This window comes from Rhinolophus sinicus, chromosome 9 (genome assembly GCF_057876585.1).
Source record: "Rhinolophus sinicus isolate RSI-liver-muscle chromosome 9, RSI-T2T, whole genome shotgun sequence".
Lineage (NCBI taxonomy): Eukaryota > Metazoa > Chordata > Mammalia > Chiroptera > Rhinolophidae > Rhinolophus > Rhinolophus sinicus.
The window spans coordinates 26,477,211-26,547,942 of record NC_142509.1 but is presented as its reverse complement, the minus strand read 5'-3'; the positions used below and the strand labels follow the sequence as shown (position 1 = coordinate 26,547,942).

Genomic DNA, 70,732 nt, shown 5'->3' with positions numbered 1-70,732 from the left:
TTACATGCATTATCTACTTTAATCTTCTAACAACTCTTGGGATTATCATTATGCCCATTTTACAGATGAGGCAACTGAGATTCAGCCAGCCAGCTGGTGAGAAGCAGAGCCCAGGCCGGCCTGACTCCCAAGTGAAAAAACTGAGGGTCAAGCAGGTAAAGAGAAATGCCCATGTTTCAGGGTCCTGCATTGAAAAAAAACACACATAAAATACACCAAATGTAGGAATGTTTAGTGTGTTAGTAATAGGCACAGAATTTAAGAGGAAAAACCATGTATCCTAAATCAATGATCTTAATAAACTATGTGAATCAAATTTGATACTGATTATAGCAACTCTTAATAAACCTGTGTGTGTGTGTGTGTGTGTGTGTGTGTGTGTGTGTGTGTGTGTGTGTGTGTAATTATAATGTCTACATAAGCGTGGAGCAGGAAGGGAATAATTTTGGCAGTCACATGTAGATGGAGCACAGACATCCTCTTAATCCTCTCAGCTGCTCTGGAAGTTGAGTCCCACTGTGGGACTGAGTGAGTTTCAAGGAGAGGAAGTCACTCTCCCAAAGTCACACAGCCAGTGTGGGCCAGTGTTCGGATCTGGACCCAGTTCTAACTGAGCTTTCTGCACTGTGCCATAAAACTATTTAGGCAGCCAGCAATATGTTGGCACCAACAATTTCTGCTTGCTTTTCAGTCTTGGGTTTGTATGCTTATAAGCTCTGTTGTCCCTAGAAAGGAATTTGATGGCTACGTGCACATGGCAAAGACTAGGAAAGACGTATTCTGAAAGAATCAACAAGTCATGGATAAAGTACTTGAATGCACATCGTTAGCTAGCTTTTCCAGGTTGCACCATATGGCTACTTCTTATGATACTGATATTTTCAGAGTTTATCTTTAAAATGGAACAAATTCCATAAACACTTGACAACCAGGCTACCAGCTCCCTGCCCCCAAAATAATAATTACATTTATTGAGTCCTTGTTATGTGACCAGTTCTGTGCTAAGCACTTTACATTATCACCTCTTCTAATACTCAGATGAACCCTGTAACAGGTGAGTTATAATCCCCATCTCCCAGATGGGGAAACTGAGACTTCAAGAGGCGAAGATGCTTACCTGAAGTCCCTGCCCAGCTCCATGGTTGTCACCTGCCTCAGGCTCTAATGTGGAGCTTCTTTTTTGACGCTGAGAGGGCATTGAAGTTCTGCTGTGCACTCCCCCCCCCCCCCACACACACACATACTCCCACTCACCTGGTGTGTCAAACTTCAGGAGAAAAGAGGCAGCTGCTGTGAGCACAGGGTCCTGTCTCCTGAGGGGAGGCTCCTGATTCTGGGGCGTCCTGTCCTTAGCCCTCTGCCTGCCAGCCGGGACTGGAGCTCAGGGTCAAAGTCTGTAGTTATGGACAGGGCACAGCTTGGCGCTGCTCCGCTCCCAGGGGCTGGCCCCGGGCCAGGCTGGAAGACCTCACCTCCCCTCGCTCCCAGTCCCTGAAAAGCTGCCTGCCTTTTTTGGCTGATCCTAACAAGCCCCTGTGTACAGGCCTGGGGGGAGGGAGTAAAGGCAGGCGGGGTTCTTGGAGGGCTGATGGACATAAGGAGGTCTGTCTCCCGGGCCAGCTGGAGACGATCCTCTTTGTTCCCTTTTCCTGCTGAGGTTTGGGTCAGGCCCTGGCCTGAAGGGTGGGGGTGGTCAGCCTGGCAGCTCCTGAGGGGAGCCCAGAGGTACAGGACAGAGGCTTCCAGGGCCAGCTGGCCAGCCCAACCCAGTGCCATTCTGGGACGCTAGGTGGATGAGGCCAAGAAAAGAGTTGAGGTGATGGCTGTTTGGATCATGAGGACGTATGGTCCTTTGCTCCTGTATTCCAGAGACACGAGGGGCAAGGCTCTAGATCCTTCCTCTGCCAGAGCTAGACCTGGACCTGTGACTCTTAGAGCCTAAGGTCATCAGGTGCCTCAGGGTCTGTGTTGGCCACAGTATTATAACACCGCCTACAAGCAGAGGCCCATATTTGAAGCCAGGTCAGGGTTGCCAGATCTAGCAAATAAAGATGCAAGACACCCTGTATTTTTTTTAAATTTATTTAGATCAGGTCCTTTATTCCAAATCCCCTTCAGTATGCTTATGTTATCCATTTGTAATAGTTAGATTTATTGTCATGGTCTATATTCCATCCACCATAATCCTGGTTGGTTTTTTAAAAAATCTACGCGTAATAAAATTTACTTGTTTTGTTGTACAATTCTGTGGGGTTTCCAAATACAGTCTTGCAACCAGCACCGTAGAACCATCATCCCCCAAACTTTCCTGCCCTACTTCTTTGTAGTTAGACCCTTTCTTCATCCCTATTTCTGGCAATCACTAACCTGTTTTTCTTTCCTATAGTTTGCCTTTTTCAGAATGTCATATAAATAGAGTCATGCAATATGGGTCTGGCTTCTTAAAGTTAGCAAAATGCACTTAAGATTCATTTATGTTTTTGTATGAATCAACAGTTTGTTCTTTTATCTCTGAGTAGTTGTTATTATTAGTGAATATTGAATTTTGTGAAATGCTTTTTCTGCATCTGTTGAGATGACATGGTTCTATTGCTTTAGTTGGTTAATATGGTGAATTACACTGATGTTTGAATGTTGAACCAGTCCTGCGTTTTGGTATGAATCTCATGTAGTTGTGATGTTTTTCTTTTTAGGTATTGCTGGATTTAATTTGCTAATATTTTGAGTTTTGTTTCTATGTTCATGAAGAATACTGGTCTCTAGTTTTCTTCTCTTATAATATGTTTTTCGGGTTTTGGTACTAGTGTAATTGCATTTTCTTTTTTTTTAATTTTCATTTTTCAATTACAGTTGATTATCTTATATTATCTTATATTAGTTTCAGGCATACAGCATAGTGGTTAGACATTTATATAATTTATGAAGTGTTCCCCCGATAAATCTATTAGTACTTACCTGGCACTATACATAGTTACTACAATATTATTGACTATATTCCCTATGCTGTACTTTACATCCTTGTGACTATTTTGTAACTACCAATTTGTAATTCTTAATCCCTTCACCCTTTTCACCCAGTCCCCCAAGCCCTCCCAATCTAGCAACCATCAGTTTTTTCCCTGTATGTCTGAGTCTGTTTCCATTTTGTTTGTTCATTTATTTTGTTCTTTAGATCCCACATATAAGCATATAAGTGAAATCATATGGTATTTGTCTTTCTCTGTCTGACTCATTTTACTTTGCATAATATTCTCTAGGTCCATCCATGTTGTCACAAATGATAAGATTTCATTCTTTTTTATGGCTCACTAATATTCCATTGTGTATATGTACCACTTCTTTATCCAATAGTCTATTGATGGGCACTTAGGTTGCTTTAGGTTCATTATAAATAATGCTGCAATGAACATAGAGCTGCATATATATTTTTGAATTAGTATTTTGGATTTCTTTGTATAAAGACCTAGGATGGGAATTACTGGGTCATAAGATAGTTCTATTTTTAATGTTTTGAGGAACCTCCATACTGTTTACCATAGTGGCTGCACCAGTTTGCATTCTCACCGACAGTGCATGAAGGTTCCCTTTTCTCCACATCCTCACCAACACTTGTTTGTTGATTTATTGATGATAGCCATTCTGACAGGTATGAGGTGGTAGCTCATTGTGGTTTTAATTGCATTTCTCTGATGATCAGTGACATTGAGCATCTTTTCATATGTCTATCGGCCATCTGTATATCCTGTTTGGAGAAATGTCTATTCAGGTCCTCTGCCCATTTTTTAACTGGATTGTTTGCTTTTTTGGTGCTAAGTTGTATGAATTCTTTATAAGGGGATATTAACCCCTTGCTAAGGGGATATTAACCCCTTATCAGTTGTATCATTGGCGAATATCTTCTCCCATTCAGTAGGTTGTCTTTTCATTTTGTTGATGGTTTCCTTTGCTGCGAAAACTTTTTAGTTTGATGTAGTCTCATTTGTTTATTTTTCCTTTTATTTCCCTCACCCAAGGAGACGCATCCAAAAAAATATGACTAAGAGCAATGTTAGAGAGTTTGCTACTTATGTTTCTTCTAAGAGTTTTATGGTTTTGGGCAAGACACCCTGTGTTTTATCTGGCAACTCTCATCCAGGCAATTTGTGTCCAGAGCTGGAGCACTCAGCTACTACACCAGAGAGTTTAAGAGCTTAACTGAGTGAGTGTAGTGGAGGGCGTGAGGCACCACCCGGGATTCCCCACACAGCAAGGGTGTACGTGGGCTGTGGCTTCAGAGCCCTGCACTGTGCAAAAAGCATATTCAGGATTATTATTTAATTTTGGAAAATGAGGTGGGGAGACATCTATTGTTTTCATGATACAAACTATAGAAAGTAAAGTTCCACAGAATATTCTTGGCTATTGGAATAAGTAGAAAATATGCCCCAGGAAGGATGTGAGATTTTTTTTATCCTTGTCAGAAGAGGGCATGAGTGAAAGAGAGAAAGGAAGGAAGGGAGGGAGGGAAAGAGGGAAGGAAGAAAAGAGAGAGAGAGAGAGAGAGAGAGAGAGAGAGAGAGAGAGAGAGAGAGAGAGAGAGAGAGAGAGAGAGAGAAAGAAAGAAAGAAAGAAAGAAAGAAAGAAAGAGAAAAGTTGAGAAACTCTGAGTTGGTTGAATCTGCCCATTTGACACTTGGGTAAACTGAAGCCCAAAGAGAGGAGCAGGTGAGCCCTAAATTTCACAGGGGCATCAGGCTCACTCAGTCCATGATTGCAAGGCCCTTGAAAAACTACTCTGAAGTCCAAAGTTCACTAATCACGACAGAAGGCACCAAAGGACCTTTGGAAGCAATTTCTGTGTATTTAGCCGGAATTTTAGGAATCAAAGAACTTTCTGATCCACTGGCTGGTTGATAAACAACATGCCCTTCTACCAGCTCTCAAATACACTCAGGCCAGGGCAAAAAAGATCATTTACTAGAATTCTCTGCAGGAGGTAGAACTCTTGTGAGGGCCACGTGAAGTTATAGAATAACAAGTTAATCCCCACACACTCTCTCTCAGAAGAAATTAGCTTTATTATAACTTTTTTGAGTATTAAGATAACCATAACCTCTATAATTTATACAATACAGAAGGTATAAAGAAGAAAGCACTAATCACCTGTAACCAATCCCACCACCAGGAAAGGGGGCCATTCACATTTTGGGGGACTATTCCCAATCATTAACATAAACACACCCCAGGGGACAAAAATGGGATCACATCATCTGTGCTGTTTCGACTCCCATTCACTTATCAATATGGTAGGTCCTGAAAACCTTTCCATCCAGATATAGTACAGAAGTGTCCATTGCACACAGGATACCATTGACTATGGATGTTAACAATTTTTAAAGTCAGTTCCTATGGGGACTGTCCCTGTAATTTTTTGATATTACAAACAAATATCCTGGAAGTGTCTCTTGGCACACGTGTCTAATTATTTCCTTGGGTGAGTCGATTCCTAAAAATGGAGTCATTGTGTCAAAGAGTTTGCTCCTTTAAAATACTGATCCATTTTGCCAGAGGACCCTATCAGTTGACAAATTTAAGGAGATACCCACTCTCAGATGTCCACCCTATACTTGTACCATCCTCAGCACTTGCCCCACCTTAGTTTCGTCGCAGCTAATGAGACTGCAAATTTTTGTAGGTTGATGGATTTCTTTATAAAGTGACTTTTTTGCCCTTCTCATTTTGTTCTTGACGTGTATTGGCCATTTTTCTTATTGATTTGTAAGTATTCCCTTTACATTTATGGGTATTAACTTTTTGTTGCAAATATTTTCCCCAATTTATTTGTCATACGAAGGTTTTACTTTTTTTTTTGTACTCAAATCAATTTTTTTTCTTTCTTTTTTTTTTTTTACCGTTTATGATATGTACCATTAATGTCATATTTAGAAACCTTGCTTTCCCCCCACACCTACCTGCTCCATACAGACTTTCTAGAACATTTGAGGGGTATTTTTTTTTATTGGGGAACAGTGTGTTTTTCCAGGACCAATCAGCTCCAGGTCAAGTTGTTGTTTTCAGTCTAGCTGTGGCGGGTTCAGCTCCCTGGCCCATGCGGGAATCGAACTGGAGACCTTGGTGTTATAAGCACTGAGCCAACTGGCCACTCCCTTGAGGGGTATTTTTACATTTAAATATTTGATTCATTTGGAATTAATTGTTGGAGACTACAGGGTTGGGGGTAGGTCTCCAACTTCAATTGCTAGCCAATGGCACCAAAACCATTGATTGAATCACTCCCATCTTTTCCACCAATATCTACCTGCTTTTATCATTCACTCAGTTTTCCTGTGTGTTTGGGTCTATTCCTGGACATTCCATTGCACTCCATGCATGTCTCTGTGCCTCTCTAAGCCAATGCCCATTCTGTTTTCATTTCTGCAGCTCTGTCACGTGTTTTAATATCTGGTAGAACAGATCCCTTCTTTTGACTCTTCTTTTTCAGAGTCTGCCTGCCCCTTCTCCCACAGTTACCTTTCTGGTGGGGGCAGGGTGTGTGTGTCGTGACCAAGGTCAGGACTCTGGAGTCAGGCTGACCCTGTGGGTACCCCAGCTTTGCCCTCCCTACCTGTGTGGTCTTGAGCTGGTACTGAAGAAAACCAGAATGCAATCAGGCGGTCACATGGCAGGAGATCCAAGAGCACACATTTTAGTGTCAACCCCTAGCTCCACCCTTCATGGTCCCCAGGATCTCAGACAAGACCCCTTGAAACCGCATATATAGAATTGGGGGCGGGGAGGGGGTTAATAACAGATCCTTATAATTGGAAATATTGAATAACTGGAGACTTTCTCTTATTGCAGAATTAAGATGAAATAGTGATTCTCACAGACACAATGCACACAGTACATGCCTAAACAAAATTCAACTGAATACAAATTTAAAGGTCTTATTGGCTTTATTCAACAATTCATAAATCAGGCAGTGTCCAATGCAGCAGATAGAAAGGAGCTTCAAGGAGTTGTACAAATGAAAGACTTTTATAGGCAAAAGGGAGCTGGAACAAGGAAGTTATACATAGTAAACAAAAAAGCAGATTGGTTAGTACAAGGTTATTTTCCTTTAGAGAACGGCAGGGGTCTATCAGACAGGTTTCCTAACTGGTACGGATCAGGTAATTTCTGGTTGACTGGTTTAAGATTCCATTTCTGAGAGAGCCAAAACTGTAATTAAGTTAAGTCTAGGTTTGGTAATATGGGGCTTAGCATAAGCAACTCCATTTTGGGCCTATTGTCTTGTTTTTAACAATTGTTAGCTTGTTCAGTTATCTCTTACCAAGATCCCTTATACTAGTCCCCAAAATTAGGTTGGTATTTTCAGTGGAATCGCACTTAATGTAGTGATTGATAATTCTACTATAATAAGTCTTTCCATGCAAAAACAAATCTTCTCCATCTCGTCATTTATGCCTTCTTTTTTTGTTCTTTGGTAGAGGTTTATAATTCTTCATAGTTTTCTTCCAAAACTGGGATCCTAGTCTCATATACTGTTTGCTGACCCGCTTTATTCCCCCTCCCCCCAATACACACACTTAATATTTTATGAAACTCTTTCTGGAGTAGTGTGTTGTTTTATAACATGTTTGTACATGGCTGTTGTATTCATTTTCTATTGCTGCATAACAAATTACCTCAAAATCTAGCAACTTAAAACAGTAATCATTTATCATCTCACACGTTTTCTGTGGGTCTAGAATCAGGGAGCAGCTTAGCTGGGTGGTTCTGGCTCAGTGCCTCTCATAGGCTGCAGACAGGACGCTGGCAGGGCTGCAGTCTCATCTGAGGGCCTGACGGGGTCTGCAGCATCCACTTTCAAGGTGGGTCATTCACATGGCTGGTAGGTTGCTTCTGGCTGTTGGCAGAAGGCCTCTGTTCCTCGCCAAGAAGACTTCTCTCCATGGGGCTTCTCGAGTGTCCTCATGACATGGCAGCTGGCTTCCCCCAGAGTGAGTGATCCAAGAGAGAGTAAGATGGAAGTCTCGGTGTCTTACACGACTTAGCCTCAGAAATCATTCGCTGTCATACGTGCAATATCCTTGTGGTTATACAGCCTAGAGGGTTCTACAAGGGCATGAATACCAGGAGATGGTGGCCACTGAGGGCCATCTAGGAGGGCCATGCTATGCATGTACCCAAACTTATCTAACCGATCGCATCTCAGGGGATATTTAATCACTCTGTTTTACAAGTTGAGCTTCTAAGGCCCAGCAGGGTCCGTGTGTTGCTGTGGTCACACAGTGACTTAGAGGCAGAGTCAGGATAGCCCAAATCCTGTGAGTACACCCACTGAGAAGCAAAGGGAGGCCTGGAGGAACAATCCAAGCAACCAAGTCTGTAAATTTCCCCCTTTCATAAGGACACAGTCATATTAGACTAGGGCCCACCCTAAGAACCTCATCTTAACTTGATGACTTCTGCACACACCATATTTCCAAATACAGTCACCTTCAGAGGTCCTGGGGGTTAGGACTTCAACAGTCAAGCTAACAACCAACCCATGAGGTAGTGCTACTATTCTTACTCCCTTTACACAGGAAGAAAGTGAGCCTCAGACACAGGAAGAGCCTGACCTGGATCCCCTTAACCTCTAAATTGGGAGGCCAGTTTGAACCAGGTGGCTCTCAGGGTCTCTACACCTTCCTGGTGGGCTTGTCGTGTGATTCCTCTGCTCAAATGTCACCTTTGTCCGGAAGGTTCCCTGACCACTTGCCTAAACAGCCCCCCTCCTCACCCTTTGCCATGTAGCCTGCTTTGTTTTTCTCTCAAGCCCTTTTTACTTCTTGACACCATATATGATTTCTTTGACATTTATCTGTGCCTGTCTTGTCCTAAGAACTTTACCAGTATTAATTCATTTAAATACTACCTATTTTGCATATATTATAATAAATACATTTGCTTATATGTTGTTTGACTCTATTCCTCACTTGATTGGATGGTGACTATTTCATTCACTGATGGACCCCAAATTCTCACACTGGTGCCCAGCAGCACATAGGTGCTCCATAAATGTTTGTTGAATAAATTAAGTGAATAAAAAAATGATATAATGTCCAAGAAATGCCTGAAACTTATTGGATTATGATATATTTTTTTACAAGATCGATGTAGGTTGGTTTTATGTTCTTTTTCTTTTCTTTTTTTTTTTTTTTTTATGGCTGCTGTAACCAATGACCAGAAACTTAATGGCTTAAGACAACAGGAATTTGTTGTCTTGTAGTTCTAAAGGTCAGAAGTCTAAAATCAAGGTGTCAGTAAGGCCTGTTCTTTCCAGAGACTGAGGGGAAAATGCATTCCGGAAACATGCCTGTTTCTGCTTCTAGAGTCCACCCGCATTCCTGGGCTCCTGGCCTTCCTCACATTGCTCCAATCTCTTGCTTTCATCGTCACAATGCCTACTCCTCACTCTGATCCTTATGACTCATTCTTATAAGGACCCTTGGGATTATATCAGGCCCACCAGGATAATCCAGGAAAAATCCAGGTTAATCTCTTCTTCTCAACATCTTGAATTGAATCACATCTGCAAAATCCTTCTTACCGTGCCAGGATGCATAGTCACAGATTCCAGCCATTGGAATATGGACATCTTGGGGGGGAGGGGCATTGGTCAGTCTACAAGAGATTTATTACCTCTGACTTTCATGTCCAAAGAGTTAAGGAGGAATTGCAAATTAGTTGCTATAAAAAGGGAACTATCAGTAGAGTTTTCTTCCCTAACTCCCACTCTTAGGATGTTCTGGAAGAACCTCTGTCTTTCGCCTGAGTTCTAAAGTAGAAAAACGTGGGTTCGAATACCAGTTTCATCACTCCCTAGCTAGGTCACTTAACCACTTAGGCATGTGACTTAACCACTCTGTGCAGCCATTTCCTCATCCATGAAATGAGAATCACAACAGTGTAACAAAAAATAAAGATGCTCAACCCAGTAACAGGCACAGGGGCCTGCAGGAGCACAGATAAGGGGTACCTCATCTTCCTGGAAGAAGTCACCCTAGAGCCTGAATGAGAGACATTTACATGTTAATAAGCCCTGTCCCTCAGCACACTTGCAAATCGCTGTACATAATGCCTAGTAGACAGCAAATAACCCAATGACTTGCTATTTTTAATTGTTGCAAACTGAGTTGAGACTACAAGGATGAGATCAAAGATAAATAAATTATGATGGACAGAGTATGATGGTACCAAATGGAAAGGGCTCTACTGGATGCAAGGAAAGTTTGGAGCTGTCTCTTCCAATTGGCTGCTCTCCTCCGCTCCTGGGGTTCTTTGAGGTCTACAGACCGAGGCCTGGGGGCTTTCACTTCTCCTTTCTCCTCCCCACCCCCTTACAGGCCACAGAGTCAAGCCCACAGGCCCTTTTCACTGAAAGGTTTAGAATGACAAAAATTTTAAATAAAGACAGGGTCAAATCAAGACAGGATCAGTAAAAGGGACTTGCGGCGCCATATTGGATCCTGAAGCAAAAGGACAAGTCAGTAACACAGTACTGATCCTGGCCTTATTTAAGATGTTGGTATTTCATGCATTGTAGATTTTTTACATAAATTTTGTTCCTGTAAAATGTTGCACTAAAATATTTTTCTTGGTTACTGAGTTTGGGGCTTTTGTTTTCGGTGTTCCCTTAAATTTTGTTCTCTCACCGGTGTCCCACTGCCTGGTCCTGAGGTTTTTCTTAGGAACCACATGACAAGACAGAGATTTATGACAATGCCAGTGACAGTTGCTGTGTGTTAGAGGAAGGCTATGGAACACTGGAAAGGATACTGCATCCAGCCTCCCTAGGAGAGCTTTTTGGAGGTGGCGTCTGGCTAAAGTTAGTTGTGGGAGGGAAGTGGGCCTCTCTTCTACAGGAGGAAGTGAGAGGGGTGGAGATGGCCTCTGGGAAGGTAGGGGTGGGTGGAGAGGGAGGCAGGCCAGGGCAGGGGTGTCAGGGTTTAGTGCTGTCGGGATGGCAGCACCGTATCTTGGTATGGAGTTCTTGATAGATTGAAGAGGAAGAGAATGGAGCGGTAAGGTCCTGAAATTTGTGTAGGCTGAGGTTCTCCAAGTGGAGTGTAGCCAGGCCAGGACCATCAGCAGCACCGGGGAATTGTTCAAAAGGCAAAATTTCCAGCTTCCCCAAAAACTTAGTGAATCAGAAACTCTGGAGGACGAGGCCTACAAGTCTCAAGGGAATTCTCAAACACTCAAATGTGAGAATGATGGGCCTAAACTAAGGTTCTCAACCCTAAAAACTCACATCCCTTTTACAAATAGTTTGTGATGGTGACTTTCCTCACAGGAATCAAATTCATGGCTGATAAAGCCTACCTAAAAAAACAACCTCTATAATGCCCTGAAAAACCAATGTCCTAACAAATCAACATGTATGGGTATTTTATGATCGTATGTAAATGGTTGGGCACAATTGCCCTGGAGGATGCAGGGAAGTCTCAGCAGCTTGTGTCTGTTTTCAATGAATGTGTTTGGATTTGAGAAGTGAGATGTCACTAGTCAACTGAATCTTGTCCATAATTTTGTCTTATCCTGCACGTTTAAAAATAAGTGCTAAATAAGTATGCGGTCTGTCCATCAACAGCTCAGCTACAAACATGTTGGGTGGTTGACTGCTCTAATATTAGTATTGGTGTTGCCATCTCTAAATCCTTTCCCCCAAATGGTAAACAACTCCTGACTAAGTTCTCCAATAGAACAAAGTATAGTCTTCCCTCCCTTTTAACATACTTGCATTTCTGAAAATTCAGTAAAAAATACTTGATGTTAATATATAAAATGGAGTTAGGTTCTGGTTTCAGGTAATTTTGAACGGGGTTTTCACCCACACAGATGTCTAGTGGGAATGGAACAATTCTTCTTTGGGGGACAGTCCAGTGTATTGCAGGACATTTAGCATTCCTGGCTCCTACCCTCTAAATGTTAGTAGCGTCCATAGGTCTATCATGCCCACTGGCGAGACGATCAAAAACATTCCCCAAAATTCCAAAAACAAAAACAAAGCGCTCCATAGGGGCTATAGTGCCCCATCCAGAATCACCTTTGAGATAAATGCTGAGGGCCAGACCCCAGGAATGTGCAGGAGGTCCCAGCCCCTGGATCTCAGAGGCATCCAGGGGAGGCAGAGGGAAGGATCCAGGAAGCTGCCTGCGTTTCTGGCTGGGCAGTGAGATGGATGGTAGAGTCAGTTTGCTAAAATGGGGAGCAGAATTGGAACACTACATTTAGGGGTGGTTGTACAATGTGGACATGGAGACAGACACGAGGGAAGGGATTTTGGATGAAAGAGAAACTTCCTATTACTGAGTCAAGCCAGTACCACCTTCTTGGTATCTTATTCCATGTTCTTCTCTCCATCCCCACACTGGTCACCTCTCCCCAGGATGACAGCAGCAGCCCCCTTACTGGTCTTCCTCCACTCCTCTGCCCCACAGTCCATTCTCCATGCGGCAGCCAGAGCTTTCTACAGCACCCCCTGACTCTTGCCATTCTTTCTCAGGAAAGCCTTCCCTGATTCACCCCTCTCCCCAAAGAGTTGGCTGGTGAGAAATAGGGTGAAGAAATAAAATGGAGTCACTACAGTCAAGCTGCTAAATTACTAAAATCAAATAGATAGAGGTATGCGGAAATGATTCTTTTCTTGTTCTTACTAGCCTGGGAATTTAAACTTTTGAACTTTCCAGTCCTGCGTCAATGCCTGGATATACATCTGTACATATACGAGACCTCCAGATAACCCTCTGATTATCCCTGAAGGACTCCCGTATCCAGATCACCTGGCATGCATCATCCAGACTGCCTCTCATTTGACTGATAATGGTCCTGGACCACTCTGGGCTAAGAATGCAGGACTGAGTATTCTCAAGAATGCACTTTTTAGTATAAGAAGTCGTAACTTTCGGGCCGGCCTGGAGGCTCAGGCGGTTAGAGCTCGATGCTCCATGCTCCTAACTCCGAAGGCTGCCGATTCGATTCCCACATGGGCCAGTGGGCTCTCAACCACAAGGTTGCCGGTTCAACTCCTCCAGTCCTGCAAGGGATGGTGGGCTGTGCCCCCTGCAACGAGAAAACGGCAACTGGACTTGGAGCTGAGCTGCGCCCTCCACAACTAAGATTGAAAACACAACAACTTGACTTGGAAAAAAGGCCTGGAAGTACACACTGTTCCCCAATAAAGTCCTGTTCCCCTTCCCCAATAAAATCTTAAAAAAAGAAGTCGTAACTTTCTTCTTCAGAAAACTTCTGGGTTTTTGCCTAGCTGTGATTCCAGTTTACAATCTCTAAGACCCCTGAATAAATCTTTATCGTTTATTTCTAGCCAAAGCCTCCTGATTCACTTATGCTCAGTTGACGCTGGGTTTCTGGACACACAGAAGGAATCTTCTATAAGAAGATTAGTGGGCGGCCGGTTGCTCAGTGGTTAGAGTGCAGTGCTCATAACACCAAGGTCGCCAATTCGATTCTCACATGGACCAGTGAGCTGCGCCCTCCACAAATAGATTGAAAACAATGACTTGACCTGGAGCTGAGTTGTGCTCTCCAGAACTAGATTGAAAAAAAAAACGACTTACTCGGAGCTGAGCTGCACCCCTCAACTAAATTGAAAACAACGACTTGACACGGAGCTGATGTGTCCTGGAAAGACACACTGTTCCCCAACATTCCCCAATAACAAATGAAAAAAACATTAGCAAACTAATTTTTAAAACGTGCTTAGTACAGTAGTCCCTCCTTACCCGTGGGGGACACGTTCCAAGACCCCCAGTGGATGCCTGAAATCGTGGATAGTACTGAACCCTATATACACTATGTTTTTCCTATACATACATACCTATAATAAAGTTTAATTTATAAATTAGGCACAGTAAGAGATTAACAACAATACCTAATAAAATAGAACAATTAAAACAATATACTGTAATAACAGTTCTGTGAATGTGGTCACTCGTTTCAGGGGTCCCTTCCTGAAGTCTCCCTATAGGCTTAAAGCTTACTGATGCAACACGGTGCTGTCAATCAGAGCATGTTTTCTGTTCTTGTCTTCCACTCACAACTGTAAGGCCTTTTCCATCTTAGCTAAGCACTTCTCATGCACTGTGGCTATAACTTTTGCTGTTTGAGGTATGATAGCAAAACCAGCATGAATTTCGTTTTCTTTCTTCATGATTTCACCAATAGATTTGTTTTTACCATAGATTTTAGCCAGCTCAGCATATGACTTTTTTCTTTCCTTATGAAGTCCAGAACTTGCACCTTGTCACTTGAAGGAAGCCCTTTACAGCCTCTCTTTGGCCTGTCTGAATTGTGATCACCACTACTCTAGCACTTTGGGGCTATTAAGTAAAATAAGAGTTAAACACTAGCACTGTGATACTGAAACAGTTGATCTGATAACCAGCTACTAAGTGACTAACAGGCAGGGAGACACACTGGACAAAGGGATGATTCATGTTCCAGTGGAATGGAGCTGGATGACTTGAGATTTCATCACAAACCAATGCACAATTTAAAACTTACGAATTGTTCATTTTTGAAAATTTCCACTTAATATTTTCAGACGGTGGGTAACTGAACCCGGGGAAAGCGAAACTTCAGATAAAGGGGAACCACTGTCACGTGATTCACCTCTGTAAAATTTGAGGGCAAGCCCAATCTATGTTGCTCACTGTTCAATGCTCCAAGCCTGATAGTAGGTGCTCAACAAATATTTCATAAAAGAATGAATGAATGAACGAATGAATTTCTACAAAGATCTTCTGTCTGGGTTCACCGGCAGGGACCAGGAGGTTTTTATCTCCTGGTCCTTGAGCCTCTCCATCCTCCTCCCAGGCCGTCCTGGCTGCGCGGCCATCGGGCCTCAGTTTCCCCGCCAGCGCAGCGGGTAGGCCTCTGGGGGGCGGACGTGCCGGCAGTCGCGCGCAGCCGGGTCCCCGTGACGGAGGGCCGGGCACGCGGGCGGGGGGTGCATGTGTTGGGCGCGCGGGGGACGTGACCGGCCGGCCAAAGCCTCCAGCGCTGCTGGGGCTCCCGAGCCGCGCACGCGCGCCGCCCCGCGCTCCGCCCTGGCCCCCTCTCCTCCTCCGCGCTCCAGGCCGAGCGCGCGCCGGCGCGGGAGGCGGGGGCCGGGGGTGGCGGACGCCGAAGGGGAGGGGCGGGCCTGGCCCGGCTCCGCCAGGCCGCCCGCGCGCGGCTCCTGGAGCGCCCCGGGCCCGGCCCGGGCGGCGGCGGCGGCGGCTCTAGCCCCAGGCTTCGGCGGTGCCGGGGCGCCGCGGCGCAGCCATGGCCCTGGTGACCTTGCAGCGCTCGCCCACGCCCAGTGCCGCCTCCTCGGCCAGCAACAGCGAGGTGAGCCCCGGGCCCGCGGCCGCGGCCGGGCGGAGCAACCGACGCGCCAGGCCTGGGCCGCGAGTGTAGGACTGAGGGCGCCGGGGATGGCGAGGGGCGACGGCGAGCGGTCCGGGGCCTATGGGGACGCCGCTGTACGACCCCACCTGGGCAGCCGAACTGCGGGAAACTGTGAGGATGCGACGCCCCCTCCCCCACCGCCATCTAGGGGTGACCTCGTTTGGGGGTGACTGTGTGCGTGTGTACCCCGCGTCTAGGGGTGACGGTACACCGAAACTCTTTGGCTGATCGCCGTCTGGGGGTGACTGCAGACTGTGTGTGTGTGTGTGTGTGTGTGTGTGTGTGTGTGACAGTGACCTCCGTCGGAGGGTGCCTTTGCAGGAGATTGGATGTGCGACTGAAACTCCTAATTAGGTGACTGTATGAGATGCCGGTTCTGAGATTTGTGACCCTGTGGCTGCTCTGGGCCCTTTCCCTAAGCGCCTGGCAGTATGTATGTAAGACTGTGTAACTCCGTGGCCTGTGTGACACTGTGAGAAGCCACCAGCATGCTCCTGTGAATGTGAGATTGTTTCCCTGACCACCAAACCCCTGGAGTTCTGACTCTTGGTGTCACTGCGTGACAATGACCAAGGGAGCTCAGGGTGCTGTGTGTCTTATGTCTTTGTGTGCCGCTGAGTCTGGGTTTTTCCGTTTTGTAGTATCATTTGGGGCTGCATGTTTGCGTGCATCGGGCTGTGTGGTGGAGGCTGGTTCTGGTGTTTCTGTGGTTGTATGGGTGCCTTCTGGGGCCGCATGGCTGCCCTGTGCAGGTTTCTGTGGGTCTGTGCGTGGCTGGCTACTTCTTACCCTGGGGTCAGTTGGGGAATTGGTCCTCTGAGTCTACCGTTGGACTGGACCACTGAGGCTGGGGCCTCAGGCCTGTGGTCAGCTCACTCCTGCGGCTTTGGGGCCCCGACCCTCTTGTCCCCACTCTTGCCCACCTTCTCTTGGCGAACGGGTTAAAGTCTCTGGTCTAAACTCATATTCAGGGCAAGGCTGAGTGTTGGCCTGAAGACAGAGCAACTAGAGGACGAGGCTGTGGAGTGTTTAGAGAACACTGGAGGAGGAGCCCTGCCGGCCCAGGAAGTGGCCCTGCCAGCATCTGGGCCATTCTGGCCCCTTCTTTGTGGGGGAAGTGGACTGATAATACTGACAGGTTTGTGTGTGTGAGGGACAGAGAGGAGGGCCTGTATTTGGTTTGACAGCCCTGTCTGTCCCACTGGCTCCGGGCAGGGTAGCTCTTGGGCCTATTTTGCAGAGACTGGTAGGAGCATTTTCAGAGAGGCTGCCCCCTCCTCTTGAGGAGTGGCCACTGTTATCTTGTCTACAGACAGAAGATTCTAACGGCCCCTCCTCTGCATGCTGAGCAAGAACATTGGTGGTCAGTTGCCTGCAACTGAGAAGTCAGGCTGCAGTAGCTTCTCTCCTCCCCACAGTGACGTCTGCATCATTCCTATTACTGCTGTCTTGCAGTTGACAAAGTACTTGCGTGCATTAATCTCATGTTCCCAGCTCAAAAAACTATTGTGAGATGAGTGAAGAGTTCAGCTTCTGGAAGGGGTTAGACAGAGGGCTTCTCTACCTGGGTCTCTGATTCTAAACCCCTGTATTAGCCATGGTCTCTTCCTGCCTGAGACACATGAACATTATTTTATTTGATTATTTTTTAGCTGAGGTATAATTCACATACCATCGATTCACCATTGTAAAGTGTACAATTAAGTGGTTTTCAGTATGGTCACACGGTTGTACAGCTATCACCACTGTCTAATTGCAGAACGTTTTCCTCAGCCCAAAAAGAAACTCCGCCCTCCTTAGCCGTCACCCACAGTCTCCCTCCCACCACCCCACGACCCCTGCCCTGCTCTCACCAATTCTAGGCAACCACGAGTGTACTTTCTGTCTCCCTGGATTTGCCTTTTCTGCGCATTTCACGTAAGTGGAATGAGGTAATATGTAGTCTTTTGTGTCAAGGCTCTTCCACGTTGCAGCACATGTCAGGACCTCATTCCTTTTTATTGCCAACTAATATTCCATTGTATGGATGGACCCCATTTTGCTGGGTGTGTAGATGGTTTTCATGACACACATTTTAAATGATGATAGTATAAAGTATTATTTTCACAAGGTGCCGATGAACTGACAGACACAGCTTTTATTTGACTTGAGTAAATCAGCATCGTGAGGCTCCCAGTGAGCGAGCAGTGCCTGGGACGGCCCCTGGAAGGGAAGGCTTTCTTCCAGATGGGATGAGGCATGCAGAAGTAAGGCAGGAGCAAGCGTGTGCGCACGGATGTTGGGCTGGGCGGCTCTGCCTCTGGCTTGACCTTCCTCGGGTTACTTCCTTCTCTGGGCCTTGGCTTATCCGAAAGGGTTGGCTTCCTTCTTGCGTATATTCTTTGACATACGTAGCTTGCTGCTCTGAAATAACTGACCTTACATTGTCTTTCATCCTGAGAATCACAGAGAGTGACCGAGAATTAAATGGTCCTGAAGTCTGTATCCCCAGATCACTTCCTCACTCATCACGATCCTTTGTCTAGTCAGAGACTTTCAGGGCAGCGGTTTCCTGACCCAGCCTGTCCTGATGCACAGCGTACGCTGGGAACTGAGGGAAATCACAGCCCGGCCAGCAACCCAATGCTCCTCTCTCTTTTAATTTTTCCCCCCATCTTTAATTCTCATTTATGTCATTTTACTGTCAGCCTTACCTCATTCCTTTGTGAGAACAGGCAGAGAGCGCAAGAATAGATAAATCAATAACTTTCAGGAATGGACCGTCACATTGTTATTTTTGACAAATGTTCCTGGTGACTGATTTTCATGGGCAGATCTCCAGTCTCCTTTTTGGGGTTGGATCAGGCTTTTTCAACCTCCGCACTCCTGACATTGGGGGCTTAAAAATCCTCAGTTGTAGGGGGCCGTCTTGTGTATTGTAGGATATTTAGCCGCACTCCGTCTTCTACCCACTAGATGCCAGTAGCACCCTCCAAAAAACTGGCTCCAGACATTGCCCAGTGTTTCCTGCTGAGAATAATTGCCCCCCTGGGTGAGAACCATTGGGTTAGACCCAATATTCTCTTCTAAATTTGTGGTGGTTGTTTTGTGGTTGAACTTCAGGACTGAAGTTCGTGACCCTCTGGTCAGCAAAGCCCTCCCCGATTTCCCACTTCTCTTTCAATGTGGGATAGGGCGTGTGAGAACAAACTGGCCGGCCACCAGTGAATACCTCTGCATAATAGTACACACATATTAGCTTAATAAAATGTAGGGACTCCGGGACCTGCTGCTGTGTGTCCCTTGCTGCCCAGACCCCTCCCTGCATTAGCCCTGTCCCCTTTTTCCATTACTATTGGCTTCTGTCTGGTTTCTGTCCTCGATCAGCCTTGCATCTCTCCCAGCCATCACTGCTTTCCAGGTTTCTCTTTCCCATTCAATGGACTCCTCTGTGTAACATACAAAACATGCCAAGTCCCAGTGGTACAGTTGTTTGGGGGTGTGTGTTTTCTTCCCATTTCAGTTTTCCCTTTGAAAGAGGAAAAGAAAAAGAAAAATTGCAATTGGGGCTTGAGTCATGGTGACTTTTGGAGCCTCCCCTCTTGGCCTTAACTTTTAGAAATGATTACGTGTCCCTTTCTTTCATTTATGTAAATAAACCAATCACCTAGAAAGTTTTATATTCAATACTTAAGCCATTTTTGAAAGCCACCAAGAGGTTTTGAGACCCATAGACAGACAGCCTGATGTTGGCCACCTTCCATTGTAAAAGGTTTGCCTGGAATGGTTTTTTTCTTTTTTTTTTTTTAACCCTTCTGTTGAGGCTTAAAATGGTGTTAAGCACTTAGCTATGGCCTCGGCTTGAAGGAGGAAATGGATTCTCTTAAAACAGAGCCCCCTCCCCTTAAAAAAGAAAAGCAGGATAAGGTCCAAAACAACCCTGGAAAGTGGAGAACGGAGGTCTTAACGAGTGTGTTAAGCAACAATGCAAGATAGAAATGTTACAAGATACGGATCCTCGATACTGGGGGAGGAATGTGGGTAAACACTGGGAAACTTAAATTCCTCCGTGGAAGTGACTCCACGGAACAGCGAAGCAGGCTTGGTGAGGAAAGGGTGTGGCTGTTTAGAAATAGCCAGGTTTCCTGGACATCTGTATCTTTTTCAGACACCAGAACAGAAAATGTGAGCCGTTTCTGAGGCTTGTTGCTCGTTTCTGAGGCTTGTTGCTCGTGTTGTCTGTGGAGTGACATTCTCTTTCTTTCTCTGCAGTTGGAGGCTGGCAGTGATGAAGACAGAAAGTTAAACCTCAGGTAAGCAGACTTTTAATGTTCATTCCTAAGTCTTCCAAGCAGGTAAGAAATACGCTTGTTTCTCTTTTTGTTTTTTAAGGAGGGCGCAGCTCACAGTGCCTTATGTGGGGATTGAACTGACAACCTTGGTGCTACCAGCACCACGCTCTAACCAACTGAGCTAACTGACCACCCCAGAAATACTCTTTGTTTCTTACCAAAAGGAGAACTGTCAAAAAAAGACCAGTTTTTTTTTAGTAGTGCTTTAAAAATTTTACGGATGTATAATTACAAACAGCTTTACTAACATTATATAATGTTTAGGAAAGAAGGAAAATAATTGTCATTATTTTGCCACCCTTGCTTTATCATCATGAGCATCTTTATGTAGTTTCTTCCAGATGTTACCCTTTGCTTTAAAAAACAAAAAAAATCATGTAATATGCTCTCGCATTTCTCTCCTGCTTTTGGTAAGGTCTTCCTTTTGAGGTAAGCACATTACTGATTTGAAACAGACATGCAAGCCCCTAAGTTTATTAATTCAAGGTGGTTTGTTTTTGTGTGTGCTTGTGAGAAATCTTTAGCTATGCTCATTTAAAAAATTCCCGAAGCTGTAATCCTCAGTTGCTATGTTCACTACTAGATGCCAAAAACATTTTTTGTTTTTCTTTGCCAAAAATTAAGGCTTTTTCCCTATGGGTGTTTTGTTGGTTTACAGAAGATTTAGCACTTCATTATAAAATGTATTCCTCTGCACCAAGGAGCCATTCTTAAACTCTGACTCGTAGTTTAAAAAAGTAAACAGAGTTTTAGGGGTATGGCTCTTTTAAAAAATGTTTCATCTTGTGAGGAGGAGGCAAATTAATTGGAAAAGGAAATACATGATTAGGAACTGGGGTCAACCATTTGTTACTGAGAGCAGGATGCTTTCTCCTGGTTAAGCTCAGATGCAGAGTGCAGAAGTGGTAGAAGTATGTTTAGCCTGTTTTTGAAGTGTCTGTGTTTGAGTGAAGGGAGGGAAAATACTTTTATTGTGGCACAGATTATTTCTAAAGATCACATAGGTAAGGAAATAATAGCCTGCAAAAATCAGAGATCTCTTATTTCAATTGCTAGGTCCTTATTTTAATATTACACTCGAGGAAGGACCAGTAACGATGACACATTTACTCTTTCACCTGGGGTTTATTGGTTGCTCAGGGTCTCCGTCATGGCTGGAAGGCTCGAATTAGCCAGATTCCCAAGTGGGGGCAGTAACGGGCTGTGTTGCAGATGACACTGGCATTTGGCTCTTTGCTTGGAGGCAGGGAAAGGGAGAAGTGAAAATATGCTCCTTGGAATCTATTTGGGGGCAGAAGAACTGGGAGAAGGGTTCTCTCACCTGTATGTGGGGCACCAACCTCCTTCTAGCCCTTACCTGGAGTTGGAATTTTTTCCACCCTTTGATCTCCATCCCTTTCCTTCAGGGCTGTTGCCCAGGAGGCAGATTTCTCACTTAGATTGTCTTTGGGGCTGACTGTGTTTTTTTGAATTGTTTACAATTAAGAAGAATTTATAAATAGCAGCCATCTGAAAATGTGTATGTGCCCTTCTGGCCAATAAAAGGGCCACTTCTCTGCACAGTTTGGAGCAAGGAAGTAACGCCTCAGCAGCTCTGTGTATTTGCATATTTAATCCCACAACAACCCTATTGGGGTATTTTCCCAGTTCAGAGGTGAGTAACCTGAGGCCAGTTTGCACATGGAACGTAAGGGCAGTGTGATAAAAAAATACGGTGAATGTTTAAATTTAAAAAAAAAAAGTATTACAGTAAAAGATACATTGCCATTAATTCCCCCCTCAAAATACTTCCCCTCACTACGAACACACTTACCCCATCGTTCTTGCCACTTTGTGAAGCAGTTCTGGAAGTCCTCTTTTGTGAGTGTCTTTATTTGCGCTATCGTGGCTGCCTCAATGTCCTGAATCGATGTAAAACGTCTATCTTTCACGGTCATTTTGACTTTGGGGAAGAGCCAGAAGTCACACGGTGCCAGATCCAGTGAATAAGGTGGATGAGGGCACATTGTAATGTTTTTATTTGACAGAAATTGCCATATACCAGAAGCGATGTGTGACACGGAACGTTGTCGTGATGGAGGATGATTTACCGCACACTTTAAAGCACATCTTCCCTCAACCATAGCTCACACTGACTGACTGCACCAAACAAGTTGAAACTTGTCAACCACTGTTACTAAGGTTTGATGTGCCACTTCCCTTTCCATTGGATGGCACTCTGCAGCAGCATTCACTGTATCTTTTGATCACAGCTCGTACTATATTGTGGTGCCTCTAACACCTGAGTATCACGCCGCTCTGCCTTTCGCGACCAGTTCAGTTGTTGATTGTTCAGCTGAATCAACTGTCTTGGATGTACAGGAGAGGGAACTTGCCTAACGTCACCCAGGTGGTTAGAGGCAGTGCCACGCCAGAACCTAGGACCACCACTAACTCATGGCAGTGCTTCCCAGGAGGTCAGATCACCGATGACCACTGTTCACTGCTTTTAGCCTGTCCCCAGCGCCAGTGTGAATGCTGGGAGACCCTGGGCTCTAGTCAGGGACCTGGTTCTGAGCTTGTCCTCTCAGGTTCCCTTTTCAGTCCCTCTTCACTCACCTTGGCATTTCACTGCCCTCTTCTAGGCAGAGGACACCATCCTGCTTTCTAACCCTCCTGGCCAAATAAGACAAGTTCTGTTGTCCTGGGTTAAGCTTTGACTGAAACTCATTCACCTCTGTGTGTTAATTTGCATTTTCAGGCCTTTTCTCTCTCAGTCTTTCCTAGAGTAAAAAAAATGTACGGAATGGTCAGTTGTTTTTGCTTGTCTGGTGGGAGGAGAGTTAGGGAGAGCAGATTTTCCTTTGCTTCTAATTGATCCTGAAGGTAAACTGGCATGATTTCGTTTCTAAGGAATGCGGGTAAGGGAGGAAAACTGGGGACAACAGAATATTCCTCTCTCCTCTTCTCTCCCCTCTGCTTAACCCCAGTTGATAGTTTTGTCTTTGGGGTCATCCAGGAAGTTATCTTGGACTTCCCCGTAGCCAGTAAATTGCCGAATCACAGGGTTTGGGTCTTGTGTCTCACCGGCCCTCTGTTCCCCAGGCTCGCTGGTGGCACCTCAGGTCAGGCCCTCATACCTCCCCGTTCCATCGTGGGCCCCCCATCCTCCCATCCTTTCACCTTGGTTATCACCGTCACTCTCAGATGGGCAGTGCTCTCGAGACGGACACCCCTCTGCTCCGCAGTCCCCAGAGTCTCGTCTTCATTCTGCCTTCACCCTCGGTTGCTGGCCTTTCCTCCCACCCGTCTCACACGGGCTGTTTCAGTGCAACAGGACGTGTCCTGCTCCCTGACCATGCTGTCTCTGTAAGCCAGTTCCTTCTTCCGTGGGCCACAGTCCTCACAACCAGGTCAGAGGGCTCCCACCCCAAACGTTTGCGACCCCCCTCTCTGCAGAGGAAGCAGGTAGCTCTTAGCTTCTCTCGGTTGCAGGTCCCACACCTGCCTGAGGTGGCAGGTACATGTGCTTTTGTTTCATCTCTAACTTGGTGCTTCCTTTAGTGATAGCTCCTTAGTTCCCTGCCTGCGCACAGCATGTTAACAGTTTAAATATATTACCTTAGTTCCAAGCCTGCAGTAAATTGCGTCCATGTATGAGAAAGCGCGCGCTGTGGGGGAAGACGTGGGGTTCAGGACTTGGCTCCTGCACTAGTGGCCGAGTTCCTTTACCTCTGCGTCATTGCGACTCTGTGAGTCTCAACTGGTCATCTGTCAGACAGATACAACTATGACCTTGCAGGGTTGTTGAGTAGTTTGTGTGGGGGCTCCTCACACAGAGTCAGGTCCGTGACGGACTGGGACAGTGGTTGCTGTGTTTGGTCTTCATAGGATGTTGTTCATTTCCGTGTTAGGTCACAGCACAGAATTCGAGAGGCCGACTCCCTGCAGGTGTTGCGTCCACTGTGTCACACTGGGCTGGTCACCATGGATGCTGTGTGACTTGGAAAGCCCTTTACCTTGAGCTATCCCTCTAAGTTGCAAAGAGGAATGCATGCTTTGCAGAATCAGTGTGGTAATTCAGACCGTTTCCCTGAAGGCCTTCTGGAAAATGTCTTAGGAGCTGATCCTCTCCTGCCCAGAAGGAAGCTGACTGACGCAGAGCATCTAGGTCGCTTCTCTCGCTCCTCTCCCCTGCGCTCTGCGTGTGCGGACTGCTGCCGGCCTCCAGCAATACCCTTCTGGAAGCTGTGCCATTCAGACTGTGGGAATCGGTGAGCAGATGGCCCTGCTGGCAGCTGCTCCTGGCTCCCTCGCTATCCTGGGAGCTGCCTCAGCCTGGCATGAGATGTAAGTGGTTGTGTGCCAGACAGGGCCCCAGGAGGGAATATGGTTGTGTCGTCTCCGGAGTGTGGATCAGGAGTGAATTTTTTTCTTTTTTCCATCCAGTGTCTCCAAGTCAAGCACATGAAAATGTTCATTAGAGTTTTAAAGTTTTTTTCCTTGCCTGCCCAAGCAAATATTTGGGTCAGAGTGGCAGGATTTTGTCTTCTCTGCTTTTAGTGGTAAACTGTAAAGTCCCTTATGCCTCCGCCTTTCCCTCCACGCTCCCTTCCCCGAGGACTCCATTCTCTTTATAACCTGCAGTGTGTGGCTGTGCCTTCTCTCTCTTTCCCACAGCGTCAGAGTGGGGTGGCAGCTGGTATGTCCTTGGTCTGCAGACCATGCTTCCTCTTCTCCATTGGGCATCTCTTCTCTTATGCCTGTCTACCCTTTAGGGTTCCTCCCTGCCTTTCTTGGCAATTTCTTAGCCTGGATTTTATTGTCCCGGTTGACAATCTGTCCAGGTAAGGCCTGCCAAGAGACATCAGGCATCTGCTGCATCCAGGCTCTGTGCTGTATCACATGACCTGCTGGTTGCTGTATCAGTTAGCTATTGCTGTGTAACAAGTTACCACAAACTCTGGGGTCCAAAACAGTATCTGGTTAGTACTGCAGGTTCCATGAGTCAGGAATCTGGACAGGGTTTAGCTGGGTCCTCTGTTTGGGGTCTCACATGGCTGCAGTCAGGGTGTTGGCCAGGCCTGGAGTCTTATCTGAGGCCTCTTCCAAGCTCACACTGGTTCTTGGCAGAATTCATTTTCTGGCAGCTATGGAAGCCATGGCAGCGTGCGTCTTCAAGATCAACAGGAGAAACTGCTACTCCGGGGTCCTGTAATGGAATGCCACCAGAGGAGTGACCATCGCCTTTCTCATCCAGTGTAACCTAATTGAGGGGGCGACTGTCCCATCTGGTCCCCTGGTCCCACCACACTCAGGATAGGGGCTCACCGGGGGCCCCTGCACCAGGCGCCGGGATCTTGGACCATCTCAAGAATCTGCCCACCAGTCTCAGTCTGTGGGAGTTCTTGAGATGCCCCCATCTAATGTGGAGAAGACATTCGTGTAACTGAGTAGGTTTCCATTCAGTGTTACAGAAGTAGCAGCTGTCTATCAGGTACGGGCGATGCCAGCTGAGGGATCCGTCCTTGTGGGAAGAGAGCGGGAGCACGGGGGGCCCACAGGACTGAGCACCATTCCAGTGACCACTGTGTTCTCTCCGCTCGGCGCCCACACGCTTGTCTGTACTCGGAGCCCTGGCATCTCTTGGATTCGTGCCCACGTTGAATATTTTGGCCTCTGAAAGACTGTCTCTGTTGACCCTTAAACATTTTTTCCATGCGCTTTGGCCGTAGGGAGAAATAAGACTAGGTTTGGCTACAACCTCTAGCATCTGTCACCTTACCTGGCTGTTATATGACCTTGAACAGGCCTCAGTTTCCAGTGGGCAAAACCATATGCAGCTTGTAGGGTTGTTGTCAGAATTAAATGTGATGATTGAATTGCATGAATCTCTTCTCCCGCAGCAGACATTCAACAAACGCCCCCTGTCTGTACCTCCTTCAGGGCCCCGCGTCTGTAGGAGGTGATTCATGACTCTTCCATTTTCTTCCCACAGGCATTTGTTTTCTCTCCTTAGTATTTCTTGGGGATTTAGTCCTTGCTGTGTAGTGTTAAGTACATAAGTGTTCCCCACGAGCAGGACTGGCTATGGAATTTGTGGAGCCCAGTGCAACATGAAAATCATGGAGCCCCTTGTTAAAAATGAAGAATTTCAAGATGGTGACAGCAGGGTGTTAACCAGGCTCGGAGCCCCTCTGAGCCTGGGGCCTTGAACAACTGCACAGGGCGCCTGTCCATCTAGGCCACGTGTCCCTCCTCCCCCCAGACGGCCTTCCTGGCCTCTGCCCTCATGGTGCCTGGTGTGCAATGGATGGGCCATCGAGGAGTCATAAACTGAGTCTTCTGTGTTCGGTTTCACACCGAGGAACTCACAGTGATCTTGGACGACATACAGGAAACAGGACAGAGAGATATTTTCCCCTGGCATTTCCCCCTACCGTCTGGCACTATTAGATTAATCTCAATACCCCTCTGTCTTAATTTGTCTGCTTATGAGCCATTCATTCAACAAATATTTATTGAGCACCTACCATGTGCCAAGTGCTGTTCTAGGAGCTGGGAATATAGCAGTGAACAAAACAAAAGAAAAACACCCTCTCCTTGTGGCGGACCTTCTGTTGGGGCAGACAAGACAGTAAGTATAAACAAGTACATTCGTAGTGTGTTAGTAGGTGCTGAGGAGAAAAGTAAAGCAGGGACGCAGGACATGGACGTGAATACTTCCCACATGCCCTGTTCTGTGAATCACCTTATGTGCATTATTTTATTTAGTCTATGCAAAAATCCTGTAAGGGTGGTGCCGTGTTTATTCCTGTTCTCTGGCTGAGGAGACAAAGCCTCAGAGAGAGAACTGGCCTAATTTCATTTAGTAGGAGGTGGTAGAGCCAAGACCTTCATGCTCCACTTCTCTTTGACTCCAAAACCTGTGCTCTTCACCCCATAATTCAAGAGCCAGTTCTACTAACCCTCCTCCCAATTTCATATCTGTCACCAGGGGTTAGATGGAGTTCATCCGGAAGAACTGTGGCTTTGCAGTCCATTCTTCCTGCTCAAACCCTAGAGGTCCCACACTACGCGCTGACTCTACTGAGAGCAAGAATTGTAATATATCCCCCTTCCCGGATGGTCACCTGGGCAGAGCATCCAGGGAATAATAATACTAGCGAGGTTTATGGGGTGCCTGTAGGTGCACACACTGGGTTTGGAACTTTGGTGCATTGCTCTCAGATTGTCATCATCACAGGCCTGCAAAGTGGGTGCCTGCCTCCTTTGAAGAAACTGCAGCTGAGGAAGGCTGGTGAGAGGCCAGAGTCAGGGTTTGAACACAGATGCTGTGAATCAAAAACCCACCTGCTTTCCTTTCTGCTCCTGTCCCTCACCGGAGAAGGGCACATTTGTGTTCAGCTCACCCTTGCCTGTCCCCAGCTTCATGGCTTCTTAGGCAGCGGCCTCCCGTGGACTCCCAATTTTAAATACTGGGCTATGCAAACTTTTAAAATTCTGGGGCCATTCTACTGTGTTGCTGTTCCTTTCGGTTTAACTCAGGTCTAATTCCTGGCTGTCTGTTGGAACATTTGATCATAAAATCAGAATTTACCTTCAGCCTGTTAAATACTTTTTGCTGTTAGAAGACATCCTAGAGTCGGGACAAATGAGGACAGAGGCAAGGAGTTAATTTGATTTTGTTGGAACTTAATTAAACTTATTATTAAGGTTAATCATTGAAATGAATTTTGCTCCACGTCTAGTAGGTTTCATTAAGCTTTCCAAATACCAGTACTTAGACTTGAAAAGAATGTCACAGAGCCCGTCGCGTTCTTCCCCAGCACTTAGCCCTCCAGGGAAGCGTGTGTGCACGGCAGAGGAGTGTGTGCGCCCACCACGAGTGCTCGTAGGTGACAGTGGTACCAGTGATCCCCTTCCTGACAAATGGAACAAAGCTGTGGGAGGGAGACAGAGAGCCGAGGTTCTGTCCCGAGATGTATCATCTGCTGCACACTCGAAGGCAACTCACATCATCTCAGGGCCCCCATTTCCTCTTTTGTAAAGTGAAGCGCGAGGTGAGATGACGTCTTTCAGATCCAAGAATCAGAGTCCTTCGGGGCCACCGTCTCCTTCTGAGTTACATTGTGCGTCTAATGATTCCTGGTAGATTTGTAACAGACTTTCAAAAGTTTCTCCTTGATTTCCACACTGAGAGCAAGGTCAGACATTTGTGAGGCGTCTGGCCGGGTCAGGGTTATCGTCTCGCCCTGAGACAGAGAAAATGAATGTGACCCCTGAATTGAAGAGGACCCTTTGCTTGGAGCCACCTCCTCCTCAGGCAGGTCTCACCCCCAGGAGCGGGGCCACAGGCACAGCAGCGATTATTTAGAAAGAGGGGACTCCCTCCCACCTGTAGAACTGGTCTTTGGCGTAAGTTGTGCTGTGGTCAGATATCTGGGTTTGGACAGCTTTATAGAAAATTCGTAAGGCTAGGAGAACATCCAACTGCGTTGTTCTGCTTCAAGGAAGGCTGCAGTGAGAAAACAGGATTAATCAAAGTAGGATTAATCAAAGTAAGGAGGAGTCATCTTCAAGGCATGCTGAGTGATTGGGCAGGGGTGGAGGCAAGACACTGGCGGGGCGGGAAGTGTTTGCAATCGTTCCTATGGCGGAGGTGACGTGCTGATGAGAAAACCAAGCTGGCTTGCCTTGCGGTGTGGTGGCAAGCATCCCAGTGAGAGGGGCGAGACTGTCGTGTGAACTACAGAGGTCCCATAAGTGGGCCTGGGCCCGGGCAGAGCAGGGCCTCTGGGTGGGTGCAGGCCCCACCACCTCACCACCAGGTGTGATCGTGACCGTGGGCCAGCCACCTGCCCTTCCCGAAACTGAGGGCACTTGGGAAGCTCAGAGAGTCTTGTACAATGTGGAATGCCTCGTTCTTGCCTGATATCTGCTGAAACACGGTACCATGAGTTCCTTTCATGGAGGATAATAAGAGAGGACCCCTCCTGCCGCCCTTCCTGACCGTCTTCCCCTCCATGGATGGGGGCCTGTGCTAGTTTCACCCCAGAGACCACAAGGTCAACCAAGTGGAAGCTAAGAGGAAAAACAACCCATGCCTGACCTATTTTCCTCCAAGTTCTACTGAACTGTGTACCAGGCTTTCCTCTGCGAAGCATAGTGTCTTGTGTGCCTTTATTTTTACAGACGGTTTTTCTTCCTTTCTTTTTTCTTGAATGGCTACTTTTGAAGCTATTTTTAAAAAAGACTTTATTTCAAAGAAGGCCGTCAGAGGTTAGGAAATGTCTGGTGCTCCCTGCTGGGGGCCACCCTGCGTTGGCAGAAGGAATTCCTAGTCAGGGCTTGGCCCATGCTTGCCAAGAGTTCTCAAGGCGTTTCCCCAAATCTGAGCCCAGTCAGAATTCCCACAAGGGAGGGGATCGTCAGTGTGGTTTAAAGAGAGCCAGGCCAGCTGCCATCTCTGGAAATCACTTGTCACTTCTCAAAGGTCCAGCCCCACCTGTCCTGTGCTGGGTCCGTTGCAGGTGAAACGTGGGAGTGGTTCTTTAGGGCTGGAGTTGAGGCCACTGAACCCAACGGCAAGAGGGCTCCCTAAGAAGCCTTCTCCCCAAGCCCTGGGCACTCTGTGCAGGCTCCACCATGTGGAATAGGAGGGAGAGGGGTCTCTTGTGAAGCAACCTGGCAACGGAGGCAGTTTTTATTTAGTTATCTGCTTCATTTATCAATTCAGCCAGTGTATACTTTTGGTGCCTATATATGTAATGGGTTCTATGCTGAATGCTGAGGATTCCATGTTAAGTTAAACAAAGAGTCCTTACCCGGTGGAGGTAACGTGTGTGGTCTAGCTACCACAGTTCTGTCCAAAAGGGATTTGAAAGAGCTTATACACTTCATAGAAAACAATATGATTTAAACTTAGAAAAGTGGGACATGGAGAGAATAGGGGCAAATCAGATGAAGTCATGGGAAGGTTTATAGGTAGCATGCACGGCACAGTATTGGTCTAGTTAGTAGAGTCTGGCTACACATCTGACTTGGAGCTTCCTAGGAGTCAAAGCAAAGCGAGAAACAAGATCAGTTGCTTGATTCACGGTGTCCTTAAAATACGGCCAGGTCCGTTCTGAAGAACTCTTTGGGATAGATAATTCCGATAACTAGTGGGTGTTTAGAGGGAAACCCAGTGTGACAGGCAGACCAGCAGGTTGTGGATCCTGAGGCCCACGGAGGGCTGATGCTGTGTGCCCATCCCACCCATTAACCAGGGTACTTGTGGTTTTGCGAGGTGAGGTCAGCGGCAGTGATTGGTGCCAAAGCTGCCGGCCGCCCCAAACGTGGAAAACAGGATGCTGAGTCACTTCCAAAGGCCTACAGCATCCTGACTTTGCGTGCCCTTCACAATGGGAGCCTTGCACAGGCCGGTTGGCCCCCCGCTGTTCCAAAGGGTGGTCTCAGAGCAGGAAAATGTTAAAATTAGGTCTTACATGGGCCAGGGCTATGTGTGTATGAGGCCCTCAAAATCTGGACGCAGATAGGCCAAGAGGAACTTGGGGCGAGCACAGCTTCCCATCAATTCCCAGGAGCCCTGATTCCTTTTAGTGGACATGGAGTTTAGAAGGCCAGGGTGGTGTACTTGGTACTATTGGAGTGATGCCAGCCTCAGGCCCTCTGTGGGCAGGATGAAGGGATGTGTGTATGTGCACACAAATCGATGTTTATTTCTGTATCTATTTAAATATGTTGAAAACCACGCCTTCCATTCTGATCCAACACCTTTAGGTTCAGTCTAATTTTCTCTCCATGTTTGTGATTCCCTTCTCTAAGGGACACATGGCTCCCAATTGTCCCTAAAATATTTACCTGTTTGATCAACCCCCCTGTCTGCAACCAGCCCCCCATCTCTGCGGCCACCTCTCCCCTGCGTGGATGCCTTCCTTGCCCCGCTCACCATCAAACACCCTGGTGTGGAGTACCACACCCCCTCCCCAACTCAGATGCCCGGCCTTGCTCTGCCCACCACATGGGTTCAGGTCTGAATTGTTGGGGAAGAGAAATGGGCTGTTTTGATGCTGTGTTTTTCTGAGGTGTCAACGCAGCAGAGGTCCAGTGCTCCAGTCAGACTCCTGGTTCCGCTCTGGTTTCTCCACTGCTTGACTGTGTGAACTTGGCAAGTGACATAACCTCTCTGAGCCTCAGTTTCCCTATGTATAAAACACGGATGGGTGCAGAGATTAGGTTCGGTGACAAGTATAACATGCTTTGCATGGCACTTTCCCAAGATGTTCATTAGTGTCACGTTCGCTGCTGCACACTGATGGGGGTCGGGACATAGAGAGGTCATAGCCCCAGCTCTCAGGACACTCAGGGTGATGTGGAGGAGTTAGTTGTTGTGTGGTTTGCAGCACCTGGTTGCCAAGAGGACCCGACCACCAGGTGACTGTACTTGCACTTACGGCATTTACGTGGTGAGTCTTATTTGTCCAGTTCCCTGTGTGCAGTGAGCGCCCAGTGCGTTCCAGCAGCTCAGAGATGACCAAGGTGCGTTCGTCACGAAATGGCTCTTAAGGCTGGAGAGGAGGACAGCTCGGTCAGGTCTTCTATGAGTATTGACTTAGAATCTACTATATGTCAGGCACGGAAGAGAATTTTGACAATTCTGTGTGTCTTGGTCATTGAGTCCCATTGTGAAGTTAAAATACAGCGACGTGAAGATAACTCACCACCAAGTAGGTAAATAGGTCTAAGAACACAGTCTGGTCATCGGGTTTGGGCTCCTCTGACTTAACCTCTTAGCCTCAGTTTCCTCACCTGCAAAATGAGAGAAGGTGCTATAAGTGCTGGAAGGGAAGAGCCAATGGCTGGTAGCTGGCGGGGGAGGGAGAAAACATGAAGTTGGAAGATTGGCGTGACGTGGGGAGGCAGACACGAGAGGGAGAAGGCAGTGAACAGAGACCCAGATAGAGTTTCTGGGGACAATGACATAGGTAGTGGTACAGCAGAGAGTATGTAGAGTATGGGAGAAATAGTGTGAGAGGTAATACAAGGGAGGTTTTCATTAGAAAGCACGTTTTGTGATTGTGTTATAAGCTCCTTGAGGTCAGAAGGTGTCCGGTGAATGACATTCAGATTAGCAACCTATAAGGACTAATTGTGGCTACCACAGGAAGCTAGCACCAGAAGTTTGGGCTCTAATCTGTAGAGAAGATCCCATCCTTGCAAGTCCTGGAGCTGGGCAACCATGTAACGAGAGCTGTGGTTAGGGACAGTGCAGGTGGGGTACAGGCCGGCGGTCCGTGCCCCAATTGTCATTAGGCTGAAAACTCCCAGAACTGTGCTGTCTCACACCAGAGCCTCCAGCCACATGGGGCTAATCAAAATTTAGTTAAAATTAAATCAAGTGACAAATTGGTCACACCACATTTTAAGTGTTTTAAGTGTTCAAAGGCCACCTATGGCTAGTGGCTTCCTATGGGTCAGCACAGGTGGAGAACAAGTCCGTTCTCTGGGACCGCACTGCCCTGCAGGCACATGGAGTCCCGAGCAGAGAGCCAGGCACACTGTGGGGCCTGGGGGTGCATGGCTCTCGGGGTTGAGCAGAGCCAGAAAGGAGTGGGGACTGAGGGGCTGGGAAGGAAGGGGCCCCTGGAAGGGTTAGGACTTGGCCACCAGTGAATGGGGGATGGAGCTACATACCAAACAAAGGGCTAAGGACCTGGGACAGTTGGGACAATGCGTTTTTGGAATTTTCGAGTTGTTTCGAAAACATTTCCTTCGTGTACGTGTTTTTTTCTGGCCGGCAAGTTTGTCTTTGCTGCCATCGCATTTCCTGCACAGTGCAGCCTTTCTGCCTTCTGCCCTCAAGAAGGGGGCACAGAACCTGGTATACCAGATGTACAAAGGAAGGTGGCACTAGCTCTAGCTTCCACAGACGGGGCCTGAGGGCTCTCGGGGGGGCCATCAGGGAACTATCCTAAGGTTTGTCAGGCCAACTCAGGGCATATCATTTGCTGTCCTATGTGTGCAGGAGAAAAAAACCCCTGCTTTTGCGAGCTTGCATAGAATATTCAGCTGCTTGCTCCTACCCATTGGAGGAGAGCTGTATAGCTGGCTTCAGAGAATGTCTCTTAGTGTCTGACATACTTCTGGACATTCCTTCTCTCTGAGAGAAGCCTACGCCTTCTAGCCAAACAATACATGCCCCAGCAGCAAAGACATTTGTAATGAGCCCTGCCAGCGTTTCTTGCCTGTGACCCCGTTCCCTAAGTATAGTGCCCTGCAGAACTGGAATGCCCCTGTTCTCAGCATCATGTGTTTAGGGGAACAATTTGGGAGTGCCAGCCGATAGGTGTGTCAGGTGCATTACTTGTTATGCTCTGAAAAATGGTGTTTGGAACGAGGCTCTACCGATTGCCTTGCTCGGTACAGCTTGGGGTCTTTGTGACTTTGGAGCATGAGGTCGAAATGAGGGAAGACCCTGTGGGAGAGCAATGGAAGGAATTTTCTGTCTCACCTGCAGTCCTCTTAGCCTACTCCACATCGTAAGTCTTCCAGCTCCTTTACATCTTTAAAAACTTCACTTTGGCTTCCAAATCCATCTAAACCATCGCCAGTAGTGGTTTTGAGCTAGATCCGTATCCATCCAGCTTTACCTGCTGCTACTGTTGCTGCAGGTCAGACCATCCTGCCCTCTGACCTAGAGACTCTGCAGGAAGAGCGCTGAACGTGGAGCCTCTCGATCCAGTTCTGTCCCTTATTAGCCATATGACCACAGATAAGTCATTTATCTTTTCTGTCTTGGTTCTTTCATCAGAAGAATGGAATTATAAGAATTAAGAGCAAAAGCGTCGGGGCAGGCCCTCTGCAAACTGTAAAGCACCATTCTGATTGACGGTATCATTGACTTAAAACAACACTCATCGAGTGCCTATGGTATACCAGGCGTTCAGGTGCTGGGAACTTGTTAGGTTGACAGCTTGGTGGCTCAAAGATAAGCCCAAGCTTTGGTTCTTAGCTTTGCACGTTCTGAAACTTGAATTTATTACTACACTCAGGGATGACCGAGTTCTGAGAAACCAACTTATACTGACCAAATTATAAGAAACTGACTTATAAACCAGAATAGACATTTATGAATTCAGGGTGGAGCCTTTTACAACAGAGACCAAATCCTCTTCTGTCCACTCTAGGGGACGTGTAACATGCTCTTCCAACTCTCCTCCCCGTGCCCTTCTTTGTTGTTCGTTGATCCTTCAAGGCCCAGATTTTGGTGATGTTTCTTCCAAGGAGATGTCCCTGGACCCCCAGGTAGGGCTGTTCATCCCTTCTGTGTGTGTGTGTGTGTGTGTGTGTGTCCACCTGTGCATAGATGCACAATCGGCAGCCCCCTATACATCCCTCTTCTGTGCATTACGTTGAGGTTACTGTTCTGTGTCTGTCTGTCTGACTGACCCGTGAGACCGTGTCCGTTTCATTTCTGAATTCCCAGGACTTAGCACTGAGCAGGCACAGTAAATGTCTGTTCCTCTAAATGGAATGGATGGAACCTCGCTTGGGAGTGTTCAGTGGCACCCACCTTCTCTATGGTGACAACTTTCCATTCGTTCCCTCTTTTCCTAGAATTATCAAGTCTGCAGGACGAACCACAGTCTACTGAGCAATCACCATGTAGAGCCGAGTGCAATCGAAGGTTCACTTTATCCACGTGAAAGTACTTCGGTTCATTTCAAGCAGTCCAGTCAATGTGGAACTCTTTAGAGCAGGGGTGTCCAAACTTTTTTCAATGTTGTTTACCAAGGGCCATATGCGGTAAAATACACAAACAGCCGGGCCACTCACTCGAGGTAAAGTACGTATTGCCTCACCTGGTTTATTTATGTAAACTAAATATATTTTTGGAATTTGCTGCGGGCCAATTAAAAATGGATTGCGGGCCGCAGTTGGCCCGCGGGCGGCAGTTTTGACACCCCTGCTTTAGAGCCTGTACTTGAGGCACATACTCTCTGATTTTGTGTGAAATGTAGTGTCAGAAATCCTCTAATTATACCACTTAAATAACTTCCTGTTTCCTCGTCTATAAAATGAGTACAGTAATTCTGGCTCAGTCAGTCTACCTGGATGAGTTTCTAGAAGATCACCTGAGTTGACATTCGCTAGAGAGCTTTGTAAACAGCAGAGCTTATCAGAGGTCTGATCTGTCGTCATCATCGTTATTATTGTCATTTCATAGCGTTGTAAGCAGGGCTGCTTTTCAAGGGCAGGGACACTTGTGACTCTGAAAGTATTTGGCAGAAGATGGGCACGTGTATTTATCTGCTCACCTGTTCTGCTGCTGCTTCCAACAGGGTATTATTTTGTTTTTTGACCTGGCATGACCTCCCTCCATTGTACCTAATTGTGTGTTACTCTCCTTCTGAGTTTTTATTGAGTGTGTGTTTTTATTGGTGTTACCTTTCACCAGCAAAAAACATTTATCACGCACCTACTATGTGTAAGATATTTTCATGAAGCCTATGGGAGAAGCCAGTTTTCTCTGTACTGTCTGTCACTGTGAAGTGCAAGGGGGTCTAAACCCTGGCGGTGTGTCAGAAGCACCTCTGGAACTTTTTAAAAAGCAGATGCCCCGACTTACTGCAGGCCTTTCGAATTAGAATTAGTTAAGGTTAGGCCTGGGCATGAGTGTGTTTTAGAAGTTTCATGGGCTCTTCAAATGCTTAGCCAGAGTTGGAAATCAGGGCCATGGGCGTAATATTCTGTAGTACCATGTTTCTACACCTAATATTTTCCTTTCTCAAGGAATTAAGTTTCTAAGTGGCATGGCACACACCCAGACCACCTGACCATATAGCCTTTCCTTAAAAAGGATCATGACTTTTGCCCATGTGGATAGTGGGGCAGGCTTGGCTTAGTTCGTACCGCACTCCTCAGGCTGCAAATATTTGGCTTTTTGAATGAATGAACAGAGAATTCTGTAAGTGAACAGCAGAACATACACATAGTAGAACGTCAGTTAGAACCCAGAAATGGAGAGGCCCAGACCAGTGTGTTTTATTTTCTGAAACTTCAACATGCACCAGAATCCCTAAGGGAGTTGGTAAAAAACGAGGCCCCCCCTGGAGATTCTGTTTCAGGAGCTTGACTGGCTTCCTGCGTTTGTCGTGTAAGAAAATCATGCCTGCCTTGCAGAATAGACGCCGTGTCACAGCTAAGTGCCTGGGACAGTCTCTGCCACATGACAGGTGCTCAGGAGGGGACAGTACAGTTGATGACATGTGGCTTCTTGACCAGCAGGGCGGCGCCGCCCACAGATTTCTTCAGGATTCCCATTCAGTCCAGAAGGACCAGAGGATGTGGGCAGGGTGATGGGGTGGTCCCCCCAGGCCTTGTGCTTTCCCCAGGGCTGGTGGGAGAACTCTGACGCGGAGGCCTCTCTTCCTGAGGTCCTGTTTCCCTGAATGAGTCCTTCCCTCTGTTTCTTGTACACAATGCCCTCCCTTGCTGGGAACAAGCACCACAGACAAGTTTGTATTCTGACTTCTCAGTGACATGCGCCTTAGCAGAGCAAAAGGAGGCGACGGCAGGGTAACGGTTCTGATTTCACTCTGGACGGGTAGGGACGACGGGCATTCCAGGGGTTAAGGTGGGCGTGGGGCACACAGGTTTGGGTCTACTCCCGTCTTATAAAGACCTGTGCTCCTGGGCGAGCTGTAGTTTCCTCAGCTGCAAAATAAGGAAAATTGGAATATGTGTCTCACTTAATTTTGTGAGGATTAATTCATCATTTGGGAGCTGGGGAAACAACCTGATAAGACCTTCCTAGAAGTTTGTGCTCAGTGCTGCTTCCTTCATGAGGCGCTCCAAACTCCTCCAGTTACATGGCGGGACCCTCCTAAACACTAGAAGGGTGCCTTTCTTACAGAACATACCCCATTCTGCCCTGCATTGTGGTCATTCTTAGCCTTCATTTATTTCACCAGCTGAAAGAATATCAGAACGTACATATAATAGAACATAAATTAGCACTCAAAACAGAGCTGCTGGCCAGCTCCTGCCAGGTGGGTTTTGGGGTCTCTTGTCTGGCCCTCTCAGACCCGGGCCAGCTTGACCTCTGCATCCGGTCTTCTCCCGAGCACCTTGCGTGCAGTTCTCAAAGCTCCTATATGTGTGCACGTGTGGTGCTCTCTACCTGGAATGTCCCCCCACAACTCCCATTTGCTGCCTCAAGTAGCGATTAGCATGACTGAAGAGTTTCCAGAATGTAAAATGTGCTTTTGAAAGTGCCAAATAACTGTGGCAGCTGCCCACAGTCACCGTTGGGTGAATGGAGGGGGACTGAAAGAAATAGAAATCCTTCAATATGTCTGTCGATTGCAGCAAGAATGAAGTCCTCGATGCTTGCGTTCTGGGACTCGGCGGCCAGCTGTTTTCCCTCCCAGTTTCTAATACACACCCTATTGCTTGTTCCCGAGGCCTACAAAACAGCCGTGGGAGGAAAGTGATTAGAGGAACTTCAGCTGTTTTGCTCCTTCTGAATGGCCCTCTTTCATGAGGATGTGCAGGGACAAGAGCCTTTTCTAACCCAAATATCAGGGGAAGACAAGAGTTCCGCAAGCGCCCTTTGCTCTCGGGGTGGGAACAGCATCGGAGGACGAGGACCTCCTCGCTGACCGACTCAAGCTCTTCTGCACCTTTCTGCTTTCTCCCGAGTGGGTGGCAGGCCGGAGCTTCGGGCCAGTCAGGATGTGACTCCGGCAGTCATGCACCTTTTTTATTTTACCGACTTCTGCATCTCCCTTCAGCCACCTGCTTGCTTCTGCTCTTCCGAGGTTTCCAGCCCCAGTTAGTACGTATCACCAGCTCTGGTTCCTCTTTTCCTACCGGGTATCTGCGTCTGGAGGCTTCTGGCTGGCTGTGCTCTGAGGGCTGGGGTGTTTGGGAGGAGCAGCGATGAGGTGTTCTTCTCTCTTCAGTGCCTTGTAGAAACGTTAGTCTCATGTCACCTTCTAAAACGGCAGAAACCAGTGTCTTTGAGACCATGTGTGTACGGTGGCGATAACCGTGATGAGGATGGGGGTTAGGAGGGCAGGGGCTGCATTTGTTTCAAATTGCCTGTCAGGATTTTTCTTAAAGGGATGGAGAAAACAATTAAGTTTTGTTTGTCTGGGTCTGGACTTCTCGAACTTCAGTCACTCTTTTTAGGACTCCAGCATCTTTTGGGAGAAGGCTGGTTTTTTGGTAGCAGGGACAGGTGGTTTGTGCTTCCTGGCCCCTGGGTACCTAGGACAGTGTGTGTGTCACTACCAACGTGAATTTGTTAAAGGACTTCCTTCCCTGGAGGGGCGCCTTGAGACTAATGAGTCGGGGTACAGTGCCTCTCAGAAGCCTGGCAAAGAGAGCCCCACGAGTGCTGGCAGCGGGAAGTAGTGTTCATGTCAGCCCCCCAGAGGATGCGTGAGGCTCTGGGCCTGCAGTGAGCTCGAGACACAAGACGGGAAACAGGGTCACGAGGAGTGTCTGCACCTTGTTTTCATAAATCCTGTGCCTGCCCCTGCTCTGCAGCCTCGTGGCCCCGAGAGTCATCTTGTGCAGTCAGCCTCGTGCTGTCTCCTCTCACTGCCTCCCCAGACGCAGGGCGATGGCACAGGCTTGAGAGAGGGTGTTCTCTGGGCTTCCCCGCAGCTTCCAGTCTCACTCTTTCCAGTAAACGCCTGTGACCAATTCCAGGAGGAGGACAGACGCTAAGTGTTCTGGGGCCCCATCCATCCAGCTCCCTGACTTCATGTACAGATGGGAGGCTCTGAGTCTTTCTCAGCCTCAGGAAAACTGAGAAACAACTGGCCTTGTCAGTGATCACGGGATAAAACCAGCCTATTCTTTTGCATTGTTCCCTTTCTTTCCAAAGGAAGTGTAAGGGAAACCAAGGGGAATTTTGGCCCATGATTTCCAAGGCAAAGGTCACTGTTAATGGCTGGCCGTTTCCAGCGTGCTCAGGTTTCTGGTCAGTATGGGTTTTTTCTTCTTTTTTTTTTAAAACTCGTGAACAAAAGAGGTTGATGTTGCTTTGCAAAGAGTTTCCCCAGCTGCTTCGATGAACTGATTGTTGTTTTAAGTTTCGTGGGTTTTGAAGTCCCTTGCACAGCTCTTTCAAATTTTGATGAGAATCAGTAGTAAGTGAGCCGTGTCTAAAACAGAATCGTTCTGAAAACAAACTTGGTTGTAAAATTTTAAGGAAGGAGAGGGTGACAAGTTTTAAGGGTGGAAAAGTGTTGGGTGATTCTGCCGCCTGCTGAAATACAACAACCTGGATTTAAAATTGGCCAGATGGGCGCTAAAAAGCTTCTTGCCTTTCATGGGTGAGAGTGAGACCGCAAAGAAAGGATGCTTCTCATTTCTTCCATTATTTATAGTCCTGGGCTCCTCAACACTTGAAACTTGCAGCACAAATATATGACTCAAGGTGGGAAGGATGGCTTGGCAGTACATTTGTGATAGATACTAAATGAAGAAGTGCTGTACAGATGTAAAGTATTGGTATTAGGAAATCTATAAAACTAGTTATCAGTAATTCAGTGGCCCAAATAAGAGCGGCAGAACTAAACCTTATTTTTTGATATTTGAGCAGTCACTATTTTTAGCACGGGAATTCAACCAGGAAAAGAACAGATTTTATTGTGGACTTAATATTCTAGAAGATAACCATTTTTTCCGATTCAAGGAGCTGCTGGCTTAAATGCTAGTTTGTGTGGTGAGATTTCTTACCACCTTTCTTATAGATTAGACTTAGCAGAGTTTTTTTATTATAGAATTAGAACTTCTAAATACTATCGTTAGATGTCTGAGGCAAAGAAGACCTTGCTTTCTTATATTATAAAAAATGTTCTTGTTTTTCTATCAGGAATTGATTTGCTTTCTATTAAAACAAGAAAAGTGCTGCTTTTTCTTAGAGATTTTCCCTTTAAATCATTTCTATGTTAATTGGTTGCCCAAGGGAGAATTAATGATTTTTACAGTTCCCTAAAATTTAAACTGTAATCTTCTTTCATAAAATTAATAAAAATAAAATGTATTTTTTCCATTATAGCATGTAGTATATGTTTTGTATTCCTTTGAACATAAAACAAAAATTACTATTTTAAAAAGTTACTACTTGCTCAATATTGAAGATTTGGAAGATACTAAGAGGTGGAAGAAGATAATCATAAGTAGCCCAACCCTCACAAAAACACTTAATAATTTTGGTGTATTTTATGGGTAATTTTCAGAGTTCATGGTGTTTGAATAATTGGTAATAATTAATAGCTAATATGGTTTATCAATTTATGGTCTTAATTTCTGCATAAGCTAAAGATTTTTTTTTTGATGGCCAATTTATGAACGTGAACTTTTTTTAACTGTAATTTTTTGTTACAAGATGAATATAAATCATCAGCCTGTCGTAATCAGAGATTCAGTCTCTATTTTTAGAAGATGTTTTATTACAGTGAGATCTCTTTACCGTATCCTGCAGAAAGGAGCTCTTGGCCCTGGAAGCGCCCATGTAAACCTTGGGTGTTTTAGCAGATGTGGTATTTCATCGTGCGCACTCTCTAGCAACAAGCTCGTAGCAAAGGTTTGGGGTGAGAAGTAATATGTGAAATTATTCTAAAAGCTATTTTCGCCCATTTGAATTTTACATGCCATTTGTCCCCACTCCAGCTTTTCCTCTGCAGCACGTCTTTGCCCACTTTCCTCTGAATTCCACCCTAACTGTGCTCTGGTTTTATTCTTCTCAGCTTAAGTGAGAGCTTTTTCATGGTGAAAGGAGCAGCCCTCTTCTTACAACAGGGAAACAGCCCTCAAGGCCAGCGAAGTCTTCAGCATCCCCATAAGCACGCAGGTAAATTGCTGTTCTTGCCTTGGAACTTAACTTTCCGTGCAGCTGGAGGAACCTCCATTACTGGTAGTGAGCTATTTGTTGGTTTTCAAGGCCAGAGAAACCCGGTTTTGTATTGACTGGTACAGGTAGAAGCTCTTTTCTTAAGCAAGCAGGCCGTGCATATTTTCCAGGTGGCACAGAGAGAAGTGACCCTTTTGATTATACAGGTCTACCTAAGAAGTAAGGAGGTCACAGTTTGTGTTTGGATGTAAACATTTCCTACTCACAGTGTATCAGTTACCGGCAGATTTTGGGTTATAGGATGACTTTTTAACAAGTGCGCCAGAACACATTATAACCAGATGTTGTCCCCTTGAAAACAGCCCCCTTGAGTTGCTATATACCGAGTCTAGGGACGCTGTCATTTCTCCAAGCATTTGGAAAACTCTTATGTAGAGAATTTCCTTATGAGCCTTTGACATGCCCTAGGATGAGAGGTCTTTATTTTCTTTAAATGGTGGGTTTGGTTTTGGGAAGTAGAAGCGATCCAGTGGAGATCAAACCTAGTATTAATTGAGGTCCAAACGCAAATAACTAAGAAATACCTGTAAAGTCATAAGACTGGTTTTTCTAGGTGACTTGACTCCGAAACCAAAGGCAGTTTGAAAAGGGATTCAGAAAACACTTGCTTACAAGTCAATCTTTGTAATAGGTGGGTAGCCTCTGCAGGCGCTTCTTGGACGGGCCACACATCTCTGAATGTGAGCTGGACAGGCCTCTGACACTCAGAACAGAAGGTGAAAGAAACTAGCAATTAGGGCCAGTTTCTTGTCACTTTGATCGTTTTGTGTGTCTGGCCACCTCAAAGTTATCCAGCCTCATTTTGGATCTGAGCGCCTAGGTTAGAATTTCGTATCTTACAATTTATGGCAAACCCCAAGGCTCAGTCGATATTTTCACATAGTGATATTTATAATCAAGATTTAAGTCTGTTTTAAGCAGGAAAATAATTGTCCTGCACACAGAGGCAGTGTGGTTTAGGGAAAGAATGTGTGCTTTGGAGCCAGACAGACCTGCCTTCTGATCTCAGTCCCGCAATTTACTGTGCTGCTGTCATAGTCAACTTCTGAGCCTCAGTTTTCTAATCTTTACAATGGGCACCAAATACCAGTACCTCAGATAATACGGAATTTAAAATGTATGTAGGTAATGTATTTACCTCCTGATAGGTGCTCAGTGTGTGCTAGCTATCATTATTACTACAATGACTTCTGGTACAATAAAACTGTAAACAAAACTTTGAGTCTTAAATTTGCTAACGGTTTTGCCCTGTAAGGAATTTAACCATTGTTCATGTCTTAACCATAACACATACAACAAAGCAAATGCTCAAGCTTTGATCACTAAGTTTAAAATGTCTCCATCCTCTAATTCAAACAAATTTTCATACTATGTGTGAGCTTGGGGAAGTACGTGCAAAACCATTTTGTAAAAACCCTAAGTCAGGCTGATTTGTGCAGCTGTTGAGTGTACGTGAGAGTAGGAGGAAAGCCACTGGCTTTGTGGATTCTGCTACTGCTGAGATCTGGAACGGCCAGTGAGCTCAGAAAGGCAGACTGCTGACTGTCCCAGGACTCTCAGTCAATGACCCTGGGGCAGGCACAGACTAGACTTTATGTCAATTCCCTTTTTTCCTAGCATTATCGTCAAGTCCCATGGACAACCCACAATACCTTTATTAACAACCTTGCAGAGCTGAGTACATTCGAGGGTTAATTCTGTTCATGTAAAAGTAATTCAGTTCATTTCAGCCAGTCCCGTCGATCTGAGACGCATTCTAGAACTTACACTTCAGGCTTATATTCTCTGATGTTTTTGCAAGTGCTTAGTGAACATTTCAGCATTTAGAGACTATGTGTAGATGCCCGACCAGGGTTGGGATTTCTGTCTTTCAGCAATTCCACATCTCCATGAGCAGTCCCACTGAAAGAAGTCTGTCTGTGTAGGAAATGTCCCTTTCATTTAGGCTCTCATCAGACAAGGAGCTGGGATGTGCTTTGTGTGTATGCTTCTGTGCCTCGGAGTGGATGGTGGTGGGGCCCAGGCAAGCCAAGAACCAGCCGTGCTGGTTATGTGCCATCGTGGCATTGGTGACATGACAGGTGAGGGTGCTGTTAGGTGGAGGAAGGGGTGGGGAGCCCGCGTCCTCCTTTAATGTGAGTCCTGAGCGCCACGTCATTCCTTAGAGAAAGTGGTGCTGATGCCGGGTGTTGGCCACTGTGGAATCCTGTAAGGGACAGGACAGACAAGAGGGGCCGCTTTCTAACGGTTTCGTTCCTCTCTGAGGCAGGAAGTACAATTCGGGCATCACATGTCAGTCTGCCCTAAAATTTAAAAGATGCTTTTGCAAAAGGAATGAATCCAATGTATTGATCCTTCTGAGGTTCTAACTGTGATCTATAAGGTAATTTTTTAAAAGAGAGAATTCTATTTCTATTAGCGTCTTGCACAAATGGAAATTTATACAGATTTTCTGAGTTATTCCTTGCACTTTTCTAGGTCAGCATCTTTACAGATGAACCTTTTCTTCAGAAAGAAACCCATGCAAACATTTTTTTAAAAAGTTTTCAATTACCATTGATATATGACATTGCATTAGTTATAGGTGTGCGACATAGTGGTTAGACGTTTCTATAACTTATGAAGTGATCCGCCCAATAAGTCTAGTACCCATCTGACACCACACGTAGTTATTACGATATTATTGACCATATTCCCTATGCTGTACTTTACATCCCCGTGACTCTTTTGATAACTGGCAATTTGTACATTTTAATCCCTTCCCCCTGTTCACCCAGCCCTCCAACCTCACTTCTATCTGACAGCCATCAATTTGTTCTCTGTATCAATGAGTTTGTTTCTGGAGAAAAAAAAAAGTATAAGTTAGGGAAAAAGTGGCATTAGAGTCACACTTGCTACTTACTAATTACAAAGCTCAGGTATGGGGGCCCCTCTGCATGAAACACACAGCTCTTCTTTGTTCAGGTGGCTCCTGCATGGCCACGGAGACTCACCCCCCCTGAGAAACTTTCCTCCCCTCCTTGCAGCCCAGAGGCACCCCCTGGGTACTGGGCCCACTTGGAGAAGTTCGAAACCTGGCTCTGGGTCACTGTCTCTTTTAAATAACCAAGGGGGAAAAAATGGTGTGTAATTTTTAGAAAGAAAAGGGAAAATGATAGATGGCTGTCTGCTCAAATTATTTCTCCGGGCCCTCAACATGTACTTGGTTTCAATGGAGTCCCGTAAACATTTCCCTTCCCGGTTGTGGAAGTAATGTCTGTTTGTTGCAGAACATGCAGAAGAGTTGAAAGAGGAGGAAGTATACCCGCTCCTTTTGCTCAGACCAACTCTTAGCACATTCCCCACTTCAGCCGTTGTCTGTGGTTTCTGAAAAGTAACGTTTGCTTGAATTTAACACTTCTCCTCTGGGCTTGTCTGTGTTTGCTCAATTTTATATTTAAAAACCAATGCTGCGAGGATGCCAGAAAATAAAAGCAACTTTTAAAACTATGGCAGTGAGCTCTCTGTCACTCATCCACGTACACTGCAGGAGCGGAGTTAGAGAAGGTGGGACTCTAAGTCGTTGTGACGTTTCTTCTGGGGGTAGGGAGAGGAGTTGTAACATCCGGGTCTTCGTCCAGGCCCTTAGAATCCACCTCTCACAGGTTTCTGCCTAGCAAGTAGGTCGGTGACCTTTGCAAACTGTCTTCATTGGCCCAACAGGTGATTTGCCTCAACATCTTCAAGTAATGATCAACCTTCTGCGTTGTGAAGATAGAATCAAGCTGGTAAGAAGAGACAAGAGTGGCAAGTTTTAATTTTTAATTGTGAAATTTGGTAGGGAATTATTCATGAGCATTGAGCGTGGGGCGGGGGGGAGTGTATGTGAGTTTTGACATTCTAGCAAATTCTCCCAAATTGTTCACAAAAGCCAAAGTCAGGTTGGCTCCTCAGCACCCAGAAGGTCCAGGGAAGGGATGTATCAGGTCTCTTTGTCAGTCGGCACTAAGTTGCCATCTTCATTCTCTGGATTTTATCTACTCACCCATCTAACAAACTTAGGGGTCGGTGGGTGGGCTGTCTCTCCTCGGAGCCAGGCACTTCCCCTCATGTTGGAGATGTAAGTGAGACATGGCCCCTGAGCCTAAGAATCTCATCTTAATTCCTACACTCACAGTGGAGAAAGGTAGAAAACAGAAGTCCTTGGTCTGGGTGCAGTGAAGGAAGGGGGCCCCACCTGCAAAGGCTGGCCAGTGAAAGCATCTCTGCCTGTGTAGGCCGTGCGCCTGGAGAGCGCCTGGGCAGAGCGGGTCCGCTACATGGTGGTGGTGGACAGCAGCGGGCGGCAGGACACGGAGGAGAGCATCTTGCTGGGCGTTGACTTTTCCAGTAAGGATAGGTGAGTCTGATGGGCCGGTGGTTCCCGTCTGTGATGGGGACAGCAGTTGCTGCTGGAAAAAGGTTTCCATGGGAAATGACGGCGGGCTGCGTGATGGCACATGGCAGGGTGATCGGACGCTGGGAACAGGAGAATACGCCGTTTCCGCTCTCGTGTGCTGCGTGCTGTGCTAGATCCCGTCTCTGCTCTCAGAGAGCTCGGTGTACCGAGAGGAAAAGGAAAGTTCCATTGTGCTTTGAGCTTGCACACGGGGTACTATTGGGGTGCTCTACAGGAGGGCATCTCAGCCAGGAGGATTGTGGTAGGCACCCAAGTAAAGACAGGAGCCAGCCCAGTGAAGTGAGGAGAATGCCTTCAGGCCCATATAGGAAGTATGTGAGTGAGGGAGAGCGTATCTGGTGCCTCATCCAGTATCTCTACCCCATGGATTCCCAAGTCCTTCTTGTTGACAGGTCCTGGGTCAGAGGCTTGGAGAGAGGTTTGGAATTTCCCAATAACTGGTGGCCAAGTGAGTTTTATTATAGACTCTATTATATGTGTGAAATGAGGGTGAACGGCTCTCCTTACATCTAGGAGAAGTTAATGCATGTGAGATCATTGCAAAGCCTGGATTTGTTAAAACTGGATTAAATTGACTCCCTTTAGTCATCAGTCATTAATGTACTCATTCATTAAGCAAACAGTTTATTTGCCTTCTGTGTATGAGGCAATAGGCCAGGCCCAGGAAAACAAAGAAGCAATAATACACACAGTTCCCGACCTCAGCCAGCTTATAAGCTCAGTGAGGAAAAACCATAACCAGTTGCTGGGGTGATGGGCCCGGTGATGGAGAGATGCACGGGGGGTTGTGGGAACACACGAGAGGGGTGGGCCTAGAAGGGCCATGCCAAAAGCCCCTGGAGCATGCAGTGGCTAAGCGAAGGATGAGTGGGCAGTTGGGCAAGTTCCAAGGTGAGGGGCATGTCGGTTTGGGCCTCTGAGGGGTCCGCTCCTTGCCTCGCCCTAGCACTGACACAGCCAGACGCTCCTCGTTGCAACCTAACTTGTATTTTGCAGCTCTGCAAAGGAAATACAATTAGCCCATCAAGAATGGGTAGGACGGCAGGGTGGGACCTGAGAATTGGCCTAACATGAAAGGCTTAGTCTAATTTTGCGTGAAGGGCTTGAAACTACCTTCCCCACAGAAGCTGAAGCGGAGGGTGGGAGAGGGTGGTCATGGTCGCAGGTGCTTGGAGCTCCTCTGTGAGCCCAGAGCGCCCTGTGTGCAGCGTCGCACGCTCGCTCACAGCATTACTCCCCGGGGGAGCTGTTAAGTGGTAGCAGAGATGTTTGCTCAAGATCCTGAAGGTGGTCGGAGCTGGCCTTGGCACAGTTACAGCGGTTTCTCACAAGCCGGCTCTTTTTTAAATGCCTGAAGAATTTTCTTAATAATCTGAGGAGCCCCTCTGATAAAGCCCTTTCTTCCCTTCTGTGTGTTTCAAGTGGTGCCAGTCTCTACAGTATCATTGCACTGTTTCCACGGGCAAAACAAAAGCAGACTAAGCCAGTTTTTAAAACGGCAGCTGCAAAAAAGGTACAGAAACAGAGGTCCAGAAATGAACGCCAGTAATGGTGTTGGCATGCTCCCCTCCCCCGCCGCCCCAGGACAGGAGGCTGGGGTTGGCTGCCAGGACTTGCCTGTGTCCCCTGGAGTGTGTATGGCCTTGTGCCAGGTGTGCCAGCCATCGGTGGCTTTACCTCTGTTGCAATGAGGGTGTGTGGTCCGCTGGTTGTTCCTTGTCCCCTGAGAGCTGCAGCTGAGACTTGGTGTTTATGGAGCTGCAGCCGTACCGGATGGTGAGGTCAGAGTACCCTGTGACTGTCTCCAAGCAGGGGTCACTGGCGACTCCTGCTAGTGGGTCATCCCCGACCCAAGTGTTCTAGAATTCAGTGGTGAGCAGTCCCTGCAGACAGCCTCAGAGCTTCTCCCAGGCACACACCCAGCATGTGGACCCAGGTCAGTGCGTGGTTCCCTCTGTGAGCTGGACGGGCTGGGAGAAGACACAGAGGGAACATTGTAAGCCGGTGGACTCTTAACTCTAGATGGCTTCTCTTCTCTCCTGCGTAGTAAAAGCTGTACCATCGGGATGGTACTCCGACTGTGGAGCGACACCAAAATCCACCTTGATGGTGACGGGTAAGTAGTTCTCTTTTAAAGGGTGATTTTAAGCACTGTAGACTTTGAAACACGAGGGTTGGGGCATCCTTGGATAATCATTAGCAATGAATCATGTGTGTGGCATGTTTACATCAGAAGAAATAGGACTGCCCTCCAGTGAGCCACACAAGGAAGGGAGATTGTGTAAGGGAGTTTGGGTCATGCAGTATCAACAGAAGCATATTATAGGAGAACTACTGCTGTATGAAGTTCAAGAACAGCAATAAACTGACATTCGTTCATTTACCTTGATTTGTTAAATGAATACTCATTACTTACCCTCCATTTGGGGCTGGTCCCTGAAAGTTCATAGGTAAATGTGACGCAGCAGGAGCACACTCACCATCTTTAGGGGTGCAGGGAAAGACATATAACTGACAGGTACAACAGTGTTCAAAGTGCCACTTTAGGGGGTGCAGAGGAGGAATCATTTAGTGTGTCCGGGGCGGGTAGACCGGGGACGAAGGGCCGTCTGAGTTGTGCACAGGTTTGCTCCTCGGGGAAATACATGAGTTCTGTGATGAGTGGCAAGAAGCAGAATAGGAAATTCTCCCTACACTAGAATTCCAACAGTAAAAGTTATGGTGCCTCATAAAATAGAACTGGGAGAGAAAAATAAAAATTTGATTTTTTTGAAGAGGTAGGATTATGGTTATATTTTTCTGTTTTAAAAATGTCTTCCATTAATGTATTTTCCATGCAATTCTGGGGGGAAAAAAATGGATGGGATATGTGGGGCGAGAAGTAGGAGGTGGGTTGGGACTGTTGCAGGAATGCATGCAAGATAGTATCAAATGCTGTCATTGCGTCAAACCCTTGGCTGGGCTTTCAGTTCTGGGCAGACCTCGCGTTGCTGGTTAAGGACACACTTGTCCTCGGGGGGTCCCCAGTGGGCCTGCCCCTGTCGTCTTGCAGCAATGTGGTTAGAGGGCCTGACTTCTCACCATAGTATCTTTTGTTTTTCATTCTCAGTGGATTCAGCGTCAGCACAGCAGGAAGGATGCACGTCTTCAAGCCTGTATCTGTCCAGGCCATGTGGTAAGTGTGGGTTGAGGGACACTTTTAACTCCTCAAAAATACTTTCCTAGCTGACAATGACTAGAAACCCCCCTGTACTTACAAGCCCATTTAGGTGCATTTATTTTGTGTGTATGGAAAAATATACATAACAGAATTTACCATTTTAACCATTTTTAAGTGTGCAATTCAGTGAGGTTCAGTACCTTCACGTTGTTGTGCAGCCATCACCACCATCCATCTCCTGAACTTTTCCATCATCCCAGGCAGAAGCTCTGTACCGCTTACGCACTAAGTCCCTATTCCCCTCCCCCAGCCCCTGGCCACCACCATTCTACTTTCTGTCTCTGAATTTGCCTCTTCCAGGTCCCTCATCTAAGTGGGATTGTAGTATCGTCCTGTATCCGGCATCTTTCACTTTAAATAATGCTTTCAGGATTCATCCATGCTGTAGCATGTGTCACAGTTTCCTTCCTTTTTAAGGTGGAAGAACATTCCATTGTATGGATAGACCACATTTTGTTTAACCAGTCATTTGTTGATGGATTTTTGAGTTGTTACCACCTTTTGGCTATTGTGAATAGAGCTGCTATGAACATTGGTGAACAGAGTATCTGTTTAAGTCCCTGCTTTCATTTCTTTTGGGTATATACGTAGCAGTGGAATTTCTGAATCATACGGTAATTCTATGTTTAACTTTGTGAAGAACCACCAAACTACTGTTTTACACTCCTACCAGCAATGCACAGGGATTCCAGTTTCTCCACATCCCAGGCAATGTGTGTTTTATGTTTTTTGTTTTCGTAATAGCCACCCTGATGGATGTGAAGTGGTAGCTCATTATGGTTTTGATTTGCGTTTCCCTAATTCTTTAATGCTGAACATCATTTCATGTAGTTATTGACCATTTGTATATCTTCAAAAAAATGTCTCTTTTGTCCTTGGGCCACTTTTTATATTGGTTGATTTTTGTTGTTGTTGAAGTGTGTCGCTTTTACATATGTACAGTTCCTCCTGACAAACGTCATTCCAGCATAAACTCACTTATTCATTGTCCCTGGCGTCAGTAGGCATTTAGTTTGCTCCATGAAGGGAAGGGCACTCTGCTACCGTGTTTCCCGAAAATAAGACAGCCAGACCATCAGCTCTAATGCGTCTTCTGGAACAAAAATTAATATAAGTCTCGGTCTTATATTACATTATGTAATATATTACATTATATCATATATCATATCATATCATATATCATATCAACATTGTCTTGTAAAATAAGACCGGGTCTTATATTAATTTTTGCTCCAAAAGATGCATTAAAGCTGATGGTCTGGCTAGGTCTTATTTTCAGGGAAACACGGTAGGTGCTAAACATCTAGGAGGCATAAAATGGACATAATTCCTATTCTTGTGGAGTTTACAGTCTGTAGAAGGAGGTGGCCGTAAATACAAAACAGTCACACGTTACACCGACGGAGGGCGCTCTCACAGGGTGCCAGGTTATGGGATACTTACCACCATGTGCAGGGGCTGGGCAGGGGTCTCCCTGGACACTCTGCTTTGGGGATGAGGTTGCTGTGGCTCAGGGCTGCACCGGGTGAAATAAACCACGGCCAGAGCGTCTCTGAACCCGGCACACACATCTTAGAGCCTTCCTTGTCGTTGGAGGGCTGCACAGACCGCTCCTGCAGCAAACCCAACAATCTCTCTCGTATAATCTGGAAAAGACTCAGGAGGAAGCTAGTGGCGTCTGATGAGAAGAGTTCTGCCCAATGTTTCAAAATAATTACCCATTTCTCTGGGACAGAGAGCGTTATGCAGAATTCTCCCATGGGCCACAAGTTAATATTATGCTTCATGTTTACCTCCTCTGTTACTCCACACTGCAATCAATTCAGGATTATATCTAGGTGTCTCAGATGTTTCTTTGTGTCCCTGGATGATTTTTTTTTTAATCTCTTTCTCTACAGGCAAGTAAAAAATAGGCCCACGTGTTTTTCTAAAACTTCAGAACCAGAACTAAATTTAGTAAATATTCAGCTCAAGTTTGTTCCCTGAGCCAGCCTAGAAATAGGACAGATATGTGCCACTGGGAAAAGTGATGTGGATTGCAGTGGTTTTTATACCATTGCTGAGTGGTTCTCTGATAACTCCCCCTCCACCCAAGTCTTCCCTCGTCCACCCTTCACTGATACCTAATTCACCCCATTCACAATTTTCAGCCTATATTTATTTTTGTAAACAGAGGTAAAACCAGGTAACTAAGTTGGCCATTATGTTACACATTTTTAATATTGTTTGTCCTACCCCATTCTGCGTTCCTAAACCTTCAGTTAGTTTCTATGTTATAAAATGCGTTTCTAAAACTCATTTCCTTAGGAAATGGAAGCAGCTAAGCTATTATAACATTGATGGTGCTGCTTAGAAATTAAGTTACTTAGATTGCAGTAACATGGTCATGACTCTTGCTTTCCAATTGCTAGATTTAATTGTGGTTCCTATGTTGAAGGTGCCCACAACCTCAGAAGTAACTCTAATTCTTGCGAGTTAATCGATGGACTGTAAAAATGACACATGAACCAGCCTGATGGGGAGAGTTACGAAGTTGTTTTGTTTCCTTGTTGGGAGTGGTGAAGGATGTCCATCCATCTTGGTCAGTGTCTGTGCTGTGGAAACGATCTGTCACCCGGCAGCCTGGGAATCCCCAATAGCGAGTCCTTTATGAACTGCCCTTCCCCCACCCCAGTGTACACCTTTCGTCGAGGCGAAAACTCAGCGCTGCTGTGCCTCCCAGGTCTGACCGTCTCCCCCTCCTCACCCAGGTCTGCCCTGCAGGTCCTTCACAAGGCCTGTGAAGTGGCCCGACGGCACAACTACTTCCCCGGGGGCGTGGCGCTCATCTGGGCCACCTACTATGAGAGCTGCATCGGCTCCGAGCAGAGCTTCATCAACGAGTGGAACGCCATGCAGGACCTGGAGTCCACGCGGCCCGACTCCCCGGCCTTGTTTGTCGACAAGTGAGTGTGGCGCCTCCTCAGCCGCTCCCACACCCACCCCGTGCCCGACCCTGCGTTCGTGCTATGTCACACCTTGCCTGTCTTCTAGTGATTGAGGGCCACCTCTCCCTGAACCAGCATCTCAGGCAGGGGTTCCTAACCTGCCGCCCATGCGTAATCTTTGGCTGGGGAAAGGGTCTGTGACTGCCATCCCCCCTTTAAAATCATGGACACACTTGGATGTGAGTGCATTTCTCGGGAACGGCTCCATCGCTCCCATCAGATTCTCAAAGGAGCGTGTAGCCCACATACTTCCTTGACTGGCTCTCGGGCAGTGCCTGTGCTCTGGCCTGAGTCTCAAAGCTCTTCCCGCGCTCTTAGAAGTAGTATTAATGTGAGTCCAGTTCCTTGGATCCTAAAACACAACTGCACTAGCACAGTCCAAGGACAGCCTGCCTTAGCAGCAGCAACGGCGAGTCACGTGGCCTAAGGCCGCACGAAATTGAAGTCTAGTCCAGAAAAAAGAAGCCAGCGGCATCCCCCCCTCTCGGGTCAGCCCCTCCTCCTGCACACTGTTGTGTCCCTCTGGGACACTGCATACAAGAGGGCTGTGGACAGAGGGGGGCAACCTGCACAAGGACAGGCCTGGCAGCCACGCCGTCCGAGGCCTCCCGGAAACTCTGAGAGGGCTGAGGAGAAATGATAGCTGGCTTCAGATGAATGGGTGTCATGTGGAAGCAGGATTAGCCTGGTTTGTGTGGCCCCTAAAGTGAGAACCGGGTTGTTGTGTAGAAGTTACAGGGAAATACAGTAGTACCTCAGGTTTTTAACGTCTCTATTGATGAACATTTTGGTTTATGAACGCCATAAACCTGGAAGTAAATGCTTCAGTTTTCGAACATGACTCAGAAGTCGCACATGTCACATGGCTTCCGCTGAGTGCAGGTCCCTGAGACCTAGCTGTCAGCTGTTTTCCAACATCTCAGAACTTGTGGATTACATTAAAAAACCGAGGTACCACTATACATAGATTTGGGTCCTGTGTGAGGAGATCATGGGAGCTGGCCATGGCCGGACCTGTGGGCTGGCTCAGGGGGCAGTGATGTCCTCAGCGGAGGCCCGAGAGCCCAGTGGCCTGGGGATGTTACACAGGTGGTTCCAGCCTCCTCCCCTGAGAGTCTGATACTCGGCAGGACCAGAGTGAGGAGCGTGCTCCCCACCCACTGCATGCCCTCTTTATCTGCCCCACTCTGTTTACTCCTGTGGGGGTTCTGGACACAGAGCACGACTCCTCTGTCCCTCCCCCGCACCCGCTGAGGACACGCACACCAGGAAGTTAGCTGTATGAGCCCAAGCCACGTTCTCTTTAGCCCAGGAGCAGCATGTGTTTCTGTAAACTCTGACCTCAGGCTTCCTATAGTTCTGCACTTTCCTAATTTCTTTCCAGGCCAACCGAAGGGGAGAGGACTGAGCGCCTCATCAAAGCCAAGCTCCGAAGCATCATGATGAGCCAGGACCTAGAAAACGTGACCTCCAAAGAAGTAAGCAAACTCTCCCCTTCTGAGCAGAGGTCACGCGCCATTCGTTTGTCCTGTTGTCCAAAGCACGGCAGAGGCAGGCCTGGGACCTGGCCTTCTTTCCCCATCGGTGCACCAGCACTAGGAGGTTTTTCCGGCAGGACTAGTGTAGTGGAAAGAGCACAGACCTTAGAGTCAGACTCGTTTGAATCCAGCCTTGCCGCATAACAGCTGTGAGGTTTGGGGCAAATTCCCCGACCTCTCTGAACCTGTAAGACCTTTGGTGAGAATTCCACGAGACCCGAGATTGCACCAAGAAGCATTTACCTGTTAGCACCCTCGCCTCTGCCCTACATCACCTTGTGTTTCATTTGACATAGAGCAAACTCTATTTCTCCACAAGATCACAACTTAAACCAGCAAGTTGCTAACCCCGGACCACCTTCCATCTGCCTTTTCATGTTTCCCTTGATCACTTTTTTCTTTTTTCAGTTGCTTTTTGCTCAAGGAATGCAATGAATTATAACAACTTAAACTAGGTAGATCTAAGAGTTGAAATGGTCATTTTAAAAAGTCGTACCCCTTGGGCGGCCGGGTGGCTCAGGTGGTTGGAGCGCTGTGCTCCTAACACCGAGGTTGCCGGTTCGACCTCTACTAGATTGAGAACAGCGGCTCTACCTGGAGCTGGGCGGCCATGAGCGGCCGGCGTGAACTGCCGTGAGCGGCCAGCCAGTGACCGGACCGACTGGCTCAGCTGGGTAGAGCGCAATGCTCATAATACCAGCATGGGCCAGTGAGCTGCGTCCTCCACAACTAGACTAAGAACAACGGCTTGACTAGGAGTTGGGGGGATGGAGGGGGGGAGAGGGAGGGGGGAGGGGGAGGGGGGAAATTAAAAAGTCATGTACCTTTTTTAAATTAATACATATAAAAATCAAATTGTAATACCTTCCAAACCAAGGTGAAATTGATTTTAGGTTTTCACTGTGTTGAGTTTAATATTTAATTGTAAAGGTCTGAGTGCTTTAAAACTCAGCAGAAAAGATCACGTGGGACTCAGTCTTTATTTGAAATAATAAAGTTGCCCCCGTCAGATTTACTTTGAGGCTGAGTAGCCTGTATTCCCACCCCCCATGCATATGCACCATGTGTTTTAATGCAAAAAACACCTGTTTTGAAAACAGCCACAGTTCACGCTGTGACTTTACTTCTTTGGAGGGAGACAACTGTTTTCTTTAACAAATCACTTTTCCAAATATTTTCCACTCCACAGATTCGTAATGAATTGGAGAAACAGATGAACTGTAACTTGAAAGAATTCAAGGAATTCATAGACAACGAGATGCTACTTATCTTGGGACAGATGGACAAGCCCTCCCTCATCTTCGATCATCTTTATCTCGTAAGGGGCGCAGCACATGGCAGGGTCTGTCTTGGGGAACATAAATCGGGCCTTGATTGTTTGAGCAAGTCAGAGAGCGGAAAACTTGAGTTACTAGCGCCTCGATTCTGACTTTTACGGGAACTCCCTCCTCTGGCCTGCAGGCTAGTGGTTTGCTCTCCAGCCAGATGCTTGCGATGTGGCTCCCAGCTGGGCCGCGGGGAGTTGTTTGAAAGCTCTTTGGCATAGTCAACTGGCACCTATTTTCAGACTCTTGCCACTCTTTGCCTTCTTCACTCACTCACACTCAGGCCCCGTCCAGTTATCTCCAAATGGTTTGCGGGCTGAAAATCCCCAGTTACTAAACGGAGTGTGCTCGCCAAACCCCAGAATTATGCCTCGGCATCCCAAGCCGTAAGGAACAGTAGGAAAGGCAGACCAGACACCTGTAACACGGCTTTCTCTCTGCTTGTCCTGGCAGCCACTCCATGTACTGCTCCCAGAGCCCGTTGAAGGGACAGGCCCGGGTGATGCAGCTGTGGTGGGAGGTGCACGGACACCTCATCTCCAGCTCTTGCTCACATTTTCTTAAAGCTCTAAATCTCCTTAGAAGGCAACTGGCAAGTTTTCAAAGTCAGACTGTAGAGGAAGGGACGTTACTAAAATTAGGCGGCACAGCATACGCATGAAAATCAGCCCCACCAGGCCAGATTCTCACTCCCCAGCCTGAACAGCGATGTGACTGAAAGCAAGTCTCTCTGCCTCTTTTTTCCTTCATCTTACATGTTATGAGATGATTGTGAGGATTCAATACAATACAGCTTTAAGGCACAGGTGCAGTTTCTGTAGGCACTAATTGGTGACCATCATTAGAGCAGAAATTGCTGGGAAAGTTGAGGAAGTGCATTTGCTGTGGAAGGCATGAGCGATTTTGTTCTCTTCCTATAGGAAGTAGTTAATAGTTTTCCAAACGCATACGAGGTGTGATCAGATAATAAAGTGAATGTTTAAGTAAAAAAGTGTATCACAGTAAAACACATTGCCATCAATCCCCTTCAAAGTACCAGGTTTCCCCAAAAATAAGACCTAACGGGAAAAGAAGCCCTAGCATGATTTTTCAGGATGACGTCCCCTGAACATAAGCCCTAATGCGTCTTTTGGAGCAAAAATTAATCTAAGACCCGGTCTTATTTTTGGGGAAACACCACACTCTCCCTCTTTGAACTCATCCCATCGTTCTTGCCACTTTCTGAAGCAGTTCTGGAAGTCCTCTTTTTTTGTGAGTGTCTTTAGTTGCGCTGTCGTGGCTGCCTCGATGTCCTGAATCATTTTGACTTTGGGGAAGAGCCAGAAGTCGCACGGTGCCAGATCCAGTGAATAAGGTGGATGAGGACACACTGTAATGTTTTTATTTGACAGAAATTGCCGTACCAGAAGCGACGTGTGACACGGAGCGTTGTCATGATGGAGGATGATTTCCTGCACACTTTAAAACACACCTTCTTTCAACCGTAGCTCACACCCGACTGGCTGCACCGAACAAGTTGAAACCTGTCACACACTGTTAATAAGGTTCAACATGTTGCTTCCCGTATTGAAGATCCCTGCCTTTCCGTTGGATGGCACTGGGCAGCAGCATTCACCGTATTTTCACACATGGCTTCTGGTACGGCAGTTTCTGTCAGAAACATTGTGATGTGTCCTCACCCACCTTATTCACCGGAGCTGGCACCGTGTGACTCTGGCTCTTCCCACAGTCCAAATATCCACGAAAGGTAAAGGTTTTGAATCGATTCAGGATGTCAAGGCAGCCACGACAGCACAACTAAAGACACAAAAGAGGACTTTCAGAACTGCTTCAGAAAGTGGCAAGAATGATGGGATAAGTGTGTTCGAAGCGAGGGGGAGTAATTTGAGGTGGATTGATGGCAATGTGGCTTTTACTGTAATGCATTTTTTAAATTTAAACATTCACCTTAGTTTTTGATCACACCTCGTATATCGTGATATATATATTGAATATATTTATAGATAGCAATATATATGTGTATATACGTGTGTATATATGTATACATATATATTTCATGTATATGTTACAAAGTATATACATGTGTGGATTTGAAGCCTGTACCTTGAAAGCTATGGGGTAGCGCTGGGCCCTAATCTCCCGGGAAGTTGATGTTTTTCCCTGGTGGAGACGTCCGAGGGCAACTCTAGCCCATCGCTCCACTAGATGGCGATCACGACAAGAGGACGCTCACAGCCTTAGCAAGCGCTTGTTATTTTTCGGTGTGGTTGGTACTTTTTGTCATTTTTTCCATGAGAGATACTAAAGGAATTTTTATGTTTGTGCGTCTTCTTCCAATGTGAAAATCCAGCTAGCACCCGCATGTGGCCAGCGCCATCAAGGTCCCTGAAGTCCCTACCTCCTGAGGGGTCTGCCCTCTTGGACAAGGAAGTTTAAAGGGAGACTAAGCCTGTTCTTTTTCTCTTTGTGACTCTATGTTGTTTGCATTTCCTAAGAGCAAAGGGATGTTTCTCTTCTTTTTTTCCATTCGTGTTCTTTGCATGCTCAGAAATGGAGAGGATTTTTAAAATACCGTTTTAAAAGTATTAAATTAAAACATGTTATAGAAAGTTAGGAAATATAAGAAAATTCAAAGAAAATTAAAAGTATTCCGAACTTCGCAAATCTAAAAGTAGTCACTGTTAATAGCCTGGTATATTTATTTTTCTATCTTCTGGGTTTTGTTTTGTTTTTGTTTTTAATGTACATATAGCTTTTTTTTTTAAAAAAAAAAAAAAAAGGAGAGAAAAAAAAGAACCATACTGTTTATGTTTACATAGTTTTGTACCCTGCTTTAAAATTGTTTTATTATTATGTGGTATTTCCCTGTGTCATTACATATCCTCCAAAAGTATAAGTTATTTCAATGGCTCCATCATCTGGATCCATCATCATTTATTTTCTTCTTGTTGGACCTTTGGGTTGTTTCCACTGTTTTGTTATTATAAGTAACCATAAATGTCCTTGTACATAAATCTCTGCAAATTCTGGGTATTTCCTCAGGGTAGCTTTTTCTAAGTGGAATTTCCCGGTTAGAGGGTGGGAACTTTTTTAATATTGCCAAAATACTTCCCAGAAAAGGTAAGCCAGTTCCTACTTTAATCAGTGGTACTGAAAGTACTCTTTCCTGAGGGGGAGGTCAGAGGTCACTGCCTCCGGTGAGAGGACCCTGCTGGAGTCTCAGAAAAGGAAGTGGTGATAGGGGAGCAGGTTTTCCTGAACTTGCCCTTCCCCTGTCATGCTGACGATATTGTGAATGCCTTGGGAACCTGCTTTGATACTGGCCTCTGTCAGTTCTCTCTGTTCTCTGAGGCCAGGGGCCCATGAAATCACCATCACCATCACCATCAGGCCTAGCACACACCCAGCTCTGAGGCTGACATGTGACACTCACGGGGGTTTGTGTGATCTGTCCCCCAGGGCTCTGAATGGAATGCATCCAATCTGGAGGAACTGCAGGGCTCAGGGTGAGTCTGCTCCCCTTATCTTCCCTTGTCCTTCCAGGCAGCTTAGACACCGGGTTCAAGGTCGAGCCCTTGTGCTGCCCTCCTGTACGGAATTGCCTGCACCCCGGCAGCCAGGCTGATTTGCATAGCGAAAAAGATGTACTTGAGAATGTCACTTCCTGAATAATTCATTGGTTTTACATTTTCCTGGGTTTTGTGTGATGGTGTGTGTCTGGGAGAATGATCCCAAATCACAGTCCGATGGTATAGACAGCCGGGATGCTGATAGGGCCACAGCCCCCTCCCCCTGCCCCATTGCCTGGCAGACCTGCTGAGAGTCCTTGTAAGGACACCTGTCTGTTGGGCCAATCAGCACCTCTGATCCCTGGACCGCTCCTGGTTCTGTCTGAGCTTACACCTTTGGGTCTAATGGGAATCTTGCAGCTAAATACTGTGTCGGCCAGAAACACATGCCTGTCTTAGTCTGAGAAATGCCCGGCAGCAGGAATGAAAAATGTTTAAATCTAGACCTTCAAGAACAGATGTCTGGACATTTGAAAAAAAAACAAACAAAAACACAGCCGCAAAATCACCATTTTGTGGGTTTGACATGATGGCATCCTTGAATTACTGCATTTAAAAGTCAAGACTAAACAACTCTTAAAATATATCTTTAGAACTACTGGTTAAGATGTGTTATTTCTACAGAAAGTATTCTTAAAATGAATGGTGATATTGTCTTTGCTTTCTGTCATGCTGGGAATAAATAAGTTACTTTAACGGTAATTTTTAAAGCATTTACAAATCTTTGTATATGAAATCTATTTGAGGTATTTTCAAACTCCTGAAATTATTTTGGTCTTCCAGGAAGATAAGTATTAAGTTTAGAGACCCATAGCCTGCCTTGTTTCAAAAAATAATTTAAGGCAGTTACCCAGGACATAAATAATGGACAGATATATTCTGCTTTTTAACTGTTTAAAAGTGGAGATTTTTATTTTTTAAAAGCTTCTGTTTGCTCATGATAATTATGAATTTCGAAACTTTAAGAGAGTTTAAATATGTATTTAAATAATACATAAATCTGTTTTCCAGAATTAACCCTGCTTAGCAAAGCTTTGAACTGAGTTTTATAAGTTTTTCTACATATAGAAATTTGTTTTTTAGTATAAATATAATACATTCTCATCATAAAGTGAGCATTTAGAAAATACCCCCAAAAAATTGCTATTAATGAAAAACAGAAGTCCCACCAGAAAAACATACACCCTTTACCGTGTTTCCCCGAAAATAAGACCTAGCCGGACAATCAGCTGTAATGCGTCTTTTGGAGCAAAAATTAATATAAGACCCAGTCTTATTTTACTATAAGTAAATTTATCTCCATTACTCTCCATTAATAAAAAGACAGATTTATCTCCATTTTGCTATAAGTAAAATAAGACTGAGTCTTATATAATATAATATAAGACCGGGTCTTATATTAATTTTTGCTCCAAAATATGCATTAGAGCTGATTGTCCGGCTAGGTCTTATTTTCAGGGAAACACGGTATTAATATGTACTTGATTTTTTTTCTCTGTCCTGTTTTTTGTTACTTTGTTTTTTGTAACTCCTCATTCCGATTCTCCAAATTTGTTCTTTTTTTTTTTTTTTCTCGTTGCAGTGTTGACTACATTTTAAATGTCACTAGAGAAATAGATAACTTTTTCCCTGGCTTATTTGCATATCATAACATCCGAGTCTATGATGAAGAGACAACAGACCTTCTTGCCCACTGGAATGAAGCGTACCATTTTATAAATAAAGCAAAGTAAGTGAGTGGAGAAGCCAAAGAAACCGGTCTGAGGAAGAAACTGGCAGATGCTGGGTGGCAGAAATTAATGACAATCCCAGACACGGATGTCTTCTGGCTTAGGGAGCCTTAGATGTCAGATGGACCTCTGATTTTAGACCACAGGACCCCTAGCACCAAAGGGACACAGTTGCTGATCTTTACATGGGGGCCCAAATGAGCTTGTTGTCTCCCACCTATCACTGATTGTGACATTTGACCCCAGTTTCGTCATCAGTACTTGTTTCAGGCAAGGGTGTAATACCAAGTGGACACTCTCTTGGAAGCTCTGCCTGTGGGGAGTCACTGAGCCAAAGGAGAAAGGGGGGCAGGCCAGGTCGTACATGGATTTAAAACACCTTTGGGATGCTTCCCCCGCGAAATCTTCTCAGGCAGGTGCGCTGAGCTATGGCCTGCCTTCTCCACCTGATTGGTGTGATTTTCCTCTTTGAGCAGAATGGGACAGACCATGAGAGGTTCCCCACTGCCCCGAGCCTGTCACTGGTTTCACCCGCTTTTGTTCTCACCTTCTTCTCCTACAGAACAACTCTGTCTTCCTGAAGTCAGGAACACAGAGAGACAACCCTTTGAGATCCCACCTTCTTTCTGCTTTGCACCCCTCCAAGTCAAAGCTACATAACATGTCCTCCCCAACATGTCCTCAAACTTCACCTGCATGCCTGGGGTATAGACTTCAGACTGGCAGTCCCCAAAAGAGGGCACCGAGATTGGGTGATAGATTGAAGCCTGAGGTGCAGGAAACGAGCCTGCTCACACCTAACAGGCTGGCTGCTTCTAACGTAAACAAGCAGACTGGTGGGCTCACCTCCTGTACAAATAAAGCTTCCCAGGTGTTGCCCTTCCCAGCCTGGTGTTCCGCACAGTCTTGAGCAGATGATACCTCGAGAAAACCCTGTGCCTGGCCTTGTCGTAGCTGTTAAATTCAGCCATACCTGAGCCAGCACTTCCTGCATATAAACCACGTACCCATCCTCTCCTGGCTTCTTTCTCTCTTGGCCAACTTAAGGTGCTGCCATCCTCATTCTGTCTCCCAAGGGCCTTGCAGCTTTGGGTTCACGGAGCCCATTTTTCTGCAACAACCCTTTCCATGTCTCTATCTGCTCTAGCAGCTGAGTAGCTTTTGCGTATCTCCCTTTCGCTGTCCAGTTGCTTCCTGCAAAAGGGTTTCTTAGTCTGAGAAATGCTCAGCAGCAGGAAGAATTCCTAGCCTGTCCCAACGATGCGGGAAGATCCCTAATTTGTCTCTGAAGGCAGCCGATTTTGGAGCTCTCCCTGCAAAACTTGGCGAGGCAGGGTCAGATCTATCTCCATTTCCCATTGTGCGCTAATTGATTTCGCAGTGAAGTTATTTCCTTTAGAGAGTGTGGACTTCGGCTGCATAAACATCAGGACAGAGGACTGGGGCCGTGAGATAACTTCAGGGTTTAAAACAATCCATTGGGTAAAACCTGAGAGGACCAAGTTGTTGTTTTTTAAAAACTCTCTCCCCCTCCAACCTCCCCGGCCCCTGCAGGAGGAACCATTCCAAGTGCCTGGTACATTGCAAAATGGGTGTCAGTCGCTCTGCCTCCACAGTCATAGCGTATGCGATGAAGGAATTCGGCTGGCCCCTGGAGAAAGCGTACAACTACGTGAAGCAAAAGCGCAGCATTGCACGCCCCAACGCGGGCTTCATGAGGCAGCTGTCTGAGTATGAAGGCATCTTGGACGCGAGGTGGGTGACTGTCTGCAGAGGGTTGGCAGGACTGAGCTTGAGAAGCCGCCATCCGCATCCGAGCAGTGGCTTCCACAGCCAAAATCCCGCCTCTCAGGGGGAGCCAGTTTGAGAAAAACAACTATTGTTTGAGGTTTGATGAGTAGTTTCCAGGAGGGATCCGTTCTGATTTTTGTTGGCACAGACAGCTGTTTTGCTGCGGGAGAGAGCGGTGCCTGACTCCCAAGCTAAGGCATGACTTCGCGCGCAGCGTGGGCAGGTGGATGCTCGTTTCCTGACCCACTGCTTTGGGCCAAGTGCTGTGCCAGGTTTTGCTGCGGGTTAATTCCCCCCTCCCCACCACCGACACGCGGGGCAACTTAGGGCAAGCTCGTTGATCTCGTCCAGCCTCAGTTTCCTCTTTCTGAGTTAACAATGAACACCCACCTGGTAGGATTGTTGTGAGGTTTACATGAGTTGTGTACAGATTTACCTTTACAGAGACTTTGCTAGGCCTGCCTCATGGTAAATAGTAATGGTAGTTTCTTTTTAAATGTCTACCTCCACCACCACCCCACCACCTCCCAAAAAAAGGTCTACAAAGTAAAGGTTATCCCGCATTTATGGGGAAGTAAGGAACTGACGCTGGAGGTTACCTTGTCCCACATCACACAGCCAGTGGACGGCAGGAGGAAACACATGGCCAGGTCAATTGGCCTCCAAGGCACGGAGACCCCACAGAGGGGTTCCCCCTGTCACCCCAGGAAGATCCCTGCGGGACTTGGGGTCTCACTTTCTCCCTGTTCCCTTTCTATTCAGTCTGTAGGCTTCCCCAGGACATTTCTGACTGGTGTCCTGAGGGAGCCACAGGCTAAGCCTGGGCCTCGTGACCACGTTTAGGGAAGCAGCAGCGCCCTGGCAGGGTTGAACAGGGTCCGGAGGACAGCTCCGGACGTGTCCACTATCAACCAGAGAGCAGCTGGACAGCTCCCCAGGCAGGACCGGGGCCGGTGGGGGTGGGGGTGGGGGAAGAGTGTGCGTCCTCCTCTGCTTTAGCCCTTCAGTCACACGCTCCGTCAGTGCCCTAACCAGGGCCTCCCGGCCGGGGTCGCAGCAGCATGGCGCTGACCTTGTATTGCGGCCCCTCCCGAGGGCCCCCTTGGCCTCCCCTGGAACGTGCACGTGGAGCAGCCACAAGTGATCGTGACACTGGCAATGAGCAATAGCAGATCCTGAATTTACGTTTTCCTCTCTCTCATCTTAACCTTCGTGACCCATGAGGCTGCTATTGCTCTGAAGTTTGCGGAGGTGACTTTGTACCTTATTTCACTATCAGCCTTTTTCTTTTACTTTTAGGCTTTAAAAATAATAACTCCACAGTATTAAAAGACATATTTTAAAAACTGACCTGTAATCTCTCTGACCTGAAATATTTCCAATTTTCTGGGGTCTTCCCAACTTTATTCACGTGTGTTATGTGTTTACATAGCTACGTTCGTGTAAATATACCTATATGTACATGTATATACACACATACATACATAAATATAAATTTGTATAAATCTTTACATACTCTCTGCTTTGAGCCTTATTATTTCCCTGCTATGTAGGTGAGTATTATTCTCATATGACAGATGGAGAAACTGAGAGATGGAATGTTAAGTGGCATCCGTGTGTTCACCAAGTGAGATGGTACACTGGGATCGTGATAGCATTTGATGTCTAGACTCTTTTCACGTATCTGCCACATCGTCTTCATGACAGAAAGTCACTGAAGGCTTCTCGTGCAAGCCGTGGTGATTTAGGGTCGTGGTGCTGTTTCTTTCTTCCTTGCATCTCTTGGGGACAAATGAACAGAGAGACGCTTTCCCTAAGTGAGCCCCTGGCGCCCACCCCAGCCTGGTGCCGTCCCTTGCTGGCTCACACCTCACCCTTCTTCCCAGGACCCTCTGGGCACTGGCCTCTGCTGACCTTCTAATGCCCTTTCTCTCCCAGCAAACAAAGGCACAACAAGCTGTGGCGCCAGCAGACCGAGAGCTGCCTCCAGCAGCCTGTGGATGACCCTGCAGGGCCTGCGGACTTCCTGCCAGAGACCCTGGATGGCACCCGCCCGGAAGCCCGGCTGCCCTGCTCGGATGAGCCTGCCCAGCCTGGGTTCCCAGGCAGCAGGGCCCCTGGGCGGCCCACTCTCCCCTGCTGTTTCCGGCGGCTCTCAGATCCCCTGCTACATTCTCCCAGTGACGAAACTGGCAGTTTGCTCCAGTTAGAGGACCTGGAGAAGGGTGCTCTGTCGGAGGAAGCGGCTCAGCCAGCCCGGCCTCCCCAGGAAGGCCCCAGACTCTGTGAGAAGGAGGGGAAGAAGAAACGAGAGTTGGGGAGCCTGAAAACCCGGAGTGGCCCCTTGCCACAGGTGGAGGAGATGGAAAGGGAGGAGGCTCCAGGAGCCGGGAGGTGGGGGCGGCCCCCAACCCAGCTCGATAAAAACCTGCTCAACCGGGAAAACCTAAATAACAACAACAGCAAGAGGAGCTGTCCGGATGACTTTGAGGTAGGTGTGGAACCAGCATGTGGGGACAGGACCAGTCACTTCTGTCCTGCCCTGCAGAGCAGCCACCTCACAGCCACCGCCGCTGCTCTGCCAGCTCGGCAGTTCTCATCCCCGGCCGTGACCTGTGGGCTTATTTCAGAAAGTGATTCTGCAGGCCGATTGGGAATGTAGACATATAGGGGATCAGGGATATATAGGGGGCAACACTAATCCCTGTGTGCCCCTTTACCCCCACGCACCTCATTCATGTCTTGGCCAGGGCTTCCAACTTTCTCTTTTTTCCCCCCTTATGTAAAATGTAAAACATACACCTCATTACGCTGCTTCAACATTTCTCAGTATGCGCTGTTCTGAATTCATCGCACCCTCATCCACTTTCCCACACCCTGGATTATTTTGAAAAGAATCCCAGGTATATTGTTTCATTCTCAAATGCTTCAGCATATAATGTAACCACAACATCATTGCCGCCTTTAAGAAATTGATGGTAATTCCCCAGCATCATCAAATATCTGGATTTGAACTCAGATTCAAACGTTTAACTCCGTCAGTCCCTTGTAGCTGTCATATTTAATGGGTTATCAGCAACAAAGGGTCAGCCTCAACCTGGCGTGTACTCAGAAAACCATGAATTCCTCCAGCCTTTCCCGTCCTCCAAATGGCCCAGGAATGGAGACTGGTTTCCTGGGGGGTGTGCTGTGCCTCCCGGTCTGGCTTTCCGCCCTCGCTCTGTGCTGGCTCACTATGGCCAGGGCCAGGCGCTTCATGTCCCCTGGCTTCACTGCCCATCTCCTGGGGCGGCCATGATTCGCTAGTGAGAGCCCTCGGAAAGCTGGCAGACGCATTCTGACCTGCAGAGGGTCCGTCATTATCACAATGCAAACAAAACTGGGAAGTTAGATCTACCGACCTCCAAATCATAAAACATATTGCAAACCAAGTATTAATTACTCAAGAATTCCCTCTGTGATCCACCCTTCCCTCAAAAAGCAAATATCCGTAAAGACAGATGATATACAGCCTCTTGGTCCAAAATAGAGGTGCCTCAGTCTGAAATGGCATAGCCGTGAGTCATAGAATGGTGACCACGAGAGAAACTTGAATAAGAGGGTAAATGAAGGACAGTCCTTGTCAGGCCAGAATTGGATTGCATGGGTGATGTTACCTGGGGAATAGGACCTAGAGATACGCATTCATTCATTTGTTCAACTCATGTTTATTAACTACGGTGCCAGGTGGGTGAAGGGTTGCAGCTGTAAGACAGCTAGCACACGTAGTCTTACGGGGAGACGGATGGCAAACACGTAAGGGTGTATAATAACACAAATGCAAATGGTACTCCATGTGATGACACAAACCGTGGCGTGGTGGAGAATAACTCGGGAGGGGAAGGGATGAGAAGGAGAGGGCCCTGCAGAGAACCAGGAGGACAGCCTTCAGGTCCAAGGAGCGGCGGGTGCCAAGGGGCTTCCTGAGGGTGGAGAGCTTGGTGTGCTTGAGGGGCAGTGGTCTGAGGTGCGGTTGGAGAGCTGCCCGGGGCATGTGGGGCCCCCGGGCATGATGGCAGGTCTCTGTACATTGTTCCAGGAGACTGGACAGCCAAGAGAGAGCTTGGAGCATGGAGGTGACACGGCTCCTTGGGTGTGGTCTGCAGTTAGGCTGATGAGTGAGAGTGGAAGCAGGAACCTGAGGTGATGGTGGCTCAGAGGACGGGCTGAGGACAGAAAGGCACAGCTTGAGAGGCATTTTGAAGGTAGAACTCTGCTGCTGAAGTGTCAGTTCCTCTGGGAAGCCTTCCCTCGGTAGAAGACTTGGAGCTCTTCCCTCTGTGCTGGCACCTTTCACATGGTTTTCTGGCCCGTTTCCCCCAGTGCACAGACAGGAGGCCCTCTGAGGGCAGGGACTGTGTCTTCTCAGTCGCTGCACCTGATGACATGGGATGGGTGCTCTCGAAATACGAGCTGGGTGAAGGACTTCCCTAGCCCCCGCTCCCCACGGCCCCACGGGCCCTGAAAGGTGCTCAAATCTCCCACCGTGGCAGATTGTACTGCATTTTAGAATGTTAGGTTCTAAAGGTTTCAGAAGAGATGAACAGGTAGAGTAACTTTGGTGAGAGCTTCAAAAAAAATTCCTGGGTCAAGAGTTCAGGCCTTAACCATGAGGGTGAGCAGGTCTTGCTGGAACACCTAGAAGCCAGCTAAGACAGGGTTCTGCAGGAGACCCCGCCTCCCTCCTCCCCCACCGCAGGCTCCCCTACAGCCTCCAGGAGCCACGGCTGAGTTTCTGTTTGACTCCTCCAGTATTGGACCTGCCCATGACTTCTTACCTTAGGGGACCGCAGTCTGCCACCCTGGACGGTATTAATCTCTGGCAGTCAGGGCCTGGGGACGGGGGGTGGCTAAGCTTCACTCTGCAGGAGAAACCTGCCACATCTGCTCTTTGCCAGGCCGGCTTCGTTTTAGACTAGCTTAGGAATCCCACAGCTAAACAACTCTTAGGGGAGACGGTCGGCTTCCCCTACCTCCACGTTTGCTCTTCTCAGCTCTGTCTCAGCCCAGACGAGCAGCCCTGGTGCCTGTCGATGGGCACAGGAGGAAGGCAAATGGGGCTGGAGAGGCCCGTGTCGAACTCACTTAGCCCCTCTAATGACCAGAGGTGGGTGGTTTGCCTTGGCAAACAAGGCCAGCGTGTTTTCCATTGGTACATGAAACCCACCTCAGCCTGGCTCCCTCATTGGGGCCGTGGGCACCTGTGTTTGGGTCTGTAGTAGAATCTTTCCAAAACTGTTTTTGTCCCTTGCCACCTCTCTGGGAAGAGCATAACTCGATGGTGGTTCCATTGCTGGGTTCATGCTGGGAGGGGCAAGTTTCATTGTCCAGCCACAGACTCCCCAAATGCAGATTCTTTCTGGAAAGGAAAGAAAGGGAGATGGCACCTACTGTGCCAGAAACATAATTCCATTGAGTTCTCAGTGCCGTGAGGGTAGCCTCCAGATGAGAGTAAGGCTCAGAAAAGGATTGTTTGGTGCAGGTGGCAGAGGCGCGGGTGACCAGGGTGGCCCCGGAGCCCTGCTGATTGCGTGGCCGAAGGTTTGCCCAGGCTCATGCGCATGTAGCTTCTGGAAAGTTTGGTTCAGCGTCTGTAACTCAGCTCCAAGCTACACCAGTCGTGGTCGAGTGGGTTCTGAGATCTCTGTGTGCCTGCACTCTTGGAAGTGAGTGTGCTGCCCCTCCAGGGCCTGCCCCCGCCCACCCCGTGCCCTCCTCGTACTTGGTGGTCTCTGGCCCATATTACACTCTCACAATGTTCTGTCCCCTTTCAGCATGATGCTATATTTGGGATCCTCAGCAAAGTGAAGCCTTCCTACAAATCCTGTGCCGACTGCATGTATCCTGCAGCCAGCGGGGCTCCGGAGGCTTTCGGGGAGCGACTCGAGAACCCTGGTGCTCCCGCCATCTGTACCCAGCCGACCTTCCTGCCCCACCTCACGTCGTCCCCTGGGGCCCACACATCAGGCAAGTCCCGAGCTTTAGAGAAGCTGGCCTCTGGCCCAACCGAAACACCCCCATTCCTACCACCAGCAGGCCCAAGGAGACCAGACACCGGTGGCTCTGAGGCCCGGGCTGTCCCAGAACTACCAGCTAGCCTTTTAGAACCTTCCAGAGAGACCCAAAAAGTCCTGCCAAAGGCCCTCCTTTTGAAGAATTCTCACTGTGATAAGAACCCTCCCCGCATGGAAGTAGTGAAGGAAGAATCGCCACCTAAGAAAGACGTGAAGCCAGCCAAGGACCTGCGGCTCCTGTTCAGTAAAGAAACCGAGAAGCCGACCACACACAGCTACCTGATGCAGCACCAGGAGTCCATCATTCAGCTGCAGAAGGCAGGCTTGGTCCGCAAGCACACCAAAGAACTCGAGTGGCTAAAGGGCACGCCCGCAGACCCCGTGTCTCCCTTCAGGGATGGCACCACCAGCAGGCTGGAGGCCAGCATACCCGAGGAGAACCAGGACCTGGCTCCTGTCCCACCGCCAGGGGCCCCGGCTCTGCCCGGCCACGCTGCCAGTGACGAGAAGTCAGAGGCCGGGCCCCCTCCATCGGAAGGAGCCTCACTGAAGAGCGTCACTCCCTTCCTCTGCCGCCTGGATCACACCAGTCATTTCTCCAAAGACTTCCTGAAGACCATCTGCTACACCCCCACCTCATCTTCCATGAGTTCCAACCTGACCCGGAGCTCTAGCAGTGACAGCATCCACAGCATCCGCGGGAAGCCAGGGCTGGTGAAACAGCGGACGCAGGAGATCGAGACTCGGCTCCGGCTGGCAGGCCTCACCGTCTCGTCCCCACTCAAACGCTCACACTCTCTTGCCAAGCTTGGAAGTCTCAATTTCTCAACAGAAGATCTGACCAGTGAGGCCGACATGTCCACCATCGCCGACTCCCAGGACGCCAAGTTGAGCGAGGATTCCTTCTTGCATGAGCCCCAGGCAACCCCAAGGAACCCAGCCGCCACCTCTAAGCTGTCAGGGAAATCTGCGCCAGAAAACTTGAAAAGCCCGTCATGGATGAGCAAAAGCTGATCCCCCCTTTAGCTCATCACACGATCCCTCCCTTAGTTTCACTGTGGATTTTGGTCAGCCCCTCAAGTCTTGATTTCTCTTAAACAATTGGCGTTCTCCTAACTTCCCCCCCACCTCTTGCCGTAGAGAGGAGGAGAAGAAACAAACCTGCAGCCCGTGAAGAAAGGGGAGTGTCAGTTGTGTGGTTGGGAGAACCAGAAGCTGTGGGCCCGCAGACTCGGAGCCCCAGTCATGTGTTTTCAAGAAGAATCGTGTCTTAAGAAGAGCATATACAGATATGCACACATCACAAGTGCTTCGTTTGCAACATGCAGAAGAACAGTTGTGATGGCAGATGGCATTGTCACCACGGCACACGTTCCTAGCTCATTCCGGCCCTCGTGGGTAACTCTTGGATGGCAATATAAGTCCTACCTCTGTTCTTGCTGTGCTTTTTATTTTTAAAACACAATAATGACCAAGGCTTGTTCCAGGGAATAATGCTGTGTCAGGAAAAGGTTTTCCAAAAAAGAATTATTCCTTTTTTTTTTTTTTTTCCGGTTGGGATCCTAAAAAGTGTTAAGATTTTTAACGTGACTGCATCGAGCACTGTTAACGTCAAGTTACACGAAGGCGTTGAATGCTGTTGAACCAGCTCTGTGGTGCATGGAGATGGTCTGTGCACTTGATTTCTCTGTGCCGGTGTGGTGGTACAGCCGAGTGGTGTGTGTCTGGCCAGCACGGGGGGGCCGGGGGGGGGAAAGGTGATGTCCTCAGTTGTTGCTAATGGAGTTTAAATGGCACCTCACGCCTGACCTGGAGAGAAGGACCCACGAAGTGTGTTGAGTCTCTGCTGCTGAGCCCAGTAGTTGTGCTAAGGTTATGAAAGCGCTCGAGTGTCAGGCGGGGTCGGTGGTTCTGAGATACAGATCGTCCTGCCAGGAGCCCCGGCACTCAGGTTCATTCGGTCACATCTCCTCATGTTTGGGGAGGAAAGGCGATTCCAGCTGAGAGAAATGTGACTGTTGAAAAGCTTCACAGATGTTTACAGTTGCCCCTTTCCTGTGGGGAGAATTCCTCCTGGTTCTCTCTGGCTCTTCCCAGCGGTGAGGATGTGGTACAGGAGGGGTCTGTGGTCCCAGCCTGGGCTCTGAGTACGTTTAGAATCAGGTGAGCTCAGTGCATCTTGCTGTTGTGGGCTCTGGGCTTGAGTGGAGGGTCATCGGTGTCAGTCATCAAGACCGGCTGTTAAAATGTTTTGAAGGGAGGACGGGCTTGATGAGAAAGGTCCAGCTCAGCAGACTGTGGCGCGCAGCCCCATGAGCTAAGAACAGTTTTTACATTTTTCAGGGGTTATAAAAAAATTAACTAGTAGGGGACAAAGACCACGTAGCCGGCAAAGCCTAAGATATTTACTATCGGGCCCTATATGGAAAAAGTGTGCTGACCCCTTTTTTTATTTGACCACACAGCGCTGCCCAGGGCCCTGTAGGAAGAAACTGGGCAAATGTAAAGGCCTCCCTTTCCCTTCAACACCTCAGGCCAAATCCTTCTCCTGACCCACACCTTGCCAGCCCACCCCCAGCATGTCTCCTGCGGTGGGGGGTGGCTGCGTTCATGGAAGAATGCTGCTGGATGGAGCTTCCCCGTAGTTACAGCTTACCCTCAGGCGGGCCAGCCAGATGAATTCGGTGAAACTAGAAAGCCTTCAAGGAAGGACCAGCCAAATTCTGAAAGTGGGTGAATGAGTCGCCATCTTACATTGGTCAGAACGAGGCCCCCCCCCTCTCCCTCAGAGCAACCATTCTGAGAGCACCCAGGCAGGGCCTTTGGGAACAAGGACAGCCCACGTGTCAACTGGTGGGTAGAGGTTTTGCAAAAACCCTCTCTCTGGGAACTTTTTATCCCTGACCTTATTCTTTTTTTTTTTTTTTTTTTAGGTATACATTATTTTACTTGATAGGAATTTGTTTACTCACCACTGTCCATTGCAGTCACCTTAATAGGTGATTATCTACTTATTCCTGAAAACCCTGTTAGGGTTTTTCTCCCTTTCTTTCAGCCAACAAAAGCATATTCTCAAAAAAAAAAAAGAATTAAGTTCAGTATGTTTTGCCAAATTAAATTTCATGTGGTAGATCAATTTTTGTGTCAAAATAATCCTTTCGATTTGGTGATGACAGGCTTGTGTTGGTTTCTGTAACCGTGCCTGCGTCTGAGTGATAGACTTTTGAAAACTTTTAATTTTGAAAGCCATAATTTTCCTTATCCAGTTAGAGGGTGGGACACAGATTACAAATATGAGTGGGGTTTTGGCCCTGTTCGAATTATCCGTTCATTTTCGGAAGCACAGATCGTATAGCATCACTGAAACAGACCGGGGCTTAGGGACCCATCAT

At 47.2% G+C, this 70,732-nt stretch overlaps 2 protein-coding genes across 8 annotated transcripts in view; one reads left to right on the top strand and one right to left on the bottom strand.

Annotated features, from left to right (window-relative positions):
- Nucleotides 1-1,393, bottom strand: part of DAO (D-amino acid oxidase) — a 17,010-nt gene extending 15,617 nt beyond the window's left edge. The window contains exon 1 of one of the 2 annotated variants that reach the window (XM_019757470.3): nt 1,255-1,393. Coding sequence is in view for 1 of the 2 variants with exons in the window: in XM_019757468.3 (XP_019613027.3) it covers nt 1,118-1,198 (81 nt within the window). In the remaining variant the exon portion in view is untranslated. The other variant, XM_019757468.3, reaches the window with a different exon arrangement.
- Nucleotides 1,394-15,140: 13,747 nt separating this feature from the next.
- SSH1 (slingshot protein phosphatase 1) lies at nt 15,141-70,429 on the top strand. 6 transcript variants are annotated; one of them, XM_019757476.3, is made up of 15 exons: nt 15,141-15,381; nt 19,693-19,733; nt 40,526-40,629; nt 44,392-44,456; nt 44,946-45,067; nt 47,175-47,243; nt 48,237-48,302; nt 51,098-51,292; nt 52,719-52,812; nt 54,062-54,190; nt 57,657-57,703; nt 59,349-59,495; nt 61,051-61,251; nt 63,226-63,778; nt 67,101-70,429. In XM_019757476.3, exons 1-15 carry the CDS (start codon nt 15,316-15,318, stop codon nt 68,352-68,354), a joined length of 3,153 nt encoding a protein of 1,050 aa, XP_019613035.2. In that variant the 5' UTR covers nt 15,141-15,315; the 3' UTR covers nt 68,355-70,429. The 6 variants fall into 6 exon arrangements, with proteins under 6 accessions (XP_019613035.2, XP_019613037.2, XP_074177889.2 ...); XM_019757478.3 differs by lacking the exon at nt 15,141-15,381 and adding an exon at nt 15,404-15,552; XM_074321788.2 differs by lacking the exon at nt 15,141-15,381 and adding an exon at nt 19,441-19,605.
- Nucleotides 70,430-70,732: the final 303 nt, after the last annotated feature.

What these genes read in the sequence shown, in the direction of transcription:
- SSH1 (XM_074321788.2), top strand. Translation starts at nt 19,456, where the DNA reads ATGTGGGTAAACACTGGGAAACTTAAATTCCTCCGTGGAAGTGACTCC. An exon ending in GTGAAGATAGAATCAAGCTG is followed by an intron (nt 44,457 to 44,945) that starts GTAAGAAGAGAC and finishes CTGCCTGTGTAG; the next exon opens with GCCGTGCGCCTGGAGAGCGC. An exon ending in GCTGTCCGGATGACTTTGAG is followed by an intron (nt 63,779 to 67,100) that starts GTAGGTGTGGAA and finishes GTCCCCTTTCAG; the next exon opens with CATGATGCTATATTTGGGAT.